The sequence below is a fragment of the Neovison vison genome, chromosome 3, assembly GCF_020171115.1.
Source record: "Neovison vison isolate M4711 chromosome 3, ASM_NN_V1, whole genome shotgun sequence".
Classification (NCBI taxonomy): Eukaryota; Metazoa; Chordata; class Mammalia; order Carnivora; family Mustelidae; genus Neogale; species Neogale vison.
In genome coordinates this window covers 136,218,017-136,289,816 of record NC_058093.1, presented here as the reverse complement: position 1 = coordinate 136,289,816, position 71,800 = coordinate 136,218,017, and the positions used below count along the sequence as shown (strand labels likewise).

The following is a 71,800-nucleotide window of genomic DNA, read 5'->3' as shown; positions in this document are numbered from 1 at the left end:
GTCCCTGGAGGAGAGCGGTGGGAAACCAGGGAGGGTGGCAAGCAGCAGGCTTGCTCTCTTGGGCCTGGAGGCGCCTTGCCTGCCGATCTTGGGCTCTACCCCTCCAGCGGGGGTGTCTTCTAACAGCCACTACCTCGAAGCCCACATCCAGGCATCTGAAGGTCTTTAACTCTGCCCAGGGAGAATTAGAGTTCAGCTCTGACCCCGACTATCTGCGTAGCTTTAATGTTTTCTAAACTTTGGTGTTCTCCTCTGAACTGGAGTAACAGGAGCACTAATGCATTGGGTATTGTATAAATTAAATCAGATTACATGTAAATTGCTTCGTGCTGTGGATACACCTGGTTACTACTCAACCACCACTATTACACAGCAGTTATTTATTGCTGAGGTATTGTTATTGTTAGGAATTAAATCAAAGCTTGTTCCCTTCTCATTGGAAAAAAATACATCTGTATGTAAGTATGAAAATGGGGGGAAGCACGAAGAAGGTGGTTATGACAGCCCCGCATCGGCATCTATGGAAGAGGGCTGTGGGCCGAGGGGGATGGAGGGAGGGGAGGGCTTCCTGGAAGCCTCACAGAGAAGGGGCTGGAATGGGGGCGAGAAAGAAGGGGAGGACGGGTTTGCTGGGGAGCCTGACTGAGCCCCGCAAGAAAGGGCTCAGTGGAATTAAATTCACTCAATATGCACTGAACGCTTGCTTTACTCCAAGCAAGGATCAAAATGATACCCTGTAAAATCATAGGCGAGAGGAGCAGACAGACAAGTAAAACTACTACCTGCTTGAATCTGGGGGGAAGGAAGCAGGTGCGTGGGGGGAAGGAAGCAGGTGCGTGGTGAGAGGTTAGGGGAAGTTCACAACCCAGGAAATGGTGGTATCAAGAAAAAGGAACAAGAAGGACAAAAAGTCAGATGTGGAACTTTTTATCCCCCACCCCAAAAAAAGCAAAAAGGGTAATTTAAGAATTGCCAAAGCCCAAGGAGGCCAAATCAATTATGAAAACTGGAATATGGAACAAGAAACTGGGAGTTAGGGACACCTGGGTGGCTCAGTGGGTTAGGCCTCTGCCTTTGGCTCAGGTCATGGTCTCGGGGTCCTAGGATCAAGCCCCGCATTGGGCTTTCTGCTCAGCAGGGAGCCTGCTTCCCACCCACCCCCCGCCTGCCTCTCAGCCTACTTGTGATCTCTGTCTGTCAAATAAATAAATAAAATCTTAAAAAAAAAAAAGAAAAAAAGAAACTGGGAGTCAGGAAGGAATACACATGTTCACACACGCCAGGAGCAGCTGGGTGGGGCAGGTGCGGTGGGGGCCGGGGAGTGGCAATCACTCTGCACAGCTGTTTGGGCCCACAGATGAGTTTTATGACAATAATAAAACACTCTGCAATTAAAATATTGTAAATCCTCATTTTAAATTGAATTAAAAATGTTTAACGATTTATTGACTTAAATGCATACATTAAATAATAAATAGAATATGAAGTTAATAATAAATAATTAAAATAGTAAATCGTTAATGAAGGAGTCTTCACAACTCCCCCTACCCCTGCTTCCCTCTATTCTCCTTGCTTCTGTTAGGTGGGGAGCTTTCCTGCTTCATGGATTTCCTTCCAGGCAGGAGAGGCTGAGTCATGAGTCTAACATAGAGGAAATGAAAAGAGGCCAGAGGGTAAGTGAACCAATATAGTCCTTTAGGGCCGATAAAAAGGAGGTGAGGAGAGAGACCAATGACTTGTCTAGCGAGGGGTTCTGGATGAATGATTGACAGCAGAGGGGGATCTTGGGGCTGTATGAAGGTGGGGCTGGGAAGAGAATGGTGAGGGGAATTAGCAGGAGGTGCTCAGGGTTCCCAGCTGGAAACCCTTTAATGGTCTCCCAGGAAATGAAAGCAAAGGGGGCAACTGCTTGATGATTTCTGGTCACTGCCCTGTCAGGGCAGAGGGCCCTGGGGACCCCATGTTTCTGGTGGTAAGTGTTGAACTTAGATGGGCTTTATCTGGGCAGAACCTCAGGGAATGGGCATCAGAGAAAGACCCAGAGACACAAACATTCAGAAAGGGAGAGAAAAAAGTTAGCTTTAGGCTCCGTAAGGAAATAACATGCAAAATTACCATGGTTTTTGAATTTACATGAACCCATTCATGGTGAAGAGATAACCTTCCTATGCCTCAGTCCTTTTCGCAAGGGTCGTGACATGGCTTCAGATGTCAATACGACGAAGTTCAGAAGGACACTAGTTTCTCTTAAGGGGTCCAGGTTTATTCAGGGTTTTATTCTCTGAGAGACCATCACCAGATCTGGTGATTTATTAATGATCTCGGGACGCAATCTGCTTCTCCTCACATGTGAGCTGTATAAACCCACTGGAAGCAAGGAAAAGTGTCAGGTTTTGTTTCCACACTAATGAGGCTTCAGTCTCTTGTAAAACCATGAAGGAATAATTAGGAATGAACTAAGTGGGCCAAGGCTACAGAAAAGCATTAAACAAGAGAAAACTGTGTGAAGAACCAGCAGGAGCAAATAGCAATGCAAACTGTAAGGCAGAGAGACTCCCTTTCACCTTGGTAGATGCGAGAATGTGTGAGACAAACCTCCTCTGTCCCTGATGTCACTCCTTTGGAAGCCAGAACGAGACACTGCAAACTTCTCCTCAGGAGTTGGAAATTGTTATTTGAGCAAAACATTGGTTTTACCTTTTTATGTTTGGGTGTTTCTATGGTCAGCTGCATTGGTAATTCTCTTATTTCCCATTCTGTCCTTATGGGCCGAGATACACTTTGACTTTCTGTTTTATTTCTTATAATGGTATGCCATAATTGGAAGGGATCATGAAAAATAAGGTTTTGTGAGCATTTTCTTCAGAATGCTCCATGTAAATCCCGAATGACGGTGCTTGATTGTGTGTGCGTATGTGCTGGGCCTGCATTCCAAACATGTTGCAAGAATACGTGCACGGCGGGGTTGCCCCACGAGCCAGCAGCTGTGTGATGTGCTGCCATTACAAATATGCAGGAAATGGGTTTGCGTGTGGAGTGATCTTCCTGTCTTTCCTCATGATTAGAAAGCTGCATTATCAGGGAGGAGTGCTGGGTCAGCAGCTCTGTGTTGATGTGGCAATTTACTAGATATCCGAGTGTTCTTTCCTGGAGTGGGGGTGCAGGGTGGAGCAAGAGGGACACAGGCAGCCATGCCAGCAACCAAGGTCTTCAGTCCAGATCTATGTGAAAAGAGTGGGATCCGGGGCCGTTTGTTGCTGGAACCTTCTATACCTCGGGGGATCCCAGTACTAGTTGGGAGGTTTAAGGGTGTGGGGGTAAATGGTAAATGGGCCTACTCTGCCTTGGCAGTTATTTGTGTAGGAGGAGGGGCTCAGGTGCTGCCATGACCACGTGATCCAAAAATCAGATAAGGTTTTAAATCAACTTTATTGAAAAATGTGATTGAGAAATTTGATTCAACCATACAGGAAAAATTGAGTAAAGACTTTGATGCCCTTTATTCAAGGCAAGCAGAGCATGGATCAGAAGCAGTGGAGGACCATTCTGGAGTGAGGGACAAACCGAGTTTTATGGAATATTAGAAGAGATGCGGAAACAGGGCGGGGTCGGCTAGGAGGCTGGGGATTTTCTTCTAAGGCCAGTGGGTTTTGTTTTTGAGGGTAAGGTGGGCTAGCTAAAGCCGAGTGACAGCGCTGTGATTGGCCTGTGTTCGATTTCCTTGATAGGCATTTCCTGTTAGTGCACGCGGAATCTGCTTTAGATTTGTGATGTGGGCCAGGCCAGTGGGTAGAGCCTCCATTTTATGGGGCCAGATATATAAATTAACTTCATCAAACAAAAATTGATGAAGCACTTATTATGGTAGCTGGGTGCCATGCTGGGTGTGGGGACCCAGCAGCAGCCAATCTCTTCAGGTGGAGCTCTTCAGTGATTAATCTCTCTCTTGGAGGAGGCCTCCTGTTTTGGGCTGTGTCTCCTCAGAAGACGACCATAAGCCTAGGATTCCTGGAGAAGTGATTTCCCTCCAAGGGAAACCAGGAATGATTCAAAAGAGGCCGGATGAGAGAGGAGAAGAAGCCAAACATGGGTGGAATTTCAGGGCAAGTCCTAGACTTGGCCTGATCCCATGGGGAGTTCTGGAACATAACGCTCAGCACACAGGAGTTGGGCTTTTGTATTCCCACATCTGTCAGAGACTGACTATGGACCTTTTATGGGAGATATAAAACTCACAGTTACTTCCAGATCTCATTACTGGAGACATGGCTTTGGCATCTACTGGACATTTTCTGAATGTTCCAGATGCAAGCCATTAGCAGCAAGTAGACAGAAGCTGAAGATGAGCATGTAGACAAGGCACCAGCAGTGTCTACTACACCCACCAGTGGGAGAGGGTGTAGACAGGACATAAAGAAAAAAAGAGCACCCAGAACTTTGTTACCCCCAAGTGTAGTCTCAGAGAGCAACATCTTGTCTAATGGAGATCCATCAACAGGAAGCTTGTTAGAATGGTGGAATCTCAGGCCTCATCGAAGACCCAGTTAATCAGAATCTGAATATTAAGAATATCTCCAGGAGATAGATATGCATATTGTCTTCCAAGAAACTTGACTCTAGAGCGTTAGGAAAAATGATTTACTGACCTCCTTAACTGGCAGAAATAAGCCTCGTGATCAGAGCTGCAATATGCTGGGCCTGGAAAATTCTTAGTCCGAAGGTCCTCTGACCCAGCAGCTGAAACTGGGGCAAGAGAATGCATTCCTAGCTGAGAGCAAGGCAGTGCCTGCTTTGCTTCCCTGAGCCCTATCACGCCAGACATGCAGGGAAGTGGGAAGAGGATCAGGAGGAAGGATTTGGGTGCTGACACAGAAAAGCAAAGTATAAAATAAGGCAAGACATAGAGCTGACCCCACAATCTAGACTTGAAAAGCAGATCGAAAAGTTGCGGCAGGTAAATATTTGACTCAGATATGCGTCAGTAAGGAGTCACGACACAGCTCACACATGAGAAGAAACCTCTGGGGTAAGATATGTTGGTCACCAGAAGGCCCCCAATAGTACAAAAATGTTTCTTCTGCAACACTGAAAATTCCTACCTTCAGAGTCATGATGCAGTCAGTCCACTCACACCATCTGCAGAGGGATGTTATCTCTGGAGGGCTGCTTGCCACCATGTTTGGGGGACATCTGGTTAAAGACGCAGATTGTGCACACTCATTTAACCTCAGAACACTCCTAAAATCACATGAAAAAATTGCAGTTTTGTAATTTTGCCTGATGTTGCTTTCTTCAATCATTAGGCTAGGAAGATAAAGGGAATTGAAGAGAATATGGCAAGAATAACTTGTCAGAGGCTAAAAAAGTAGGTTCGTTGTTATGGGTGATAATTGCTTGGTAGAACCAAGAAAATTGAATGCTAGAAAATGAGCCAAGGGGAAGGCTGATAATCCATTTCATGTATCCACAGAATGTCTCTAAAGGCTGAAGACTTAGCAGCATGAGAATAGAAGTTTGAGCCAGAAACAGACCAATGAGGCAATGGAGGTCGTCTGTTGAAGATGCAGTTTGACCTTTGATCCAGCATGCTGCCCCTAGCCCTCCAGGAACGAAGGCAGGTGACTGGAGGTTGATTCTCCACAGATAGTGAAACAGACGGTAGCCTTCAGATAGTAGTACACCAGACACAGCTAAGATCAGGGCTGCCATAATGAAAAAAGAGGCATAAGTTTAACTTTAAATTCTGAATTGTACAGGCCATGCTGGGCCCCATTATCTTGCAGCTGGGAGAGCAAAACAGTCTTCTCTGGGCATCCAAAGATAATAATACTGGGGATCTCCCAAAGAAACCGCCCAGCTAGATCATCCTCCTTTCCACACTTTTCTCCCTTCCTCCCTGGTTCCCTTCTAAGTAGAGTTCTTGGTTAGCTTTTAGATGCCCCATTCGAAAATACAGTAGACTGATGAGTATCCACAAGCATTTAAGAAAGACATCCAAAATGAAAGAACAACCCTAGAGCATTTTCCATGTTAGAGATGCTTCTCCCAGCGGCTGTCCAGTGGGACTGGGAAACAGCCCAGAAGCTAAAAGAGTTAATGTTCCACAGAACAAGCTGGACCAGAGAGACAAGAGAATAGAATAAGCCCACAAAGGAATTCTCTGTTTCACTTTAAAGGTTCTGATGTGTTATATTTCCATACAGCTTCTCTGAGATGACAATTGTATGCATGAGCCCCTGACTGGGTTTTCAAGTTCTGGCCAACCAGGTAATAGCTGTCCTTTCTTTCTGTGTCTCACTTGCCTTCTCTCTTCCTCCTGATATCCTGGTGGCACCTGATCATGACTGTTAGCAAGCAGGCTTTGCCTTAGGTCCTTTGGCTAGATAACACAGCATGACCACAACAGGCGGACTGTTCACTTTGTACCTGCTGACTCACATGGGACCATGGAGACATTGAAAGTAGCCTTTTATTGCATTAAGGTATTGATTTTTATTTTACTTTTATTACAGAAAATTTCAAATATATACAAAAGTAGAGACACCAACTTCATGAGCCTCCGTAGTCTCACCAGCTAGCTTTAGTTATGATCACCCAAGGTCTCCTGGCACACCTATTCCTCTATGTTCTTTCTCCAGTAACTTTGATGGCTTTGAAGCAAATTCTAAGCATCATCCCCTGTTATCCACAAACATTTCCACACATTCACTGAAGGTTAGGACTCTTTAAAATCATAACACCGTATCTTTTATCATAACTAAAACATTTGATAATTTCTTCATATCATCAAAAAGCCCATTCTTTAAATTTCTCTACTTCGTCCCTAATTTTCTCCTTTCATGGTTGATTAATTCAAATGAGAATTCAAATAAGTCCACAAATTTCATTTTCTGATATACATGTCATATATACATATCATCTGATACACATGTCATATATATATAATCTCTTTCAATCAAAATTTCTCTTTTTATCCTTGAATTATAATTTTTGAAGAAAATTAGTAATTTGTCCTAAATATATTCCCACGAAATTCCAGTTTTATTAGTGTATTCTTTGAATTCTATGAATTTTAATGGATTTTAATTCATGAATTTTAATATATTTGAAATGTTTAAATTCATTGCCATTAACATTTTTTTCATGTTCAAATTGCCTTATTTTTGGTCAGTGGGAGCTTTTTCGTGTTGGCTTCTGGGTCCTTTTGATACAACCCTGATGGTCTTTAATGGCCTCTTTGCTTTCTGACATAACAAGATGTTCAGACTCATCCTGTATATTTCCTCCCCCAGACCTAGAATCAATTATTTTTTCAAGGAGCTTCTATAGCAACAAAAGTTTTAGAAGTTATTATAAGAGAGTATTTTTCTGACTCTGAGATAGAAAAAAATTCCTTAAAATGACACAAAATGCTAAGCATATAAGAAAATAAAGATATATTTAACAGCATCAAGACATCTTAAAATTTGTAAGACACCAAATCAGAGTATTTTTGCATCATATATAACCAACAGTATATAGAAAGAACTCTAATAAGTTAGTAGGAAAAAAGAAAAAATCTTCCTCAAACTTTCCCTGACCAAAATAAATTTCAAATAAGAAATTCACAGAAGAGGAAATCCATATCATCATAGTGTTATGAAAGGATGTTCAGTTTCTTTGGCAATCAGGGAAGTGCAAATTATGACACACCATTTTATCTGTGCTGAATAGTCAGGAGTCAAGAAATTTGGCACAGTATCAAGTGCTGGAGAGGTACGTATTAAGGATGTCTTTGTATAGTTCTGATGAGAACAGGTATTAGAAAACCACAACAGGAGACAAAAACTAGTATATACTAGTATATATCAGTATATACTGATAGGAGAATGGATACATAGTTCCTTGTACTCTAGTTCATTGGGTTCATTGCTATTCAATAGACTCACAGTGAAAAAATAAACTATACCTAGAAAGCATCTGACTTTGAGAAATCTAATGTAGGATGGAACAACCAAGATGCAGAAGACTATAGAATATGTAGGATTTTTATAAACAATTTGGCACTGTTTCGTATATGCTCTGGAGAAACTCTTGCATTGTCTGTGTACATATGCAGACTTCCCTGGGGCTGGAGTCTGCATACTACGGCATATGGCCCACCATATGCTTTTGCAAGTAAAATTGTATTTGAATACAGCCACACCCATTTGTTCATGTCTGTTTTCCCACCACAATAACAGAATAATGGTAATAGAGACCATATGGCCCCCCAAAACTAAAATATTTACTGTCTGGCCCTTTACCAAATATTTTGCTACCTTCCCACCTCACTCTAGAGTATGTGCAAGATGGTGCCAAGTTTTAACAAAGCTCATATGCAAGCAAAAATAAACAATCTATTATTTTTTCAGATTTTGTGATAAGGACATACAAACAAAACTAAGGAATGATGAATAAAAATTCAGAATACTGTTTAGTTCAGGTAGGTATCAGAAGGTAGAAAATGGAGTTGGGGGAAATCCATAGTAAATGGAAGTTACTGTCACTACTCCCTTCTATGAATTAAATATTAGAAATATAATAAAAAATAAAAATTCCAGAAAATTTCTTAGGACTGAGCAACATAATCTTCCAGATTAAAAGAGCCTGAGTATCTGTAAAATTGGGTAAAAGTAAACCCATCCCAAAGCACATCATTATGAAATTTCAGGACATTAGAGACACAGAAATTCTGAAAGCTTCCTGAGACCAAAGTTAAGGTCATATACACAAGATCAGAAGTTAGAACAACCTTTGAGTTTTTGATAGCAAGGCTAGTTACAAGAATATTTTTGGAGAAAATGTTTTTAGCTTGGAATCTTATACATTATCAAACTAGTAATTTAGTAGGGGGGAGAGAAAAGGCATTTTCAGATGTTCAAGATCTAAAAAGCTTTACTCCATTGTCTCTTTTCTCAAATTGTTCATGGAGCAATTGCTCCACAAAATTGAGCTAGTGAACCAACAAGAGGATGATGAAGGATGGAGGAAAAGAGAATCTAATCCAGGAGAGAAATGGAAAAAACAATCTGCAGATTCTAGGTCATCGCAAAAGGATGACAGACTTTCAGGAACCGTGAGAGCAGCTGTTTGGTCTGTACCAGATCAGAGGGTCTGAGGGTCACTATTTTAAGAAAAGTGAAATTGATTAGATACCTCAAGCATTTGAATTTATTTTTTTCCAGTTTTATTGAGAAAAAATCGACACATTTCTAGAAGTTTAAGGTGTATGGTATGATGGTTTAATATACAATACTGTAAAGTCATTACAACAAGATCAGCTAACATCCATCTTCTCCAATAGATACAATAAAAAGAAAAAAGAAAGGAAAAAAATTCTCTTTAGGGTGGTAGAACTCTTTGGCTTCACTCTCTAACCAACTTTTTAATTTAATGGCAGTGTTAGCTCTGGTCGTCATGTTGTACATTGCATCTAGTAGTACTCATTTGTTGTAACTGGAAGTTGGTGTCTTTTGACCACCTTCTTCCAATTCCTCTTCTTCCCACCCCTCACCTCTGGTAAACCCAAATCTGATATCCTTTCTTATGAGTTCTTTCTTTTTTTAAGATTCTAAATATAAGTGAGATGAGACGGTATTTCTCTTTTTCTATCTGGCTTATTTCACATGGCATAATGCCCTGCGGTCCTTCCATATTGCAATGGTCCTATCATTCCTCACTTTTTATGGCTAACTAAATAGTCCATTGTATATACACACCACAACTTCTTTATCCATTCATCCATCAATGGGCATTTAAGTTGTTTCCATGGCTTCGCTATTGTAAATAATGCTGCTATGAACAAGAGGGTGCAGCTGCCTTTTTGAGTTAGTGTTTTCATTACCTTTAGATATAGTCCCAGAAGTGGAATTGCTTGATCATATGGTTATTTTATTTTTCATTTTTTTGTGGAACTCTATACTGTTATCCATAATGGCTACACCAATTTACAGTCCCACCAATAGTGTACAAGGGCTCCCTCTCCTCCACATCCTCACCAACATTTGTTACCTCTTGTCTTTTAGTGGCCACGTAGCAGACCTGAGATGGAATCACACTGAAGTTTTAACATGCACCTCACTAAGAACCAGTGCTGTTGAGCACCTTTCAAACCTGCCTTTTGTACATCTTTCATACATCTTTCTTTGGAGAAATGTTTATTCAGATCCTTTTGCCCATTTTTAAATTGGGTTATTTGTTTTTTTGCTACTGAGGTTCATTAGTTCTTTATATATTTTGGATATTAAACCTTATCAGATAATTGGTTTGAATATTCTTTTTCCCATTCTGTAGGTTGTCTTTCCACTTTGTTGATGGTTTCTTTTGCTGTAGAGAAGCTTTTAAGTTTGATGTAGTCCAATTTGTTTATTTTGTTGCTTGTGCTCTAGATGTCAAATCCAAAAAAATCATTACCAAACCCTTGTCACAGAGTTTTGTTCCTATGTTTTCTTTTTAGGAGTGTCATGGTTTTAGGCCTTCCATTTAAGGCTTTAATCCATTTCCAGGTAATTTTTGTGAGTGGTGTAAGTTATGGATCATTTCATTCCTTTACCTGTGAATATCCAATTATTCTAGTGCCATTTATTTATTTATTTATATAAATTGCCATTTATATAGGGACTGTCTTTTCTCCATTGAGTATTCTTGGCTTCCTTGTCAAATATTGGTTGACCATATATTATTGGGTTTATTTTTGGGCTCTTGACTTTGTTCCATCCATCTCTTCATTTGTTTTTATGTTAGTTTTGATAACTATAACTTTACAGTATAGCTTGAAATTGGGAGTGTGATACTTTCTGCTTTTTTTTTTCTCATGTATTTTAAATGTATTAAAATAAGATTTATTTAGCAAGGAGAGGCTTGTGGTTGAGCTAGTCATAAGTATATATGAAACAAAACACATTTAAAAAGACAAGATAATTCAGCATATTAGGAAAACAAAATCTGCAAAAAGTAAATTATAGAATATGGCCCAGTTAGGATGAATTCCATGCACACAGTTCTAATAATGAAAACAGAGAATATTGGTCTAACTAAAATTTTGACATTGCTCTATTAGAATTTGGCAGGATGGGAAATGTGCACATTTGTGGCTGTAAAGGCCATACATCCATCGCTACTTCTTTAACAGTTTTAGGACAGACATAAAGGAAAATGCCAGAAAAATTAGCTGAAGGAGTAAAAGCTAATTCCTTTAAAGGAGTGAGAAATCTGAGAAGAAAAATTATGTGCCTGCACAGTTTTAATTAAAATTTTAAAGATTTGTTACAAAAATGACACCACAGACCAAACTCTGATGTATTAAATACAATTATCCTTTCCTAGTTTAAAAAACCAACCTAGAAAATATGGCAATATCAGGAATCGGCCTTTCCCTTAAAAGAAATGAATTAAACAAGTCAGGTTGAACCTATAAGGAGGAGATTCTATTTTTTTGCAGTATCTTCAGCACATTACACAATCTTTCCATTCACATGAAGCTGTTCCTCCAGAAATGAGTGCTGTTTGGCAGTCAGAAAGGAAAGAAGAAAAAAAAAAAAAAGGAGCCTCTGACACTCAGAAATTAGTCCAACATAACCAGATCATGTTGGCCGCCTGCTAGTCATAAACCTTGTCACGAAATACCAACGTTAGACAAGTTACTCTGAGACCATAAAAAATGAGACAAAATGGTGCCTTTCATAATTTCGTTCAAGTATGGACAAAAGCAAGGTCACTATGTCACCCATAAAGTAACAAACACCCCTGTCTCTCACCCAAGAATGATTGATTGCTATTTCCTTACCATTTACAGTTTTATCCTCCCTATAAATAAGATTTATTGAGATACCCATCAAGAATTTACACTTCCGGGATGCCTGGGTGGCTCAGTTGGTTAAGCAGCTGCCTTTGGCTCAAGTCATGATCCCAGCCTCCTGGGATGAGTCCCACATTGGTCTCCTTGCTCGGCAGGGAGCCTGCTTCTCCCTCTGCCTCTGCCTGCCTCTCTGTCTGCCTGTGCTCGCTCTCTCTCCCTCTCTCTCTGATAAATAAATAAAATTTAAAAAAAAAGAGAAGAATTTACACTTCCTCCCTTTTCTGACGGCATCCAATATGGAGCCGACGCCGTCTGTTACTAAGGTGGAACGTTGGATGATGCCTTATTGTCGTCAGTGTGGACAAGGGAGGATCCAGTTTAGCACTTTGATTGAGGACTTTGCTTTTGCTAATTACATCGCTAGGCACTGGACAAGTCAAGAGTGAATATGACATTGTTTCTCTCCTTGAGTTCCTAAGAGCAACTTAAACAATCCCAGAAAACTAGAATTATACATTTCGAAACTGGAAAGAGCATGGAAGTTATTGTCTGTGGATGGAAAAAGCATTGACCTAAAACATTTGCGTTTAAATGAATCCTTACCACGTATTAACCAAGAGACAAATCACTTGACTACTGTTTTCTCAGATGTAAAACAATGATTTATCCTACTTAAACAATCACTGAGAATGTTAAATAAGATAATGTGCAATGACATATAAGTTGTATGAGACCACTATAATGTAAAGGAGGGGAGGCCCAAAGAAATGAAATAACCGACCCAAGATTGCACAGTTATTATCAGATGTCAGTATAACACTTGAGTGGAGATAATTACCAACAAGACTTCAATAGTAAAAATAATAATAATAATATCAATTATTATTATTAAACATTCTGCCTTACACTTTATCTACATTATTTCATTTATAATATTTTAGTCTTGCATATAGAATATGTGGCTCTTTTTATATCTCTCTCTATAATATTATGCAAAGCTGATGGAATTAATGAGCATTATTGTGTTTTACAGCACTATATCAGAAATTTTGGAAAAGCAGGATATGTGCTTAACTTTCTACATTAAAGAAGAAAGAGGATCTTATAATTCAAGATTATGATGCTGTATTAGAAAATCATGCAACATATTTTCAATATGAGTCAGGCTAAGGGGTCACGACTCTTCATTTAAAAAGTGTGATGACCAAAGTTTCCTCCTTGATGGTGAAGTTTTCCAAAAAAAATTTTGAAATGAGCTTTATGTGCTCATGTTCAGGCAAACAGGAACTTGCTATGGAGTAAGAGTTGTTAAACATTTGTAACCCTAGGAGTAGATCACAAAGATATACATACCTGAGTGCTGTGGAGAAGTCTAGAACTTTCCTTGAGTAAATAGTATGGCTTTATTCTTTATCCCTCCACATATTTGGGTTTCTTAGCATAACCCAATGAAACATGAGACTAAAACAGTACATAGCCAGTTCTTTTCTTTTTTTTTTTTTTTAAAAGATTTTATTTATTTACTTGACAGATCACAAGTAGGCAGAGAGGTAGGCAGAGATAGAAGAGGAAGCAGGCTCCCTGCTGAGCAGAGAGCCTGACGCGGGGCTCGATCCCAGGGCCCTGAGATCACGACCTGAGCTGAAGGCAGAGGCTTAACCCATTGAGCCACCCAGGTGCCCCATAGCCAGTTCTTATGAATCAAAGAGCCACTGAACTCTAAGAAGTCAGTACTGTAGAAAAGTTAAATTTTTGTACTCTGTACTACACCCTGCCTGGGTATATGAGATAGTAGCACTTTAATATTAAGGCAACAAGCATTGGGTACAAATATTGAAATGACCAAGAAATATGATGGAAGTAGTGTGGGAAAGGTGAAAGAGTAGGAGCTTTCACTCTTACCTTTCAAAGGGAAAGGTAAGAGCTAAAATCGCTAAAAAAATAATATACTTTTGGAGATTTTCATTCCTTCAACCCAGACTTCAGATAAACAAGCATTTCAAAGGGACAGATTAAGTATCTAGAATGAAATGTCGCACACACAGAGAAAACTGCAAGTCCTAACCTGATGGAAATCTGAGATGTTCTGATCTTTGTATGCTCTCATTAGCCTGTTCACTTCAGTGTCAAATACATAAATCATTTAAATTATTTCTTTCCCTGGAGCCAATTCTTGCAACCCTATTAGAAGCATGGTGTTTAGCTGCTTCTTCAATTGTTTTTTCATTGAAATTTATGTATTTATGTTTGTAGGCAAGTGTCCAATATAAAAACTTAGAAAATTGAGACAAGTAGACTTCTTTTCTTGTGTTCTTTTTTTTTTTTAAGATTTTATTTATTTATTTGACAGAGAGAGATCGCAGGTAGGCAGAGAGAGAGAGAGGAGGAAGCAGGCTTCCTGAGGAGCAGAGAGCCAAATGCGGGGCTCGATCCCAGGACCCTGGGATCACGACCCGAGCCGAAGGCAGAGGCCTTAACCCACTGATCCACCCAGGTGCCCCCTTTTCTTGTGTTCTTAACTGCACCCCCCCATCCCCATCTTCTCTTAGCTCTTAGCCTCCTTTCTTAATGCCTGATACTTGTTCGCTGCTTATAGCTCCTGGAGCCCAAACTCCTATGATGCCTTCACCCAAACCCTGGAGTAGAGGAGGTATTTCCCCTGCTATAGGCCCGACCCCTCTGTGCCTACACAGCTACCTAACCAAGATCAAGGTCTCTGTTCCTTTGCTTATGGAGTCCTATCTCAGCACCAGCCCCTGAATTTCTCGGCACTCATATACCCAGGATCTTGACATTTATCTCATATTAGTTCATGAGACTCACCTTTAACTACTCCCTGTCCCAGAAGATAAAGTTTTCTGTCTTCATAGCAAAGGAGGAAGAGAAGGAAGGCCACACTTGGAGGCTATCTCAGTAGTGCTAGGGAGGATCAAAATTAGGATATAAAAGTTTGTTTCCAGTTTAGTTAGAAAAACATTAAGGAGACATTCCCAGGGAACATACATTATACAACAAGTTGTGGGTATAAAAACCGAGACACACAGCTTCTGTTCTCAAGAGCTTTACCAGGGAAATAAATATGTAAAAATAGAACTTAGTACAGTTTTCTAAGTGCAGTTAGAGAGCTGATCACTAATGTTAACAAATTTGAGTACCTATTATGTACCAGATATTAAAGACTTATTTTAGAGTAATATTTAAATTAATGTTATTGGAGAAGAAGGTAGGGGAGAGATCACAGATGGTCCTGGATCCATGTGAATCCAGTTTGGATTTTTATCTTTTATTTACTGGGGACTCATTGAAATATTTTGAGAAGAGACATAGCTAGGTCAGATCACATTGTAAATACATCAGGCTTATGGCTGAAGGTACAAGACACTAGAGACAGGGAGATCAGGCCAGGGATGATGGAGACCAAAGAGAAATAGTTTTAGAGAGAAAAGATGAGCACGTCAACTCAAAAAATATTTCAGAACTAAAACTAGTGGGATTTATGAAATCACAGATGTGAAAGTGGATATAAAGAAAAGAATCAAGGCTCTTGCTTCAATTTTGGTTTGGATGACTGGTGGATGGATGGGAAACAGATGAAGAGACACAGGTGGGAATGGTGGGTCATGGGAGGTCAAGGGCAGGTGTCTGCTAGGAGGCTGCATTTGGCCATCTCACGATCTAGGGAGAGGTTGAGGTTAGAGGCAGAGTCACAGGAGCCTTTTCTTTGTTGTCTGCTTTCCTGTCCTCCTGCTCCTGTCACCCACACATTCCATTTGCATTCCCATATTCCTGTCCACGTGGTCCGTGGATGATGACTGATTAACAGAGCGAGAACTGAGCAATCATTTCCTCATCCTTCTCGCTTTGACCTAAGTCTCAATAAGGCTGTCTTAACCTGGAGATGATGTAGGTGTTCTAGTCCCACCCTGTGATAAGACGCCTCCCCGTCCCCCCGTTCATCCTCTTTTCTTTTGACTGTTCCTTCCTAGAAACCAGGGATTCCCCTAGTCATTTTGGATGGGACCAAATCTGAAATCCGTGCATGAATCATTAATGTATTTTAGTAGGAAGTGGCAACTGGTCTCTGGTCTGTTATCTACTCTTAATGAAGAAAAGATACCGAAATTCATAAAGAGGATAAACAAAAGTAATTGGCATCTGGATTGGGGATACATTCTATGATGATCTCTCTCTCTCTCTTTTTTTTTAACCTTCTAAGTATATTTGATGAAAGCTATCACCGAAATGTGTTACTTTTATTAGGTATTGGCCTAGATGTACTAGGAACATGTTAGATAAAAGAGAGGCTAAATTTACACTTGTTCATTAAGGAATATAAATAATCCACTTATCCAAAAATAATCCACTAGGATAACAGAAAGTCAAATGGGGCATACAATTGTGGTTTCGTGAATCCAGTGTTGTATCATTAGACCCTCGAAGGAAATGCATCACTCTAAGCACAGAGTTTCACCGGGTATATAGGATGAGTGAATTTGTGATTCATGATGCGTCCTGAGGCTGCTCTGCAAATGTGATCTCTCCTTGGATGCTTTGGGCATGACGGGTTTTAGGATGGTTATTGGTTTTGTCATGTAGCTGAATCAGAGAACACCAGACACGTGTTCCCCCAGCCTACCAACCCTGGCATCTATGTTGGTGTTATCACTTGGCAACAAGATAAATACTCTGACTGCAATGTTACCCTCCCTAACAGAGCTTGTTTCATGTGCAAATTTTCTCAGACTCCTGGCTGGCCCAGGGCAGTATCTTAAAATAGGCAAGCTTTGGTTTTTGTTGCCCTAGAATCTGGTATTTTCTCTTTCTATGACCTGGGCTCACTCTCATCCAGAGCCTTCTCGTCCTTTGGCTTATCCTCTTCACACACCCCAAAACTCCTTCCCTGACCATGTCTCCCTATTCTGTCAAAATCCTTTCTGTAGGAATTTAGAAACATGTATTATTTCTCCCAGATCCATTAACACGATGACTCTTATTGCTAATTATAGAAGGAGAAGGTTTATTCTCTGGTAAAGATATTTCAAGAAGCATATACCACATGATGTCTTAGACAAGGGGACCCCAAATTCACACCACAGAAGTGGCCATTGACTCTTGCTCATAGTGACAGCTATTTAAATGTCTAGGGTGAATCATGCTACTGTAACACTAAGGTTAATTCATATGAATGATCTTTGTTGTAAAAACAAGGTTTTGATATATTTAATGGAAAGTCATTAGTAAAATAAGATCATGAGATGGCTTTTTATGTCAAAATGGGACTTCCTTTTTGACCTACAACTGTACTGCACTTTGGATAATTTCAGTGGTGACATGAGAGATGATACATGTGTGTATTTCCCATCTACAAGCAATTCCCATGGAGAGGGAATTAGGAAAGTACCAGTGGTTGTTCATTCAAAGTGGAGAAGAGAAAAGCATAACACTGCCCCATGCTTAGCATGAACAAGTCATTCAGCAAACACTCAGTGAGCTCCTTAATTTGAGCCGAGTGCCCACCTCCGTCCCTGGGGTAGACTCGGGGCTAATGGAGCTCACGGTGCTTACTGTGTACAGGATGTCTAACACCCGGTGGTTAACCCACTCACAGGCTGCTCCCTCACAGCTGGACAGGTGCGTCACAGAAAAAAACACAGTGCATATAATCTCCCGATTAGAATATTAGAACTTTACTCACAAAGTTTTCTTATTTTTGACCTTCTTTCTCCTTTAGACATGTTTCATTGTAGTGCTAGTGGGAAGAAAATAAACGCCTCAATCTAGATACTTTGATCATGTATTTCTGGTCTTTTAAAAGTAATACATGTCTACAGTGAAAGATGTGGGGAGTTTTTATAAAAAAAAAACAGTTGACAAACATCTATGAATTATCACAATCACTGTTTACATTTTGACACGTTTCCTTCAAGTTGTATTTCTGCACATATTTTACTTACATGGTTGGGGTCATATTGCATATATTTTATATATATATATATATATATATATATATATATATAATGTTTCTCACCCCTTATGCTAAGTGGTATTATAATTTTTTTTACTACTTATGATTGGTTTATGATTTTTTTTTAACCACTCTTTACCACTTATGATCGTCTCACCCATTTTCCTAGAAAAAGACAAGCCGTTGAGAGACTTGCCAGTTCATTATCCCCAGCTGCTGCCGAAGTGACCTGACCTACAGCTGCTGCGAGCCCAGTTTCAGGTTTCCCGAGAGACGTGATCTTATTTACCTCACAACGGTGAGCCTTACTCTGTGCTCACTCTGCTCTGCTCCTCCGCCTACCGATGGGCTCTCGCAGTGGTCTCCTCCTACTGGTCCTACCAGCTGCGTTCTTCCTCTGCTACATTTTACAGATTTTTCTTCCCCTTTACAGTTTTCACAAGCAGCTTCTCTTGTCTGGAGTTCATGGGGGATGTCTTGAGATTAGGTCTCAGCTGGCTCTGGGCTTAAGTCCTCTCTGTGAGGTGCTGTGGCTCTCCTCTCTCTCCCTCCCCTACCACACCCACGGCAGGAGGCAGATCCTAGGCAGCCACGCAACGGTCTTTGCTTCCCATGCCTGTAATTTTAGTTCTTTCCTCTTTCCATTGCCACTTTCTCATTTATCTTTATTCTCTCCTGGAGGCCTTTAACACACATATATCTACCCTTCCCCTCTAACACACATATATCTACCCTTCCCCTCTAACACACTGTATCTACCCTTCTCCTCTAACACACATGTACCTACCCTTCCCCTCTAACACACATGTATCTACCCTTCCCCTCTAACACACATGTACCTACCCTTCCCTCTAACACACATGTACCTACCCTTCCCCTCTAACACACATGTACCTACCCTTCCCCTCTTTCCTGTGACACTGCCCAGCCCTGGTGCCACTCATGGGCTTCTTACCATATATTGCCCTTTATGCTTCCTCTAATAGTTTGAGGCGTGACCTTTTCTTTTTACACTGATCTGATAACATTTCTCTAATCTAAGTGGGAAGATAGCTTCCAAATCTGGCCACCCACAGTCACTCCATTTCGCTCACAAACCCTGTGGAACACTCACTCTATGACAGATAATATGCTAAGCACTTGGCCGTCATGATCTCATCTGCTCTTCACAAAAGTCTGTGTTGTTCAGGAATGCTTAGGTAATGTAGGCTTACTATTTATCATTTCAGGTAACAATAACAATAAGAACAAAAATTAGAGGTAGGTAGTTTCCAGCATTGACTTGGGAGTGTTCTGGAGTCAGGGCTCTGGTTTGGCATCTCTGCAAAGCTCTTGGCCTTCCTCTTGGATTGATATACAGTGGGAGTATCTCCTGGCATCTCATCTCACACGGCCAGGCTCAAAGCTGGGTAGAAGCAGGTGGTGTATGACATGGAGTTTCTCTTTGTATGTCTCTATCCTATTAGGAAGGAAAAACTTCCCCAGACATTCCCCAACAGACTTCTCCCAAACCGCACTGACCAAGGTTGGGTTATATAGCTACCCACCAACCAACAATGAGGCCTTCCTTCCTCAAGGCAAGGAATCTCTTGATACCTGAACAAAATCAGAAAAAAGAAGAAGGGCAGAAATTGGATTGCTTTTGCAGAGGCAACGGACAGTAGCAGCATCATTAAGAAACTAAAGCTCGGAGAAGTTGAGGAAAAAATTTGTGCGAGATTATATAACTAGTAAGTGGCAGAAAGAAAATACAATTCGACCTTTCTGAGTCTCTCAGGATCCATATCTTTGCTCACCATACTAAAGAGCCTTTCTAGAACGTCTTAGCATTTCTCTCAGTCAAAAGGTATTTTGTTAAGTACCAGCTTGATGTTCAGCACTGTTCTTGCTGCTGAAGGCACATTAAGTGTAGAACCTATTTGAGAATAGAATCCCATTCAAATGAAATATCTAGAATACATATGATTAAATAGTGAATTAATAATACGCTTGTATGTTGTAGGTCTAAGAGGTGCAGTTCTACATAGCATGACTTCACTGGGATTTATAGAAATCAGGCTGGATGTCATGGAAGCTGTGGAGTATGAGCAGAACCTCACAGATTTGGGTCAGTGGGGAGAAGAGAGGACAGCATTCTTGTTGAGAAGGATAATTGAATGAAAGCCATCGGATGGAAACAGCAGAGCCTAAAAAGTGAGCAAAGCAAAGTGTGGCTAGGTTTCTAGCTACCTCTGCTATTGGCCCAATAGATTGTTGAGCTGCCAATGTGTGGTTCAAGAACAGTTGAACAGATTGGTCCTGTAGACACTGCCAGAGGGGCCCCCCAGGAGACTGAATGTGGAAAGGGGGACCCCTGGACCAGCAATGGCATCTACTGATCACTCACTGAGGCAGAGATCTCGCTTAGCACCAGGGGATGTTAAAACTTGTAAAAAGGTCAGTGGCTGCCTATGGAAGAATTTAGGAGTTGAAAGATCATTGTCGAGGGTGGGATTTCTGCTTTTTCTTGATGTGACCTGGGTCTTCCAGCGATTAAGAAAATCACATAACTTGGCTTTTGGCTGCTAGACACAGATTCTGAAGAATACACTTATCCCATTGTCCCTCTGATAATAATGAGGGGTTTGGGCTAAGTTACCCCCACTCCTTTGAATGGGAGACTCACAAAAGCAAGATGAGGTATGGGTAGATCTTGCTCTGTGAACCACGGGTGAGCTAAGAAGCCTATAGAGGGCTCAAACCCACAGACTTGGTGTCACTGACATTCAGGTTATTAACCCAGCTCTCCAAGCATGACAGGGAACTGGCCACAGCAGCCAAGAAGAAACACAGTGCTTTTACTTCTAACCATCTCTTCCTTTGAGGATTTCCTATACATGAAAGTAGAGCAAATAGATGAGAAGCCACCTTTAGTGTTTTGCCCTTGTCAATTAGCTCAAACAATATAACCATGTTTAGACTCAAATTATCTCTCATCATGCCTATTTTTTATCTGTTTTTGTCCTTTAATTCCTTTCCTGTATCTAAACACCTAGTGACTTTTTTTTCCCTAAACTTTGCTTTTTTTTTTTTATTAATTTTTTTTTTTTAAGAGAGAGATCATGGATGTTTGTGACAGGGGCAGGGAGGGGCAGATGGAGAGGGAGAGAGAGAAAATCTTAAGCAGACTTCCCGCTCAGTGCGGAGCCTGAAGTACTGGGGCTCCATCTCACAGCCCTGAGATCACCACCTGAGCAGAAATCGAGAGTCGGATGCTTAACCAACTGAGCCACCCAGGCACCCCCACCTAGTGTTTTTTTTCAATCAAGTTTTCAACATCATGATCCTAGAGTTAAAAGTCAATGTTAAGTACAAAATGGATTTTCTCTGTATAATAAAAGATAAGATCTGTGTTGGAAACACTGGGCAAATAAAAAGTTATTTGGGTGTGGCTGCTGACAGGAGATTTGGGTGGAACCCAGAATTATTTAGAAGATTCCACTTTGAGAAATTTAAGACAGTTTAAAATAGAGAATCTCCAAGAAAGAAAAATAGTGTTTCTCTTTTCCTTTCCATGTCCAAAGGGTCACTTGGGGGCTATCTAGACTCAGAAAGAAAGGATTCTATTGTCTTTAAATATTGCAAAGGATCCACGAGCCATCCCTGTGCAATGGTAAAAGGGTAATTGTAGAATTTGGCACTTTCCTGGGGCGCAGGTACAGAGGGGGATGCTTGAAACAGGCTGACAAACTTCAACTAATTTTAACAGGCATGTGTAGGTATTGCCAAATTCTTAAGTTTCTGAATGATGTCATCCTCCGAACAAATTTCTTAAACGGAGCCTTAGCAAACAAGCATTTTTATAATAGTGATGTCTTTCTGAGTAAAATGTTGAATCACTCAAAGGATACAGATTAGAAAGAGAGTGAGGAAAAAAAAATGCTCTGTGGGAGGGGCAGAGCTGTATAAAACCAGTCCACTCTGTGTGTGCACTATGACAGCTCTCTGAGGACGTTTTCTTGTCAGCAGTGCCTCCGGGAATAACCAGGTATGTTTCAGTGAATTCCATGGCCGTGGAAACAGGTTTTCATTTTTCTCCCTCTTCCTTCTTACCGGTATTACTAATAATGAAAATTAATGCGTGGGGTGTCTTTAGAAAATGAGTAAAAATGTCATGGTGTTTTCTTGTTTAGGTTTCTTTTAAGTGAAAATATTTTGGGTCGAGATTTGAATTAAATTTGTAGTAAGACTTAATTTTGAATCTCAGAAGCCTGCAGATGTGTGTGTAACATTAGCTGAACTACAGTGCCCAGTCAAGTTGAGACGGGGATTTTACTGAACAGGCTAGAATATGTATATTCTTTACTAACTAGGGTTTTGACACAGAATTGGATGGAAATGGTAGATCAGTTAAAAGATAGTAATTTAAGCAATGAAAGTAATCTATAAATTGTATATAAATATAATAAAAATAAGAAAGATAACAGTCTTTATCTAAAACTACCAGAAATTACAAAAATTCAGCAGCAGTCTGAGTTGGGTCTGTTCAATCCCCCCTTGTACTTATTGAATTGAGTTCAATAATTGGTCAATTTGGTGGAAGAGAAAAATTTTCCAAACGGTTGTTGGATTGACTGAAGTAATAGTTCAATAAATCATTTAATACCCATAAACAGACACTCATTCATTATGAAAGTCATCAAATAACAGGAACTGCTTTTAATTTTGTTGGGGGGGAGAAGGTACTAAGTTTGGATGGGACGTTTCCTTGAAGGTACTATTTTCTCTTTGTCTTCATTGCCTTTTGTGGTCAATTTCTAAACATTTGCACTATGTTGTCATAGAACAGATTGTTTTAAATGCCACAGCAAACTCAAATCTAGCATCCAGCATCAATGAGAAGAGGCCCTTAGTGGCGCCTCAGGACATCTCCCAGCTTGATGATGTGTGCCCATCTTTAGGGCACATTTGTCAACTTGTGGGACAGGAAGTGACACAGATATCATGCAGCCCAGCCCCACGTGTACTCCCCACTTATTCTTCCCTGTGATGATATTAAACCTTAATTAGTGGGATGATATTCAGAAGTTAAACAATTTTTTAAAATTTTAATGATAAGAAACACACAACAGGTGTCACCTGTTTCATTCTGTGACTTCAGTTGTGCATTGTCTCAGGCAGAGTCCCACCTAAAGGTAAGGTGTGGAGTTGCCTGAGAGGAAAAATGGCATATGTGTGCCTTCATAGATTTCCAAGACTGCAAACTTCTCAGACCTCATGTGAAAAGCACCAGAAGGCTGAGATTGTCTGGGCTCTGAAGCTAACTAGCCGTGCGATGGACATCTCCGTATTTTTGTATCAAGAAATTACTAGGGTTTCCTGGGAAGGTATTGACACAAATTAAACAAACAAACAAAAATGCTGCTGAAGGAATTTGGTAACTGCAATATAGACGTGAGGTTTTTTTTTTTATGTTAAATGCTGTTAATTGCTCCTTATTCAAGGAATAAAGACTAGACTATTTTTAAAAGAAGTAAATGCACCTGGGAGAATTTAATTCTGTCCTTATGTACTTTTTTCCTTTATAAAGCCACCAGAAATCTATCAAAAGCCTCTCTGATAGTTTAACACTTAGCTTTTGTTAGTGTCAGAGGGACTGACTACGCAGGATAGGATAACGAATTCCGTCTGGGAGAAGCCTGCGGTTACTTTTCTGGCTCTGAGCCCTTATTTATTTTCTTCACATGAGGATAGAGATATATTTTATTTATGATATTAATTATCAGTTTGTTTCCAAAATGTTATGAGGCAGTTCACAAAAATGATCTGCCCAGTAAGACTAATTAGTTTCAAGACCATTTTAAATCAGTAGAGGGAAGAGGAAACAAATGTCTGAGTCACCCAGTTAATCCAATCTCAGTGATGAAGCAAGAAAAAAAAATAGTGGGATTTGTTTGTTTGTTTTTCCTACTTAATACGCCTTCTAGGAGCATTACAGACTTGCTACCTTCCTATTTTTATTTCCTCTTTCTAGCATTTCTCAAGCTAGTAACTTGCCTAAACTCTTACACATAATAGTGAAGTTCACCACCAACAAAGAGAGGCCCTGTGAGGTAGTGTGGACCGAGTGGGTTCCTGAAGCAGACCTAGGCTTAAATCCCTGCACCATTGCACAGAAGCTCTGTGACCTTCTGCAAGTCACTTAAGCTCTCTGAGCATCAGGAGGCAACCTAAAAATTGAAGATAACAGTATGTACCCTCTTCAGATCCTGCGAGGACTGAATGAGAAGAAATGGTTTCAAGGACAAATTTTGCTTAATTTATAATTTTGTCTCGATAAAATACACTTGGGTGGTATTTCAAATGACACATTTTGATTCAGATTGCAATGATTTTCTTCAAGAAGAGTGTTCATGAGCCAAGTGTTCCCCTAAGACAACCCCGGGATTGGGGAGGGAAGTGAGTCCTGGCCCTTGCTGGGAAGCCTGCTGAGTGAGCCAAGCCTACAGATGGGGACGTCCCTCACCTTGGAGCCTCCCTCAGCCCCTCCTCAGCTCTGGGAAGCCACTGTCACAAAGGTTCCTGTGGGATGAGTGTCAGCGTCATTTGATATATTTATATATTTTGGTAATTATAGGGTGTGTTTTAAGCCACTGTGAAAGCATAACACAGAGCCAGAAAAATGATCACTGGCCAGTACCAACAGATACCGTACACACCTCGGGTGTGTCTATGCTTTCCGCTTCACATGGGTCACAGAAGGTGTGTCTGTCCTTTATCTTCAGGTGGTGATAGGGTGTGTGTGTGTCTGTTTCATGTTCATTGCATGCAGTGTTGCCTGCAGTGGATTCGCCTGCTGGGGGCGGGCGGGGGTGCAGGAAAAGCAGGCGACCATTCCAGCACCCCCCATACTGAACTCCTTAGCGTGGGAAGCTGTTTTATTGCAGGTTGTGGATGTAGGTGTGGAGGGGCGGGGCGTACAGGAGGTAGGAAATGGGTAAAAACCCCGACCTCAACTGATGAATCCAAACCACTTCTAGAAACAGAAAGTCTGAGGGAAGACTGGTGATCTCAGCTGGGGCCAACAGGAATACGTGTTTGACTCTGCATGTATTTGCCCGTGTGTGCTGGATATTTGCGGATGGAGCCTTGAGGTTGGAACTGTGACCCTGAAGGCCCCCCACCTGGCTCCGACGCCTGGTCCTGCCCTTTATAGTTGGGTGACACTGGTCACTTTCCTGATTCTCTGTGCTGTTGTTTCTTCCTTCGTAAAATGCAAATAGCAATGCTTTTCTGATAAGGTTTTAGTATGAAAAACTTGGTTGGTAGAATGTTTAGAATGGCATCTGTTGTATAGTAAAAATCTAATAACTGCTATTCATTGTCATTGCTCTTATTATGATTATTATATGAAGCGTCCCTACTCATCATGTAACTGTTCCCTGCATCTCCAGATCAACTACATAATTTGCAGGATCCAGTGTAAAAGGAAAATGCAGAGCCTTTGTTCAAAATTATTAAGGATTTTAAGTTGGTAACAACAGAACATCGCATGAAGCCTGGAGCCCTGTGAGGTTGCTCATATCACATGACCATGACGACATCTGGGCTCTAGTTCATGCTGTGCCATGAAGGAAGAGCAGAGAGGGAACCCCTTTCCTGTGCAGGGTACACCATGTACTACTCGGCCAATAGCACCCAAAATGTTGAGTCACCTTTCAGACCTGTTTCTTTCTTCCTCACTTTCCTTGCAGATTGAAACAATGGAAGACCTTTATGTGGCCAACACAATCTTTGCCCTCAATTTTTTCAAGCATCTGGCAAATACTAGTGCCACCCCAAATCTCTTCTTCTCTCCGTGGAGCATCTCATCTACCATGGCCATGGTCTACCTGGGTGCCAGAGGCAACACTGCAGACCAGATGGCCAAGGTGAGTGTCTGTTAGAGCTCCAAAATAGGACTGGGTCTCTCCTGAATGGAATTGTAGAATTGCGATTGTATGCTTCAGGTAGCAGCTTGACTTTACCGAGGTCAGTTGTCACGTGCCATCACCACACAAGCTCCCAAGATTCGAATCTCCAAAGCAGCTAAACCATGAAAGCTTTCAACTGTAGATAACGGAGAGTGTCCTGAAAAGCTCTGGTCAGCACACTGCTGGAGATACAAGGAGAACAGTGTGACTTCAGAGGGCCTCGGCCACGTTATCAACCCGTGAGGTCACATCAACAAAACGGCGTCTGGCCTGATGGCCAGTTTTCAAAATCAGGGTGGACAGGGTGTGCGTGAACATTGTGAGGCCTTTCTGGTAAGTCCGCTGGCTTCGGTGCTTGGTGAAGGGACAGTTCAGTCAGGGGACTCCTTCACTGAGCCTTGGGCCTTGGAAATCCACCACATGCCACAGGACTCCCGTGGGATGAATTCAACCTGCTCCTGTTATGTCTGAGGTCAGTGAGCCGGATAAGGTCATCATATAATTAAGAGTCTTTCAGACTTGCAGAGCCACAAATGTTGACATTGAGTGCTTGAGGTACAGGCCCTGCTTTCTCACAAGCATATGCTGGGCTCTCAGTCACACCAAAATGCCCCCGGCCACTTTCAGGTTTCCCACGAGAACCGTGCCTGAGACTACGGCTGTCCTTTGCTGGTGCACAGTGACCCATTTACCGTGGGCCTGGTTCGAGGCTGTTCACAGGGAGTGTTAGCCAATCTCACTGCACGAGGCAGGGAAGTAAAAGGCATCCCAGCCGGTGAATGTGGCAGTTTAAACATCTAGGCTTACAACAAAACTCAGTTGCTCAACCCTGATACCAGCGGTATTTGGCAACACACCTTCCCCTTTATTCTCTTCCCCTTGGAGGAGGCTGGAAACCTTGAACTGCATGTCAAACTTCAGAAAACATCAGGGTCTTAATTTTTTCACCATAAAGGGAGCAGAAGCAATATACTGTGAGGGAAAATGAGAAATGAAGTACTCTAGGTTGTTAAAATTAAAAAAAAAAAAAAAAAAAAAAAAAAGATTTTGACACCGGAGGCGATTGAACGTATCCATCTCTCTGGGCACAGACAGCTTTTCTGTATCCAGAAAGTGCTTCAAGCATGTGGGTCTAGGCAAAGATGTTCTATTGTTTTTCTATAACTCTGCTGCAATACTGGTTTTATAATTCGAAGGGAAATGTGGTTCATTCCCTGCTAAAAGGAAGAAGAGAGGCTCTTTCTTGGAGGAAGGAGGGTGGGCTCTGGGGACAGGCCCAGCTGTGTGGAGTGGAGGCTCTGCCGCTCGCTGCTAGGTGTGTGGAGGAAGGCATGGAAACTCTCTGAGCCTCACTTTCTCATCTACAAAAAGAGCAGGAGAGCAGCCCCGCTGGAGGACAGGTGTGAAGGCTGCAGTCAACCGCCGAGCGTCTGGGAGCCGCATGGGTGTTAACAGCTAGTGACCCTCAGGGCCTTAGCCAGGCGCCCGAGAGCCTTTCATGAGTTTGCCCACATGCTGCGCGCCGCTCCGAGCTGAGGCTGTGATTACCGTGTTCTTCGATAGACCAGGAAGCGGGGCCGGGAAGGGGTCCCACGGCTGGGACTTGGTGCGCCTGGTAAAGGTCGTGGTGGCAGTGGAAAGAAAGGAGGATGTGGAAGGCTCTTATGTTCAGAATGAAGCCCCAGGCCCCCCCTCGGGCTCCACTGCCTGGCTGGGCAGTGCCTCTATTTACCCCATGGCCTCTGCGTGGCCCAGGGTCCCCTCCCACCCCTCGTTTCTGTGGGGCTTTTGCTGTGATTCAGGAAGGCTTTAGGGCTAGCCAGGAGACTCCCGATTTAAGTGTCAGCTTCCTCAGAAAGGACGAAAACCAAAAAAGCTGTTTGGGGAAATACTCTTCCCTTCTGTAGGAGCAAGAGTAGGGCCACCTCTTTTCAGAGAGTTAGATGGGACTTATGACATATAATCGGAAGAGCGGAGAAAGATCCCGTAGCCCCTAACACCTGTCCTGCCAACCCAGAAACACCACCTGGCTGGACAAGCTTGCCTTTCCTCTGTCAGCAGAGTCCCCACCATCAATCCACTCATCAGAGAAGTCCTCCTCACCACAGGCCCCACAAGGGATGCGATGCGGGCCCAATGGGACCCAAGGAGTGTGGGAGATTGGGGGAAAGACCTGTGTGCAGGGCCAGGCTGGGGGTACTGAGACCCGAGAGGCCAGGCTGGAAAGCTGTCGTGCTGGGAAAGAGCCCGGGGCAGCTTCGTAGGACCAGCTTTCCCCCTCCAGCTTCACTGTGTTTTCTGGATCTACCATTTACGATATAAAGAGATTCATATGTCATCTGACCCCAGTCACCTGTCCCCCACATGGATGCTGGTTTCTCTGTGTAATACAAGGTGTGCAAATATTTTATGGGATCCCTGTTAATAGTGAGTAAGTGTATTTATGCCTAAACTAACTTGGGCTTGTAGTTTTTGACAGATTAGAAATGGATAATAGGTAAGGCCTTTGAAAAGACAGAGACCTCCAAGGTCGTGAATTAACCTTATTTTTTTCTTCAAAATACTGGCATTTGTTATCAAGTCCATTTATGGCTTGGATGGTAATTTAGATACTTTAGTGAAAAGGTTACAAATCATCTCATAAGAACAAATTGTTGTCAAAATGGCCAGTATATATATGGATTGGTGTAAAATAACTCAAGCTGTATCTTATGAGAGAAATTTCAGTTGCAGACACCTATATGTTATATATAAAGAGCATGTGCTTATTTCTGAGACACAAAGGTAGGGAAGTAGATAGGACCTCCTAAGAGGTACCTGAGCACCACTGGTTTCAAGGTGACATAATATAGCAGGAGAATATACTCATAAATACATTGTCTCTAATTCCAAATGTAGGTGTTTCAGTTTGACAAGGTTGCTCAGAAGACCCCAGTGACCCCAGTGAACCTCACCGGTTGTGAACTCATGCAACAGATCCAGAGGGGCACTTATCCTGAGGCCATTTTGCAGGTATCTGACTCACTGGTTCATAATTCCTTTTGCATTTTATTTCTAGAATCTTCCTGTCTTAAAGTCACAGTGGTAGACAGGGAAGGAACTTAGTACAACATCTCCCATTCATAGAAAGAAACCCAAGACTCAGAGCCCTTAAATAAATATCCTATGGGCACATGGATAAATAGGAGCAGGGCCAGAGTAGAATATAGACTTCAGGGCTTTTAGGTCAAAAACTGTTTTTGGATTTAATCACATCACTCTGCCATTAGGTGGGCATGTGTAATTTATTCTGAAATCATGGTAGCAGCTCCTAGAATATACATGCATGGATGCAGGTTTCCAGGTGGAAGAAGGTAAAGAGTGACAAGCAATTGAGCAATGGGGTAGGTCAGGCCCCATGACTTCATGAGAGACCACACTTGGATATCCCTCTCAACCTCCCGACCTGTTTATCATCTGTCCATGTATGTATGTACGGATCTATTCATCATCTATTTCAGTTACTATCTTTTCTCAATACTCTATTTCCTTAAACACCAGATCTCTAGCTAACTTACTGGGCACAGATGGACTCCTATTGATAAGCAACCCCCCTAATATGCTGTGGGTTTGGTAAGGGGATATCGCCCATAACTTCCTTCTTGCAATGCTGCTCCATCTCCCCGTTGCCCAGGGAATTATGAGCTAGAGGAGGGGAAGAGGGCCCTGTCAAGATGGAAATCCAGCCAGTCTCCTGGACACCCGGCAGCCCATCTGCAGGGCTCTGTCCCCTGCTTTACCTGCTGTGGCTGTAACTGAGTCCTATGTCTGTCATCATACTTATGGACTCCGGGTTGAGGATTAGAATCCACCTACATTTTCATGGCTTTCTAGAACCCAGATTTCCCACTGTACAGACTCCCCTATAATTATAAAATGGGTACTTTCGGACATACATTAACTTTTTCTAGAACATCTCTTAGGTAATGTTTTAGTATAACAAAATCCCTTAGAGACCTTGAATTTAGGAAATTATAAAAGAAGCCTAACTTCCTTCTAGGACATCGGTTACTTCAAGGTGAAATGTAATCTATAGGTGCAGCAAAATTTGAAATGAGTAAAACTTTGCCTTCTGGGTTTTAGCGCGCTGTATCAGAAGTATTTCTTCAGAGATTCCTCTAAGTGTCAGAAAATACCAAGTATCCATTATAAGGCATTTTATTGTTGCACTGAAAGAACACGTTTGCTTAAGAAATACCTCGTTTAGCCACCCTGTGTTACCTAAAGAGACCCCTCCTTTCTGTTTCAGGCACAAGCTGGAGCGGCAGTCCACTCCTCGTTCAGCTCTCTCAGCTCGGCGATCAATGCGTCCACAGGGGAGTATTTACTGGACAGCGTCAATATGCTGTTCGGAGAGCAGTCGGCGAGGTTCAAGGAAGTAAGTGGAACCTGCAGCTGAAATGTCAGGCCCCGCCGTGTGCAATGGGGTCACTTTTGAAGCTGCTGTCTGTGATGCCCACAGAGAGTCAGAATTCCACATGAGCGCCATGAGGCTCCAAACACCCAGGGTCACGGCAGCTGTTTGCATGCTCCCGAGGTCAAGTGCTCCCCCCCCCCAATGGATACAAAGGCCCCACGTTGCAGAGTGACTGCCACAGCTGGGGGAACAGTGATTTCCAGGACCACTCCCCACATGCCCAGCCTTCCCCCTGGACTCAGTGTCTATAATGCACAGCTCAGGAGGGCAAATGAGTATGGGCAAGGGGGTCAATGGAGCACTTAAAATCCACACCATTTCCTCTTTCAGCCTCCCAGCTCCCCAGGGCCACCCTCCACTCCTTCCCCTACCTCAGCCCCTTACCACCCCCCCTGCAACTTTTGACAGTAAGCCCATGATTTACAATTACATCAAGTCTTATTCAGTGATATTCTGGGTCACCTTTGGCTGGTTTCTTGCTTTAAAGGAATATATGCAACTCTCCAAGAAATACTACTCTACAGAACCCCAGGCGGTCGACTTCCTAGAACGTGCTGAAGAAACCAGAAAAAAGATTAATTCTTGGGTCAAGACTCAGACCAAAGGTAAAACCAAAGCCATATTTCCTGTTCTTCTTTTCAGTTAGAAACCGTTGATCTATTTTTTTTTTCAAAAAGTCACTTCTGTGCCTAGCCCTAACTCCCTTAAAATTCCCTTCACCTTAATTATTTTGGTTAACATAGCCCAATTCTCATTTAGCCAAGTGGTGCATTAAGTGAAAAAAAATAGTTGAGGTCTACTAAAGGAGGACATGTGTTCAGTACTTCAATAATCTGATTTTGGATATTACCTCAGGATGGAAAATGAGAACAGGCAGACACATCTTCCAATGTAGGAAATACCAGTGATGAAATAATCGTGCCCTCTGTCTGCTGGGACAAAAAGGAAGAAAAAAGGCATGACCCTCTGCTGAGTAACTGGTGTGAGACCACTGGCAACAAAGGAGGAGGGATCAGAAAATTATTTTACCTGTTCTTCACCATTCCAAGTCTACCTGCTGTGAGGTTTTTTAGGGCCCTGCTGAATCACTTCTACTATTGGAGCTTATGTTCCTAATTCTTTCATGGGTTCCTGCTTCTCTTTTGTTTTTTACCAGGACTCACATTTGATGAAATCATCCATTCATTGTTATTGTATTGTTACTGAATCCACCGCATATTACGTGGCAGGCAGTGTACACGTTCTGTAAAAGAAACAGAACTCAGACCCCGCCACCCTAGAACTTACAATCAGTAAGTTCAGTTCAGTCGGTGGCGTTCAGTTCAGTTGGTGATGGCTGTAAGGTGACCATAAGTGTTTTGATGGGGACATGCAGGACACTGCATAGGAGTGTGTGAGGAAGGCGCTTGCCTCCAACGTTATGACTGGAGGGGTCTTCCTGGAATAGAAGTGCTTATGTCGTGACTAGGAGGATGGGCTGCAGCTGGCCAGGCCAAGAGCATGGGGAGAGGATTCTAGACACAGTGTATAGATGTGCCAAGATGCCGAGGTGAGAGAGCTTGGCCCTCTGAGACAAAGAGTGGAGATTGGCTGGCCTCCAGTGTGGAGTACGGGGAGGGGAGGAGACTGCAGAGGGGACTGACTGCATACACGTGTCCCCACACAGAAACAGCGTCGCTGCCCTCCAGCTGCCCTCTGCAGAACATCTTACTCTTCACCTTGACTTTCGAATTCTTAATTATCCAACAGACCATACTTGATGACTGTTGGCGCCTGAGCTCTCGGTTGCTGCCTTCCATACTTTACTTCTTACGCATTCCTTAATGCCAGAGTTGAATTTAAGTGGCAAGCCCAAGTCCTAGCCTTTCTAGAGGCACCTCCCAGCCACTCCCCTCTTCCCTACCCCCTTGCTCTTTTGTTAGTTTCATGAGCCCTGTTAACGTTCGCCTTATACAGCCTTCAACTGTAGCTGACCTGATTTTATTTTGTTTGCTTTGCCGACCCACACAGACCATAATTATTTGAGGGTAGGGCCAATATGTCACTCTTCTGTGTCTCCACAAAAATTAGCACAGTCTTTGGCTGATAATGAAAATCCTTCATTCTCCCAAATCTCCAGGTTGAATTATGGGTCACAAAAAAATAACTGCTGACTAGCAATATATAGATGGATTTCTAGGAAGAAAAACATAGAAATTATTAGATTTGTTCTGGGTATTTCATAGATTTATGACCTGTTAGGACTGGAAAGGTACTTGGAGATAATTTACCCAAATTTGCCCCTTCCTGGTGGTGGACTCTTCGTCTGAGAGGGGTTAACTGACTCTTTCAAGATTCCACTACTAGTTAATGATGAAACTGGGGGTTCTTCGTCTTTGATCCTTAGTCTAATTCTGAATTCTTTATTTGGGTGTTTAAAAAGTTTGCATTATAAGGTAGGTAAAAAGTAAATGTTCATTTAACTCCTATGTTTAAAACATGGTTGCAAGCAATAGTTTGCAGTCTTGGTTTCTTGGCCCCCATACTGGGAAAAAGCAAAAGTTCTGTAGAACTTATAAAATATTTTTGTTTCTCCCAAAATAGTTGTTCTCCCTTTGTTCTTCATTTCTATAATGGATTTTGAAATTACTGTTCTAAAATATTGACAAACCACTGACACAGAGGAGTCAGGGAAAGGGAAGATTAGCAGAAGTGAAAGTAAAAACCGACTGCAGAATTCAAGAGACATGTAGGAGTTCTGCTTTTCTGAGAACAGCACGAATTCACTTTCTTCCTAAGCACTGTCTCCAGCAGCCATGACTCAAGCAGTTGTGTGGTCAAAATGCCTCATCTTTTGGGCTGACTGCTTCACCAAATTTTGTAATAATTTGAGGGAACTGTTTGTTTTATTTATTATGATCACATGAATTCTGTCATTTACATCACAAAGTTAAGTAAAGCTGTAGCATTTTTCAATAGTAACCAAGGGTTTTCATTGCCTGGGTGATATATTGAATGGATAAAGGGAAGCTGGTCAGATTCCATTGACCTTTATGTGAGTCCTGCGTCTGTCAGTAGGATCGGGAGGTGGTAGAGGCGGACACAGAATCCTGACCACTTTCCCAGTTTGTGACCTTGAGGAGGTTGCTAACCTTTCTTAGTGGAGGATCTTTTTGTGTAAAATGACACTAGTAATATCCCAATAGAATAGCTGTCAGGATTAAGTAAAATAATGTGTTTGAGCAGTTGAAAAATTATAGGGCAGGTATTAAGTGTAAGTGGGCTGTTTCTCAAGCCATGTTGTTCTTGTTGTTCTTAACTACCACAGTTGGGTGTTATAATTTCCGAGACCCTTTCTTCCCTGGCTTATTCATGTACCCCCTTCTCTGCACAGCCACAGTACTTTGCATTCTGTTGCTGGATTTCTGATGCATTGTCTCACTGCTGGTTTTGAATGCCTCTTCTAATATTCTCAACCCCTCCAGGGCAATTCTTCCTTTTTCCCCTCTTTTATCTGCCCAACTCCTACTATAGATCTAGCACAACTTCAAACAAAAACAAGACAGTTTTTGAATGAATCAATGGGTCAGACCCGTAGAGTGTCTGGATCTGATCTAGAAGGAGTGCTAAATTTTGAGAAACTTTGAGAAAACAACATAAAAGGAGGTGAAAATCTTTCCATGTTTGATAGTCATTCTAAATTTTAAAGATTTTATTTATTTATTTGACAGACAGAGATTACAAGTAGGCAGAGAGGCAGTCAGAGAGAGGAGGAAGCAGGCTCCCCACTGAGCAGAGAGCCCGATGTGGGGCTCGATCCCAGGACCCTGAGATCATAACCTAAGCCGAAGGCAGAGGCTTTAACCCACTGAGCCACCAAGGCACCCCATCATTCTAAATTTTAAATGCATAACTCCTTCATTTTCTCTTGGACTTTGCAAACCTTCTGAGAAAGATGGTCTGATTTATTTATGCTTTAAACAAATTGGGAGAAAAACCTGAGCTTGAGATCATCACCTCTGCAGAATCTGACAAATGTAGATGCTGAGTTTGATGGTGACTCAAGAGATTCAAATCATAGCATCAACACAGCTCTTGGTCATGAACCCTAAACATATGTTGTTTTCTGTAGGCAAAATCCCAGACTTGTTACCTGAAGGTTCTGTAGATGGGGACACCAAGATGGTCCTGGTGAATGCTGTCTACTTCAAAGGAAAGTGGAAAACTCCATTTGAGAAGAAACTGAATGGGCTTTATCCTTTCCGTGTGAATGCGGTATGAGACAAGATGGATTTTCCCAGCATGTATTTTAGGATCTTGGCCAAGACAGAGAAAGAAAAGTTAGACACCACTCATGCTCCTGTATGACTTGTTAGTAATAAATTATGCACATTGGACAGTTGGACTCTTTCCAGCTACTGAGTGTCACTCAGTAATTTTCTAAGAGACCATATGCATAACAGTGAGGACCACGGGCTTTATAATTACCTAATTCTGGATGCAGTTGTAGGTTCTACCACTAAGGTTCTACTAGTAACCATCTATGACCTTATTTATCTTCTGGGAATTCCATTTTTTAATCAATTAAAACTTGGCTATTGTTAGGATTCAGTGAGATTGCACAGAGTTTTGGCCCATGGCAGGAGCTGAACAAATATTTTAGTATAATTATTAATGTTGTCCATCTTAATAATAGATGTAATCATGATAAAGCTAACAAGAGCAACTGTAAGGGTATAAATAATTTATTTTGTTGATTTTTAAGAACATATTTCTTTGACACTACAGCAGAATCGATTTCTTCATGTCTAATTATAAATCTCGTGACTCTTAATATCAACTTTCATATTTCACTTTTTAATCATTTTAGAATCAGCGCAAACCTGTACAGATGATGTACTTGCGTAAAGAACTGAACATTGGCTACATAGGTGACCTAAAGACTCAAATTCTAGAACTCCCATATGCTGGAGATATCAGCATGTTCCTGTTGCTTCCAGACGAAATCAGTGATGTGTCCACTGGCTTGGAGTTGGTAAGCCATTCCAGCTTGTATTGTTTGAAACCTCTGGAGCTAAACACACCTTTCATGAGAAGCATGTCTATAGGTATAGAAAATGGTGTGTAGATCCTCGCAGAAACATGTGAATTGGTTGATTATAAATGTTCATGTCTCAAACTTTCATTCAGAGCATGAAAATATGTCATACATGCTACTTTCTTGCAAATATTTCACCAGTGTATTACATTTTTCTATCACCCACAATGTGGTAAAGTTAAAGTCATTGATTGTTAACATGAGACTTGTAAGTTATTTGCCTTCTATTCTGAGCACTTAAGGGTTTTTTTCTTTAATGTTTGGATTTGTAGCTGGAAGATGAAATAACCTACGATAAATTCATTAACTGGACCAGCAAAGACAAGCTGGCCGAAGATGATGTGGAGGTATACCTCCCTCAGTTCAAATTAGAAGAACGCTATGAACTCAGATCCATTCTCCAGAGCATGGGCATGGAGGAAGCCTTCAGCCAGAGCCGGGCCAACTTCTCAGGAATGTCTGACAACAATGACCTGTTTCTGTCCCAAGTGTTCCATCAAGCTACTGTGGACGTGAACGAAGAGGGCACGGAAGCAACTGCTGGCACCGGGGCCATTGTGTCAGGAAGAACTGGCCATGGAGGCCCACAGTTTGTGGCAGACCACCCTTTCCTCTTCTTTATCATGCACAAAGTCACCAAGAACATCCTCTTTTTTGGCAGGTTTGTTTCACCCGAAAATTGAAAAGTTCTGTTTCTACACAGGATTTCATAGTATGAGCTGTAAGCCTCCGAATTGCGTTAAGTGCCAAGAATTTAGAGATTTTCCTACACATTTCTGCTTTTTTCTGAACAGCTCCTACTAGACACTAATGATAAGTACAGCAATAAGTAGACAGCTGTCCACCATAACATTGCAAGCCTATTAATCATTTGGTTTCCTAAGTGGGACGATGCCCCACTTAGGTCTTCCTTACTATTGGTTAATTGTATAACGTTAACTTCTACTATATTATTTATTATTTTATATAATGGTTTTAATTATTGTTCACTGTCAGTTTTATGCAGCTGATAGTTGCAGAAGCAGGCGATCAGTAATTTTTCTATCCAAAAATGCTTTTACTTATTTGTATAATGAGGGATGAGTGGTTGTCCTTCCCATGCCTTCTTATAATAAATAACTAGAAGAAAGCATTGAACAACTGAACAACAGGAAAATATATGTTATGTATATTTCTAGTATTATGTATCACATAGATGTGTCTACGACTTATGTAATACTGCAAGTATATGAAAAAAATAAACACGTTTCCACACAACCATTTGTTTGTTGTCATTCCATTGGGTCATAATGCAAGGTGGTCCTTGCATTAGCTCGTAAGACTTGTCATACCTTGATTCCTAAGGATCAGGCATCGTGCTTCATTTTGTGGGGACCGAGAAAAAACAGAATAAAGGAGATAAAAGGATAACTGCCTCTTCAGGGAGCCCCAGTGTTGGGACTGGAATGGGGTTGTGTGGAAAATGGTTTAGAGCTGTGGTCTCCTAGCAGCAAAGGGCATAGGAATTCAGAAAAGCTTGAGTCAAAGTCCTTTGGGGATCCTCTCGGTTAAACCTCAAGGATATCAAGAATAAACACTATATGCAGTGGTTCAGACAAGGCCAAGGTCATTGAGCTGAGGGTTCAGAGAGGGAAGATGCCCTTGGGTGTAAGAGTGAGAGAGGAAACACAAATGCCTTCTTTCAGGGGTGTTTGCTTCAAATAGTGCTGAATGCCTTGAGTGGATCAGAGACAGAGCAGAACATGACTAAGTCCTGAGAACTGAGGCGGGTCTGGCTTGGGGAGTCCGAGCTGGCTGCAGAGTCTGTTTGCAGGAGTGTGGACAGACTCTGAGAATGTCTCCCAGGCAGCAGACTTCCCATGATGGAAGGCAGGGATGGATGACCCACTGGAACATGGCAGCTAAATGGGTAACCTCAGGCCCTTGACTGTCAGCCCCTACATTCAGTTTTCGCCCTTATGAATCCTCTAACCATGGGCCAAAATGGTGTTTCTTTATGTTTTGGTTTTCAACCTAGAAAAAGTAATGTTTTTCTCATAAGGCTGCCATGATGGTTAAATGAATTCATACATCACAAGCAATTCAAAGAATGCTGAGCACGTACAGAGTTTAATAGGTACTAGCGCTAATGTTGATTATCTTTGTCAGAATAAAACTGTCTGTCAGCTGGTCAAATGTAGAATCCCAGAAAATTATAAAAAACAAAAGAAGTGTGTAGGTCTTGAATTGTGGTTTGTTCCCTCGACACCAGACATTTTTGAAAATTAAGAGTTCAAGAACTCTTGCATTCTCTTATGTTTAGATTCATTTTTCTATGAACTTCAGTAATTCAGCAATTCGATAAGTAGCAGCATTTGGAATCATTGTGATTCTTTAGATATCCATATTTATCACTCTCACTTTTGAGTGAGAGGATGGGCATGGAATTTTAGGTTCAAAGCGCTTGTCAACACTCCAGGGGTATGATTTTATGGTCTGCCAGCACCAAAATTGCTGATGGGAAAGTTGAAGTCAAAATAATTCTTTCTCAAAAAAAAAAAAAAGATAATTCTTTCTCCTTGTAGTTTTCATAATTTTCTTTGTGTTCTTAATGATGTCCTTGATATTTCCTTGCATTAAGACTATTTTTAAAAATCGCTCTTAAATTTTGTCTTGCTCATCAGCAGATTATTTTTCCATCTGGAAACTTGTATCTTTGCTTCAGTTCTGGGAAACTCTCAGCCATTGCTATGGATGGAATGTTTGTGTCTCCTCTCCCCCGTATATATGTGAAGCCCTAATTTCTAATGGGATGGTATTTGGAGATGGGATTCTGGGGAAGAGTTAGGTTAGATTAAGTCATGAGGGTTGAGTCTTCATGATATAATTCGTGTCCTTAGGAGGAGATGAAGGGATCAGAGCTTCCTCTCTCTATCGTATGAGGACAAGAGAGTAGGCAGCCTACTGTGAACCAAGAACAGAGTGAGTCCACACCCCAAACCCAACCAGTCTGTTACCCTGATCTCAGATTTCTAGCCTCTAGAACTGTGAAAAAAAAAAAAAGTTTGTTGTTTAAAACACCCAGTCTTTGGTATTCTCTTATAGCAACCCAAATAGAATGGGGCAACCATTATCTACTCATTGTCTCTGCCCACTTAATTTATGCTCTTCTTCTGGATTCTTATTAGAATAATATTGATACATCTAGAGTTCTCTCTGTCTTGAAAATTTTGGAATACCTAATGAATTCATAAAAAGGCCAGAGCAAAATCTATCTCTCCCACCCCACCTCCCCATTCATATAGTTCCTATCCCTACAGCCCTATTAGTAATTTGTACATATTATACATATACATATACATATACATAGGGAAGGCCATAAATGATAGCAACAAACAAAACTGTGTTGATAATATCCTAATTGTTAATTTAGGATACTCTTACCTCTTTTTCTTTCCCTGACCACCCCCAAACAGGCATCATAATAATGCACAACCATGATTTCATCAACATGGATAGTATATCTATAAAAATTTAATCAAGAGATAAGTGGGAAAGGAATCTGGAGAAGGCCCAGAGGAAACCAACGAGTAAAACTTAGTCTGTGACTTTAGAGAAGATGAAACAATTTCTTGGCTGGTTTGGCAGTTTTTGCATTGATGCACTTAATGCGACATAAATAATGAGTCTCCGTGCTGTGTGTTGATGTTGCCCAAGTCACTCTCTGCTGAACTGCTGTCAGTCGGGATGAACAGTCCCTCTACCTCCAGCCTCCATATGAGACTTTCTGCTAATAAAAGTATGGAGGCACCAGTAGATACTACTACTACGTGCTCAGCACCTGTCAGGCAGGTGCAATAAACTTCTTACACAAGTCCCATCCCCTAGTGAAGTACAGAGAAACATTCTGCTCTAGGTTCCCCACTAACCTTCAGATGTTAAACTCTGAGCCAGTTTATCAGGAGACAAGCGTGTCCCATGAAGAGAAAAATGCAAAGTGCATGAAGAACATTCCAAATCTGTTATAAGTACAGAGGCTCCTTCTCTCCCTCAAACTCTCTGGAAGGTTCTCAATTCCACCCCTCTCCCCACTCCCCTCAGCACCCCACCAAGCACAGGTATTCAGCAGTAGAAAATAAAACAATAACTATGGTTTTTCCTATAGAAGATATCTAGAAGAGGGAGAGAATATTCATAGGAAGAAAAAAAAGAAAACGAAAAAGTGATAAACCAACATCTGACTCAGCAACTGTGTCTAAAATATTGGTCCAGACCCCTTATCCCCAGAGGTGGGAAAATGGACATGGGACTGGATGGAGTTCTTCCTTGGGTTCCACATCAATCCGTCAAGGGAGAAGAGGACCAACATTTGTTGGGTGCCTCTAGTACATGGCACCTTAAAAGCGGCTTTAACAATGTAACAGAAAATATTTCACCCCCAACATTTTCCATTTTACTACCCATTATTATTCTGCTAATTAAGAGCTTTCTTTCTTTCTTTCTTTCTTTTTTTAAGAAAGACTACTGGGGAAAACTACTAGAATTGCTGCCAGTTGGCCGACTAGAGAAGAGAGCAAACAAGGAAAGGATGAGTTACAATTTGTCAGAGCTCAGGTTTCTACTTGCAGACAGACATGGCAAGTGTAGGTAAGTAAGTCATCCAGGCAAAACATTCATTGTGGATCTCTCTTTTTAGTTGAGCTCCCAGCCAAGATAAACTTGAAAGGAAGAGTGTATGGGCTTGTAAAATGAATCAGAGGGTGGGGCCAAGAAAAGGGAGGTGCTAGAATTTTTAAAGATGATTTCTACAGTTAAAAGTTACTTAACTCACCACAATCTCTTATTAAAGGAACCGGTTGCCAATTCTGCTCCAGCAGAAGAAAACAAGGTATTGTAAACATTTCTTTGTTTAAAAATGTTTATTTATGTTTTCTTTCTATATTGAAATGTCTAGCAGAGTAACAAATGATCAAGAGCTCTCAAAAACAGAAAGCTTCCTCTCCCCAAGAATTCTGTACAAATCAGACAGATTTAACCCCGAGCTCGTTCAAAGCTTGTGTGGAAAAGAGGGCAAAGAGGGAGAGACAGCATTTATTTAAAAGGAGTTAGAGAATGGTTTTACCAGAAATTGTGAAACCGTGAATGGAATCTCCTTCAGTCACTTTTCTAGATTGACAACCTCTGTATCGGTCAACATAGGCAAAGAGAAATAGAGCATTCTCAGAATAATTGAGGCCAACCTCTTCTAACCCTTTGGAAGAGCGAGCTTGGTGATATGAATTTGATCCACATCATTAATGTATGGAATTAATGGTTTGGCTCTCATTCCCTGTCTCCATCTAACATCCCATCCAGGCCACCACTCCATGGGCTGTTAGCTTTCTTCTCTTCCATGGAGTAGCCTAAGCTCTAAGCCCCAACCTTCTACTATATGCTCATTGTAAAACATCCCAAACTATTGCTTCCCTCAGAAAATGGCTTTGTGTAGAGATAGGAGTGCTGAGGGGAGATGTCACCCTCTGGTAAGCACAGCTCCAAGAAGTAGGCACTATCATTAGTATCACCAAAAGTCAAGGAGCTTTGGGTATCCTTTTGTAGAAAATGAAGTGAGGATCCTTCCCACTTCCTCATGCTCTATACCATCTTCCCTCCTTTCTTCCTCCTCCTGTTCACCTTTCTTCCTCCCCCAATTCCTCCTTTTTTCTGTTAAAATCTAGAAGGCGATGAGATACAAGGACAAAGGAGATTTATTCAGAGTCCAGAGAATGGGATTACAGTGATAACTTCACTCTTAGCTGTCTGTGCACATTGGACAGCACATTTAAATTCTCTGGACCTTAGTATCCTAGTAGATAAAACAAGGCAATTGTACTAGAGGGGACTCCAGGTTTCTTTGGGACTATGGGTATCTATGATTCAACATTTTGATGAATGACACTATCCTTTTATTACTTTCATAGTTCTTCAGTTTTCCCCCAAGCCCTTGAGAGAGTTGTACATATTTTACGTGTATGTATTTGTATATATGAATGCATGTATATATTTTTATATATATAGATAAAGATCTAAACTGACACTTCTAAAACTTCTGAAAACTGCAAAGAATAATTTATTCTGAAAATGGAATAGTAGTCTTCTGATCTAGGCATTTTTAATCTTCTCTGAAAAAAATCATTGTCTAACATTTCTAAGGATAAATTATTTCCTATAAAACATCATCCTAAAATTCTGCATCCTTCAGAAAGCATTTTTCACTCGGGTTATATTTTACCAATGGCTTAACACTTCTATAAGTTTTTTTGTAAAAAAAAAAAGGTAAGAATTGTTCTTTTGTGTTTGGGGCAATACTTCATGTATTAATGATGGTATTAACAAGAGAATTAATGAAGCTGAAGATAACTGGATATTAACTTCCACAAATAATTAACTCTTTCATTAAATAAAATTATTGTTTTCAGGAATTTGTTACAAGTAGTCAAACTCTAGAATAACCATAAACTTTAGGTAGAAAGATAAAATTCTCAGGCCCTAAGATATTATTTTCTCCTCCCTTCATTGTTAGTATTGTTTTAAGGAGGCAAACATCTTCCATATGAATGTATTTCATGAATTCTAAAGAGATAAAGCTTAAAATATATGTGGTAAACAAAGCATCATTTGAATGAATACAGATGTAAAGAGATTAAGGAGGTTATTTCCAAGATGCCCTGGATCTATCAAGAAAAACTACATACTGGTAAGTTTTGAACATTTTGTGAGGTGTAGACTTATTACAAAACTAGAGTTGTTTTTCTTTAGTCAAGTGATATTAGCCTAGAATTATCATCACCTTCAGCAATAGACATGGGCTAGAACTGAAGCAGGACTTAGAGGGGGAAGTTCTTTGACCTAAGTGTAAACCTATGGTTAGGAGGAATTTCAGCAGGATCATTGTTAATCCAGTTTATGATGAAACCAAAACTTGGCCTACCTATGCCTCTCCCTTGATTCAGAGACTCTTGACCCTTCTAAGGTCCCGAGTACCAGGTGATGCCAGTATAAGTTGAAGTTCTACACAACATTGGCACTAATGGGAAATTCTAGGTCTAGGAAGTTGATTTATTTTTAATCACTTAACCAGTTTGAGAGATTATTTGGCTATAAAATGACATCAGATTGAAGTAGTTGTTTCTTTGATAGAACCCATGTCTTAAAAGACTGAAAATGTCGGGTAATTAGGGGTGAAATTTAGAGGTTGAATATAATTTTTCTAAATGAGTAAAACTGAGTTCTTTTTGTTCAAGAAGATCATTTTCAGAGGGTCCCAAGTGAGTGAGAATAAGGGCAAAGAGCCTTGACTTCCCTACTTCTCTATGAACATTTCCCACTAAACTGTGTATGGTTTCAAGTTTAAGTGAATAAAACAATGGTGGCTGGAGCCCAAATAATGAACATTGTAAAGAAGTAATAAATATTTATAAACATCCATTTTGTGTAAAGCCCTGAGCGAGGTGTTGTTGGAGATACAGAAAATTTTACTCTTAAGGAACTTACCCTGGAGTTGGAAAGCTACAAGCGTATGAAGACAGAACTATCACTGGGATAAATATCAATAAGGGGCAAAAGTGATGTTGTGGGACTTAACTCCTCTGCACACTAGAGATCAGGAAAAGTTTCTTAAGAAAGAAAGAAACTGGAACAGAACTGGATTTCAATAGAGTAAAGAAGGATCAAAACATTCTAGGAAAAAAAAAATCCATTCTAGGAATGAAGAATATCATAGATAAAGGCAAGAATGAACAGATAATGGCGCCTGGTGGCTCAGTTGTTAAGTGGCTGCCTTCGGCTCAGGTCAAGATCCTGGGGTCCTGGGATCGAGGTCCACATCAGACTCCTTGCTCAGTGGGAAGCCTGCTTCTCCCTCTCCCACTCCCCCTGCTTGTGTACCCTCTCTCTCTCTGTCTCGCTCTCTGTCAAATAAATAAATAAATAAAATCTTAAAAAAGAATGAACAGATAAGGTTAAAAAGTATAAAAATATTGGTGATAAGTGAGAAAAACCATGAAGTTTCTTGAAAAAAATGACTAGCAATTTCTTATTTACTATGTAAAGTCAGCAGTCATTTGGTGCATTGAGAAGCAGCACAGGGCTGATGACACCATTTTTATTATGATTTTCTCAACAGGGAGCTGCCAACTGACCAGCACCTAAATGTCCTCTGCTGTGCCTTAGCACTACAATTTGAGCATTCCCTCAAACTCTCTAAACTTCAGTTTTCTAATATGTAAACTACTAATATTGGTAAGGGATTTTCCAGTCCTTTTGGCTATTATGAATAGGTACACATATAAAGATAAATGGAAATAGATGCATATAAAATGGATGGAAATATATATACTACATATATTATATAAATTTGGATTAGATAATATATATTTTTGTCACTTCAAGAAGGGGTGATTAAAGAGGATAGTTGTGTCAGCCAAAAGTGAAATAAGTGGAAAGGATTATTAACAAGTTTTTCAACTCTGCTTTATTTTTCTTAGGTTTTCCCAATGGACTCTCTAGCCAAATCAATCAACCAATTTGCCCTGGACTTCAGCAAAAAGCTGGCTGAATCGGCTGAGAGCAAAAATATTTTCTTTTCTCCCTGGGGCATCTCAACCTCGTTGGCCATGGTATATTTGGGCACTGGAGGTACCACAGCAGCCCAGATGGCCCAGGTAAGCAGGAGAGTTCAAGCATCCTCTGCGGCCTTTAAACAGAGCCTTCCTTTTAACTGTTGCCATCATTTGCTTCCTGAAGTCCACATAGCTTACATTTTATAGCCATATCCTACAAGACAAAAGATATACTTCAGCATTGTTTTAGGCCATAAAAAGAATTCTGGGGAAGAGAACCAACCAGAAAATTGCTCCTTAAGGGGCACCTGGGTGGCTCAATGGGTTAAGCCTCTGCCTTTGGCTCAGTTCATGATCTTAGCATCCTGGGATGGAGCCCTGCATTGGGCTCTCTGCTCAGCAGGGAGCCTGCTTCCCCCTTTCTCTCTCTGCCTGACTCTCTGCCTGCCTCTCTGCCTGTTTGTGATCTCTGTCTGTCAAATAAATAAATAAAATCTTTAAAAAAGAAAGAAAGAAAGAAAATTGCTGCTTAAAAAACCATGTAAGAACCCATGTTCCCTAGCAAGATCAAGAGGAGAGACAATAAGGTTATCAAGTTTGGTTTAGCACCAAAACCAATTTTATTTTGATTTTTAATATATTTCAGGAAGTAATGGCCCATACTTTATTTTATTTTTAAATTTTAATTTCAGTGAAGTTAACATACGATATTATATTAGTTTCAGGTGTACACTATAGTGATTCACCAGTTCTGTACTTTACTCAGTGCTCATCAGGACAAGCGAGCTCTTAATCAGGTTCACCTATTTCCCCCACCCCACCCACCACTTCCCCTCTGGAAACCCTCTCTTTGTTCTCTCTAGTCAAGTTAGATTTTTCCTTTGTCTCTTTTGTCTTTGTTCACTTGTTTTGCTTCTTAAATTCCACATATGAGTGGTATCATACCATTTTTGAATGGCTCATACTTTAAATAATAGAATTAGTCATTGTCTTTCCAATCTCAGAAGGATTTTCTTGAAGACGCAGATAGAAAAATGAAATGAATGCAGTTCTTTGTGCTTTGTTTGGTTTGTCTATGTCCAATCCCTGGTTGTCTGCATGAATGTAAAGAACCCACTGAGAGCATTAAAATAACAAAACAATAGTATTGTTTAAGCAATTATTGATTTGCTGTAAACATCTTCAAAGCATTGTGACCACGTGTGCAGACACACGCTTACATGCACAAGTAGAGCCATAGATAGCAAAATTATAGTTTAAAAAGCCATGTGTATATGTGTGCTTCTGTGCAAATGTACAAATATATGTGCATGTTTTTTTTTATACGTGCGTGTTTTAAGATAGATATAGAAAAGAGGAAATCCAGCCCTAAATCATGCAATAATCAAAAGATTAAGTGACAGAATTTCCATTCCAGGTGGTGCCCGTTGAGTCAAATGCAGAAACAGTAATTCTGCATGAAATAGGCAGAATTTATCTTCTGTCAGCTTGGGCTTAGGATATCCCCCTTATTCTTTTAGTTCACAAGATACTGTGTGTTTCAAAATGAAAACAAAATAATGGCTTACCCCTGGTTAATAACTGGTTAAATATTAAAAGGCTTAACAGTTAATGTGATCGACAGTCTTAGATGGATTTCAACTGGGGTCCATTTCATGTGAACATATTTCTGTGTGTTTCTTGTCCTTGCTTTATTTAAATGCTACTGACATATCAATGGCGATGCTTTGTGACTAAGACTGAGTCATTCATGTATCCCTGTTTGTCACTGGGTGTCAGTCAGCACGAGCTTTGGTAAACTAGATTTTATTCCTCATTGTGAGCTGGGTCCAGGCTATGGGAGATGGAATTATCACCTTGTTTTCTACTGTTGCACAGTTCAGGGGAAGCAAGCATGTCCACTTCCTTTTTGTTAACTTCCAAATGAAATGCTGGGCTGAGCACAAAGAATGTGTCTACAACTGTCAAGTGAGGCAGACAATGAGACCTGAAACTTAACTAGAATAAGCAACTAAAATCCCTGAATTTTCTAGATAATTGAAGCAATAGTGGCTTATGCTTAAATCGTCTAAATGATGCTTTCAAATGAACACCTAGTTTTCAAAACAACCATATATAGAACAAAACAAAACATGGAATACAAGAGATTTTTACCTCTAGTGATTTCCCAACATCATCTCAAATGTCCTATAAAGAGTATAAGAATAAAGAGAGTAGCTACTTAACAGCAGCTTAAAAATTTATTTCAAACCTGCTGTTGACCTCCCCATCCATCTAGCAACACATTATTTAAGTGAAATCAGAGAGCCCTGGTAATTAATTATATGTTCTGTGGTGATGGGAATGACTGACTTGTATTTGCTGAGGAGAATTTCAGATGATTACATCTTCACAAATTGTGTTCACATATTTCCTTTTTATTGAAATGACAGGTTCTTCAGTTTAGCAGAGATCAGGACATCAAAACTTGTCCTGAAAGTGAGAAGAAAAGAAAAATGGTATGTCTTATTTTTAATATGCATTCGATAATTAAAAGGAACTTCTTTTAGAAAAATTTCATCAAACTACAGAAAAATTTTCCAAAATACAGAAACGTGTATGCTTTTTGGAAGGGTCGTATTCTTTCCCTCTCTCTCTTTCCATCTTTTCCTTCCACTTCAAAGCTGCCCCACCTTCAAACTTGTTCTTGCCTTTATAAACTAAATGTGAAGAAAACAATACCCTAAAAACTTGTAAATTCTTGCACTGCTAACATTAAAGAAAATGTTTTTTTGTCTACCATGCAACTGATTTGAGTTTTTGTTTACAGGACACCAACTCATTTCATTGAGATAGAGGTTGTTCATGTAGACCTAGTTCTTGTTCAGTGTTTTTATTTGACTGTTTGACTAATCCTTTTTCTTTTAAAGGAATTCGGTTTGAGCAAGGTTGAAGATATACACTCTCACTTCCAGACCCTTATCTCAGAAATAAGCAATCCCAACAAGGCTTACATACTTAAAACAGCCAACAGGATATATGGAGAGAAAACCTACCCATTTCACACTGTAAGTGCAAATGTGTCTTTTAAAGCTGATGGGAAAGAAAGAGACCAGTCGGGAAACTTTTCATACATTTCTCTAAGATCCCAGGGACGATATTCATGTATGGGGTCAGCACTTCTGGGAAACAATCATTTAGAGCACCATTAAGTGGCTAGGTGTAAAGGAAATCAACAGTGGGTCTCAAGCCACACTATATGCTCAGAATAAAGGGGTCCACCTCAGCCGGTGAATGGGTAAGAGATGTGGTTTGAGTCATCTCCGGGTTAGCATCTGTTTCATGAAGAATGGGGCAGGAGATGCAGGGTAACCCAGTAGGGTCGATGTGCAGGAGCAGAGGGCAGAGCTGGTCCTGGGAGCGTGGCTGGACTGGGAGCTTGTAGTTGAGCAAAGCTGACTCGGGGATCAGATGGGTCATTTCACAGGATGACTTTAGAGACTTTAGGAAAGACTCTTGACATGGAATAATATCACCTTCTCCCCTTCTCCGGTGATTGAGACCCCACAATGCAGACCATGCTTTCGTTCTCAATTCAGATTCAAGGGCTTCCCACAGTGGGCCACCCTGAACAAAGCCAGGCAATGAATTTCCCATTAGTGCATCACATCTCAACACATAAGAGAGTAGGAAGACCCAGGTGCCCAGTGGGCAAAGGGCAAAGAACTTGGGTAGGGTAGAGGGACAGCAATAGAAAATTAAAGCTATCTTGTGATATCAAGCAGGGCTGTCCCTGCCCATAGCCAGTGAATTCAGGGAGGTCAGCACTTGGGCTTGGTCATGACTAAAGGCAGAAAAGCATCCAAATGAGGCCTTAGAGACATTTCTGGTAACTGGTAGTCCTGTGCATTCCGCTTTGGTCCAGAAGTAGGAGGTATCTGAGTGAGGCGGGCACTTAGAGATGAGAAGGACACAGATATACAAAATGAGACATCTTTTATAATGTCCACAAGCCCTGGATGTGCTCGGAGAGGTTGAGTAGAACCTATGAGTCAACACAGGGAATGGTGCCTTGTGAAACTTTAAGCCTTCCTTTTTTACTGGATCATAATTTCTACATAGTTTAGACTTCCTAATCTTCAAACCACTGCCTGGAGGCTGAATTACCTCAGCACTTTTTGTTGAACACGATTCCTCTACCAAATAATACACTGAAGGAGTATGACAGGGCTCCTGAGGATGGCAGGTGCCCTCATAAGCCCACTTCCGATGACTGCCACGAGGGGGGACATCAAAGGTCCAGAGGACTAAGCCAGCTTTCTTCCCTCAGACAGCCTGCTGAACCTTTGGCCACACTTTGCAATCCATTTTCAGAGCAGCGTATAGCTCTCCTCAGGGGCCCTCCACAGGTTTTTGGTGATTAGTGTTCATAGCAGGGGGCTGCCGGACCCACAGGCTTCACTTTGGTTCTGGCTCTGCTGGAGAAAGCAAAGTGCAACTGCCAACAGGTCTTTGTCACTGGAGATAGTCCTGGGGTTTCTAGAGTTCTCTCCCTTTTCATACCAGCCCCATTTCACAGGCATGGATAAACACAGGAGAGGGTAGAGGTGCTTGGGTCACTCAGTCCATTAAGCATCTGAGCCTTGGTCTGAGGGTTGTGAGTTCAAGTCCCATGGTGGGCTCCACGCTGGGTGTAGAGCCTACTTTAAAAAAAAAAAATAGGGAGGGTGTGGGAGCCCCAGAACTGGGAGGCAGACCTTTCTCCACACCTGGACTTCTTCATGGCTAGTCTGTGCCCAGCTAACTTTAAAGAGGGGAGTGTTTAATTTTCGACCAAAATGGAAGTATGGAAAGACAGAGGGGGCAATGGGGTGGGGGTTTGCAATGATCCATTGATAGCCTTGATGTCTCGGTTTTGGACAAACTCTGCAAAAGAAGATTTTACCTCTATCTTCCAGAGATATCTAGAAGACATGAAAACATACTTTGGTGCAGAACCACAGTCTGTTAATTTTGTGGGAGCTTCTGGACAAATTCGAAAGGAGATCAACTCTTGGGTTGAAAGTCAGACTGAAGGTAAGTTTTCACCAAGGTGCTTGGCAGAGTATCTTCTCCAAGCATTTTTGTATTTTTTTGAATTTGCTTTGTAAGTATGTGTATTTCTGAATGAGAACAGTGGATACATTCTAAATATGCAGAACATTTCTTTCTATCCATGCCCATGATTTTCAGATTCCTAGCTTTCCCAGCAAGTCTTATCTAAAACCTCTAAGTCAAGATACCCACTTTACTAAGAGGACAAGAAAATTCTTGTATCCCAATAATTCCAAACAGGAGCCCAGGGGCAAAAAAGCAGAAAAGTGCAAAGAGGAAAGTCAAAATACTGCAACATTTGTGATTTCTGACAAAAAATAGCTAGCAATTAATAATGAAATTGTGGCATTGAATGTGTTATATAACCTTAAGTAATTTTCAAAATGAGGTCATATATTATGGTAGGGGGCTAAGCTGCTGTAGCGGAGAGACCTGGAATACAGTGGCTTAATGATAAGGCAGACATTTATTTTTCTTTTACATGATAGTCAAAAGGCAGATAAGCATTGTCTTTGCTGAGGCAATGCAGAGACCCAGACTGGTGGGTTAGCTCCACCATCCTCAAAACATGGCTTTCGTATTTAAGTCTAAGATGATTCTTGCATTTGTCATTGTAAAGTCACCAGGAAATGGTGAAAAGAAAGCCTCTTTGCTTTTAAGGAGATATGACCCAAAGGTTTCACACATCAGTTGCACCCATATCTTTTTTTTTTTTTTTAAGATTTTATTTATTCATTTGACAGAGAAGGAGAGATCACAAGTAGGCATAGCAGCAGGCAGAGAGAGAGGAAGGGAAGCAGGCTCCCTGCTGAGCAGAGAGCATGATGCGGGGCTTGATTCCAGGACCTTGAGATCATGACCTGAGCTGAAGGCAGAGGCTTAACCCACTGAGCCACCCAGGCGCCCCCAGTTGCACCCATATCTTAAACTCAGCTACATGGCTAAGTTTTACATGGTCCCCCATTTAGGCTCTGGGAACCCACTTGTCCTGATTTTCTTGAAACTTTCCTAGATTTAACACCTGAAGACCTCTCAGTCCCAGGAAAACCAGGATAGTTGGTCACTTAGACTTGCTGTAATAACCATCTTTAAGATGTAGTTTGTAGCTAGGTAGCTACACACTCACTTAAAAGTTGACTGTTCTATTTCTATTTTAATTTTTTAAATTTTAATTTTCAATTTTTTTATTTAAATTCCAGGTAACATATAATGTAATATTAGTTTCTGGTGAAAATTTAGGGATTCAACACTAAAATTTAGTGATCATCACAAATGCCCTCCTTAATCCCATTCCCCATCCCCCTCCCCTCTGGTAACCCTGACTTTGTTCTCTGTAGTTAAGAGTCTGTTTCTTGGCTTGCCTCTCTCGTCTCTCTTTTCTCCCTATGATTACTTGTTTTGTTCTTAAATTCCACATGAGTGAAATTATATGCTATTTGTCTTTTTCTGACTGACTTACTTCACTTAGCATTATACTTTCTCGTTTCATCACATCATTGCAAATGGCAAGATTTCATTATTTTTCATGACGGAGTAATAGTCCATTGTGTGTGTCTATGTGTCTATCCTTTTTATTCCTTTATCAGTCAATGGACACTTAGACTGTTTCCGTAGCTTGGCTGTTGTTGATCATGCCGCTATAAACATGGGGGTGCATGTCTCCCTTTGAATTAGTATTTTTGTACCTTTGGGTAAATATCTAGTGGCACAAATTAGTGGATGGTAGGGTAGCTCTATTTTTACATTTTTGAGGAAACTCCAAAATATTTTCCAGAGTAGCTGCACCAGCTTGCATTTCCACCAACAATACAAGAAGATTTCCCTTTCTCCACATTCTCAACAACATCTGTTGCTTCTTGTGTTGTTGATTTTAGCCATTCTGATAGCTGTGAGGTCATATTTCATTGTAGTTTTGATTTATATTTCCTTGATGATCTGTGATGTGGAGCATCTTCCCATGTGTCTGTTGGCCTTCTGGATGCCTTCTTTGGAAAAATGTCTATTCATGGCTTCTGCCCATTTCTTAACTGGATTATTCATTTTGGGGATGTTGAGTTTTATAAGGTTTTATTTATTTTGGATACTGACCCTTTATCAGATATGTCACTTTATCAGATATGTCATTTGCAAATATCTTCTCCCGTTCCATAGGCTGCCTTTTAGTTGTTGATTGTTTCCTTCCTGGTGCAGAAGCTTCTTATTTTGATGAAGTCCCAATAGTTCATTTATGTCTCCCTCTTTGCTCACACAGCACTCAGTGTGAAAGCTCACTTTGATAGGTACCTCACTGTTATTGAAGTTAACCACTGAAGCCTCCCCTGCTAGACTCAAGGGCCCAAGTACAATGATGCTACCTGATGTGAGTTTCAAGCTTCAACTAACACACAGCAGGCCTGCTAATTGTCATTGCTCAGAACATTAACATTTACTGAAATGCCCTGAGGAAGTTGGCAGCCTTAATTCTCAGTTCCTTTTTCATTGAATAGTGACTCAAAAGCCATGGTGAGGCAAGAGTGACCATTGTACTTAACTTATACCTGACTTGGGTTCATTCAAAAGCAAGCCTGTTTTTAGAATGATAGACCAGCTCGCATTTACTGAGCACTTGTATGGATTCAGTCAGCAGGAGGACCAAATGAGACCACACAGGCAAAAGCCTGTAACATCCAACACAAATTCAACAAGGCAGATGTGACTCTAAGAATAATCTGGGGCTGAACTAACCCTGAGACCCTCAGATTCCTAACACTCAGATTCTAGAGTGTTCCTCAGATTCCTGAGGTCTTAGATTCCTAGGTCAGATTCCTAACCCAGTGTCTGTCATGTTTTCTGGAAAAGAAGGGGAGCTCTACAGATAGGAAGGCTAAGAGCAGTTAACTTGCCATCTTTACACAAGAGCAAAGCTTTTCAGAGCCAAGAGGAAAACCATGGTCTCGTGTTGCGGAAGCTGGCTTCTTCCCATCCTTGCCCTGCTTCCCCTGCATAAACTGCCACTCTTAAAGAACATGACCAGACCGAACTGTCTAGGTCACACAGTCTCCTGGGAGATTGTCCTGTGTTGACAGAAATGTGTCATAAGTCTGCCCTGCCCAGTGTGCTAGGGTCACATGTTCCATCCACACATAACTATAGATGAGTTCAAATGTGGCTAATGTTACTGATGAACTGCATTTTTTACTTCAATTCAGTTTAAGTAATTTAAGTTTAAGCAGCCATGGATGTCTAGCGGCTGCCATATTTGACAGTGTAGGAGTTTTGATTTTGAGGAAGAACTGAATAACTAATCTTAAATTATGGAGGAACGAGTAGACTTCAGATTATAGTTATAGGGTCGAGATATAGGACGGACACGCTTTGAAAAATCCTCTGTTGTCACACGACTTATAAAATGAGAGACCTCCAAAATAAGTTAACCAAGGGCATGGTCAGAATCTTTTATTGAGCCCCTGTTTCCTGCATCCTATGACCTCATTGTTCTAGCTGGCAAGGTTGGCTCTACTTCTTAGAAGTGGTATCTTCCAAAGAGGCAGAAAGCTGTAATCTTTCTGTATTTTCTCTTTATGTACTGAACACAAATTGGTTATTTGAGGACTATTCAAAACCAAATAAGGTTAAGGAATTAAACAGCTTTTCAGGAATTTTGACATCAAGGCATAATTCTGCACACCCTTAAGAAAAAGTTGCTAGAAACTCTTCAGCATGTATACGTTCCATCTGAAACACTGGTAAGAAGCTTCTTTCCTTAAGCTTTCAAATAGAGTTTCTTTCAAGTAGCCATATGGACCACTGGCACATACACGGCATTCAGAGTCAAAAGTCTCGATAGTGTCAGTTACATGTTGCAATTTTTTTTTTTTTCTGGATTGTCTTCTTTATAGTCTATAAACTACTTGAAAGTGGGTGTTGGAGAAGGTTATTGTCTACGTGTTTGTCATCTCAAAATCTCTCATGTGTTTGGCACACTGGGCACTCTAGTGTCACATTAATAACTGTGCTCAGCAGGACTTACCCTGAATATCTTGGAAGATTGTCCTTCCCATTCATTACCTCGAACTACCAGGGGTGTGTGCAATGAACCAGCCAGTAGGTGGCACTTTAGCTCTAAAGAGTACAGCAAAATCATGGTCAAATTTGACTCAGTTACTTTTAAGTTATATTTGACTACACTTTATACATCCTTTATTCAATAATTATATTTTACATAAACTAAAACAGCTGCGGGTTCAAGAGGTTAGTTTCTCTGAAAGCATATGAGTCCATAGAATAATGCGGCACAACTTAAATCATCTGGATCTCAACCAACCTGAGATAAGTTTGTGCAAAACTCAGTCCTCTATGTTTTCCATTTGCATCTACAACTCTGTCGAGTGATAGAATACTTGATTAAAAATAACACAGCTTTTAAAAAATAAAACCTCTGTGCAAAAAATAAAGATTAAAGAAATGATGTACACGGCCTCCCCATGATGAATCATCAAAGAAATTAAGTTTAATATAATGTCTTTAATAAGATTGGCGAAAACTAAAATGACTTAGAGTGTTCTGACATCATTTAATTGTTCATTGTTAAACCAAAATGTCTGTTTCATCGGTGAGGGAGGGCTGTCCTGAAGAGACACGTCCAAGTCATACCTCAGATCAGCTGGAATCTCTAGAAGTGTTACTGACCCCAAAACTTTTTCAAAAGCTGCACAGGGTCTTCTCACGTGTGTCAGGTGAGGACTTCTGCAGGCGGGGTGTGCGCATGTGCAGTCAGGCTCTTGGAGCCCATTTGTTGCGTGTGCGCATGTCTTCCCAACCCTGCTTTCCGAGACTTCCATGTTGGTAGCTCGAAATCAATATGGCGAGAATATTTACACCCCAGAAATGGGCTACAAATCAAGAGTTTCCTTCTCCCCCACCCCTACCTGGAGACAGTTTACCAGCAAACCATTGGAAATGTAAAGCCAAGTTCTGGATTCATTTGTCATTTTATTATATTTCACTGACCTACTCTTGTTTTCCATACCTACTTTTTTTTTTTTTTAAGATTTTATCTATTTGACAGATAGAGATCATGAGTAGGCAGACAGGCAGGCAGAGAGCTGCTGAGCAGAGAGCCCGATTAGGGGCTCAATCCCAAGACCCTGGGATCATGACCTGAGCCCAAGGCAGAGACTAACCCACTGAGCCACCCAGGCACCCTCTACTTTTTGTTTGTAACAATCAAGGGAAGTCTAGAAGTTAAATAGACCTAATTTTAGTTGTTCTTAATTATTTTTGAAAGTTTTAGCACATGTGTTATATATAGTCCTTATTAAAAGAAAAAAAAAAGGTAAGTCAGCAACCCCACTAGTCCTGACTTCACTGTGATATAGATGTCCTTGCTCATTGCAATAACCTGCAGGCAGACATATTTGCTACCCATTACTGGCACACAGGTAAATATTAAAGACCATTAGACCAAATGGCTCCAAACCAGTGGCTCTCAGTTCTCACGACAGGTGAAACTAAGTTTACTAATTCCTAAGTCCAACCCCAGATGAATTAATTGAGATCTCTAGGAGGGAGGCTCAGGCATCAGTATTGTCTAAATCCTAAGGTGATTCTAATTGACAATCAAGGCCAAGAATAATTATTGCGAATAGGATAATTCCCTCAATTCTATTAACACTCCCCCTTTCCCATTGAGCTCCACTGCTCATGGCCTTTGAGGTTCCAGTTCCCTGGATAACATTTGGCCTTGCTCAGCAGCCCTCTGGGGTGTGTGTGTGTGTGTGTGTGTGTGTGTGCGCGCGCGCGCACGCACGTGTGCACTCACTGTGGTTTTACCTAATCCATCTGTATTTTCTCTTCAAAATGTCTTTCAATAGCATCTTTTCTTAGTTTGCATTCCTGTTTCAGAATTATTCTTTTCAACAAATATTTATTCTAGAAAAACATAGTTTGACTATGTACTCTAAGGCTTTAAAAAGAGAACTGTACACAGATCTTGTACCTTAGTTATCAAATTTGCTTTTCATAGGAGAATGGGTTAACCATTCTGAAACTATTTTATGTATACTCTAGGACTGAGAAAATGAGTAAATATATTGGAAATAATAAGGCCCAGGTGTTTCACTGACAGGGAAAGGAATTGTAAATAAGGAAAAGCAAAGATGAGCGTGAACCCCATGGTGCTGGATTGAAATAGGAAATATCAATATGAATTCCTCATCTATAATATATAAGCAGAGAATTAGATATATATGGAAATATTTACAGATGTGTGTATAATACATGTATTTTCTAGCTTTCTCTGCTGAGCAATGACACCCCAGGAATAATGAACATAGCTAACATCCACATCTTGATTTCTAAAACCCACCCTTCAAATACAAAAACAAAAACAAAAAACAAAAACCAACATAACCAAGGCTCCTAGAAGAAATGCCAATTCTAGGGCTGGGACATGGAAAGCACCAGATAAACTTTAGGACATACTGTGGTACCAGAATATAGGTAAATGCCCAAAATATCTGAGAACATGTCCAATGGATGTAGGAGCCAACTTGAGGAGGTTTCTAATAGCCAAATCTGGGACAATTTGGACAACAAAATAGATAATGATAGTAATAAGTTATAACCCATAGGGTAAAACAAACACCCATGAGTCTATACTGATATAAATTATTGAATACCGAAATAAAAGGAGGAGATGGGAGAGTTCTTCCTCATAGTAGAATTCCAGTTGATAAATGTAGAAGGAATAGTGGAAATCGAAAATCACCAAATCACCATTTGGCAAAGATCATCAACGAATGCTAAAATTGGTGGGCAAAAGTTTGATGAGAAAGAGGAAATTTATGTGGTCATCTAGTAGCTCCCCACATGACACTTATGAATTAGAAAGGGAAAAAAGTCGTAATTTTACAGTGAGAAACCTGTGGGAATCAAATAAAGTTAACATCACCCATAGTGGGAAATAAGAACACAATCTGTTTCCTGGTATGATTCATTGAGAAGCACATAACATTGTTTCTGTGGTTGTGTTTGTGACCTAGGGCTGCCATGACCAATTACCACAAACTGGATGGTTTCAAACAATAGAAATGTATTCTCCCACAGTTCTGGAGGCTTCAAATCTGAAATCAAGATGTGAGCAGGGCCACACTTCCTTCAAATGCTCTAGGGAAGGCACTGTTCCATGCCTCCCCTCAACTTCAGGTGGTTGGGGGCAATCCTTGACATTCCTTGGCTTGTGGACTCTTCAATCTCTGCCTCTGTGGGCACATAATCTTCTTCTTTAAGTCTGTCCTGTATCTGTGTTTTCACATCATCTTGTCCTCTCTGCGTGTCTATGTCCAAATTTTCCTCCTCTTGTAAGAATATCATTACTAGGTTAAAGCTACTTTAATCCAGGATGACCTCCATCTTAACTTGATTAGGTCTGCAGAGACCCTATTTCCATATAAGAGCACATTCACAGGGACTGGTATTTAGGACCTAACATATCTTTCTGGTGGGATACAATTGAGGAAACATCAGACAAATCTGAACTGAGAATTTGACACTTTTTCCAAAGTGTCAAATGAGGAACTATTCCAGATTCAAAGGCACGAAGACAAAATGACATAACTACAACTTGAGATCTTGGATTGATTTCTGATCCAAAAGAAGAGTTTTACTGGAACAGCAGATGAAATGTAAATAGGACCTGTTAGTAATATTCTATTAATGCTAACTTCCCTGTTTGGATCATTGGTGGATATAAGATATCAGTCAGTAGTATTTCATAATTATCATTTTTATAAGTGTGGCATATTGCCAGGGTATAACTATACCATTTGTAATCTATCCTTTTGTTCTTATAGGAAAAATCCAGAATCTCCTACCTGATGATGCAGTGGATTCTGAAACCAGAATGGTGCTGGTGAATGCCCTTTACTTTAAAGGAATCTGGGAACATCAGTTCTTAGTCCAAAACACCACAGAAAAGCCTTTCAGAATAAATAAGGTAGGAAACTTATTTTACATGATATTTTAAAGGAGATTCTATTTGAAATTCACTCTTCTTTTTGAATATATGTTTCTGGAAAGTCTGGCTATTGCCAGGGCAGGGATACCTGAGCTAAAAGCCAGGTCCATCCTGCCTGGGGATTCCTCTTTTCATTGTTTCTTCTCTGAAGAGAGACAATTCACTTATTTTATCACTTAGTTCTTGCTTTGACTATGGTGGAGTAGGTAAGATAGTTATTATATTTATTTCCCAGCTGTCGAAGTGACTGGAGCCATGCCTAAGTTAAAAATCTACCAGAACCGTAACCCCCGACTCTTCACTATTAGTTCTGTTCTTGTTCTATTAGACCAGTACTCTCTTCTACCAAACCCTTATCTTGCCATAAGTAAAAGAAAGACACATTTAGAGGTGCCTGGGTGGCTCAGTGGGTTAAAGCCTCTGCCTTCGGCTCAGGTCATGATCTCAGGGTCCTGGAATCGAGCCCCGCATCGGGCTCTCTGCTCAGCAGGGAGCCTGCTTCTCCCTTTCTGCCTGCTTCTCTGCCTAGTTGTGAACTCTGTCTCTCAAATAAATAAATAAAATCTTAAAAAAAAAAAAAAGAAAGACACATCTAAACTCTCATGCTTTCCATTGTTTTCTCTTTGTGTTAGTATACAACACACTCATTTTTGTGATAGATAGGAACTCACTATCTCAAAAAGGGAGACTAATATAAGGCAACAGATAGATCCCCTAGAATCCAAGGGCTAGAATATGTCTGGGCCTTGGAGCTTGAGTGGAAACAAGGATTCAAATGTAGTCAAGACTCAGTCTCTATCTTTGCAATTCTGTTTCTCCCATCATTCTTCCCTCAGGCTGACGTCTAACTTTCTCTTCTTCCCAGTCCACAGTGGCAGAACATGCTACTCACAACATTGCCTCCATTTTAGAGACCAGTCTAATAGATCTCATTTTAAATTCCTAGGAAAGGAATTGATTAGCCAACATTTGTTAAAGCTGATTAGTCCTGGGGTGCGTCTTCTCACATAAATAGTGCTCCCAGGGACCTAATACAGTAAGCACGCAGGTATGTGCAGTAGGTGGCTTTCAATCAGTGGGATAAAATGGGGAAGGAACCAAACATGTAATTGAATGGACTAAGCAGAGCTGGATAGTTACCTGGCTTAGTACATCCACAGGAATTTTCAGTTGCAAGTGGTAAGATAACATTCCAAAATAGCTTCAGGAAAATGGGAATTGTATTAGCATTATTTACATAACGAAGGGGAACTGAGAGGTCCAGGGAATCTCAAGACATAATCTCACTTCTCTGTCCCTCTCTTCCCTCACTCCCATCACCTTTACTCCCTCTGGTTATCACCTTCATTCTCTAATACTAAAGATACAATTTCTCTATATGACCAGAGAATTTGGTTGCCCCATTGTCAGCCTTTGAGCTTCACAACTCTGGTAGATAGTCCTTCTGCTAGCTCTAACAGAATGCTCCTTCCTTAAGGAGGGCTCTGTTTTATGCCATTCATGTGTTCATCCCTGAAAAAATCACTGTTATCATGAAGTATCCTGAATGAACAACCCTAATCATATGACCACTACATTAGCAGACGGGTGGGACTCTGTGATTAACAGCTCCCTATAGAATGGATAAGTAAAGTGTCTACAACATTTGAATTGCAGGGTTTTGGTTTTGTATGGCCTTACTATAAATACACTTTTTTAAAGAGCATTTTTAGGTTTGCAGCAAAATTGAGAGAAAAGTAGAATTCCCATATATCACGAGCCATATAATTTCCCTTATTATTAACATTTTGCATTAGTGTGGTGCCTTTGTTATAGTTAATGAGCCAATATTCATACATTTTCATTAATTCAAGTCTGTAGTTAACACTAGGGTTCACTTTTGGTCTTGTATAGTTCTATGGGCTTTGACTAATGCAGAATGTCACGTATCTGCCATTCTGTTTTCATATGGAATAGTTTAACTGTCCTAAAAATGCCCTGTACTCCACCCATTCATCCCTCCTCCTAAATACCTGGCAACCACTGATCTTTTTACTGTCTCTATAGTTTTACTTTTTCTGGAAGGCCAGGTAGTTGGAATTGTATAGTATGTAGACTTTTTAGACTGGCCTCTTCCACTAAGCGATAGACAATAGATTTAAGCTTTCTCCCTGTCTCTCCCTGGCTTGATAGATCATTTCACTTTACTATTGAATAATTTTCCATTATCTGGACATATTGTAGTTTGTTTTGCAATTCACCTATTGAAGGACATCTTGGTTGTTTCCAATTTTGTGCAATTATGAATAAAGCTACTATAAATAATCTGTGTGCAAGATTTTGTGTGGACATAGTTTTTAACTTCTTCTGGTAAATACTCAGGAGCACACTTGCTGGGTCATGTGGTAATACCATGTTTAGCTTTGTAAGAACCTGCCAAACTGTCTCTGGAAGTGGCTTCCACTTTGCATTCCCACTGGCAGGGAATCACAGTTCCTGTAGCTCCACATCCTTGTCAGCAGTTGATATAGTCAGTGTTTTGGATTTTCAGCCATGCTAAAAGGTCTGTAGTGCTAGCTCATTGTTCTAATTTGCAATTCCCTAATGGTGTATGCTTGAGCATCTTTTCATATGCTGTAAGTCTTCCTTTAGTGAGGTATCTGTTCATATCTTTTGCCTATTTTAAAAATTGGGTTCTTTTATTACCATTGAGTATTTAAAGGTTCTTTATATATTTTGATACTGATTCTTTATCAAATATGTGTTTTACAAATATGTCCTCCTAGCTTATTGTCTTTTTATTCTCCTAGTAAATGTCAGTGTTTATGATACTAAAATACTTTCTCAAATGTTTGCATGTGAAATCCACCTTATGCCATTTCTGAATCATTGACACTGGCATAGTTTGCATGAGATAAGATACTTTTTAAAGTGTTCAGTAGGATCCAGCTTGCTGTGACTTATAGAGGTTGCCACAATAGTGTTATAAAAGGCAACTTCCAGGGGCGCCTGGGTGGCTCAGTGGTTTAAGCCGCTGCCTTCGGCTCAGGTCATGATCTCAGGGTCCTGGGATCGAGTCCCATATCGGGCTCTCTGCTCAGCAGGGAGCCTGCTTCCTCCTCTCTCTCTCTCTGCCTGCTTGTGATCTCTCTCTGTCAAAAAAAAAAAAAAAAAAAAAGGCAACTTCCACATTACTTATCAATAATGTTATCCAGTAGAACACCTATTTCAGAAAACAAGGTCTGTGTAACTTTATTCAGCATTTTACAGAGAATCATCAGTTTTGCCAGTGTCCCAGACTACTGGGAACCAATTATGATAAAACAAAATTAAGGATTTGGTGGAACACTTTCTCAATGACTTTGCTACTTCCTTTCCATAGAGTACAAGCAAACCAGTGGAAATGATGTCCATGAAAGAAAAACTCCAAGTTTTTCACATTGAAAAACCACAAGCTATGGGCCTACAACTCTACTATGAAAACCGTGACCTCAGCCTGCTCATACTGTTACCAGAAGATATCGATGGCCTGGATCAGGTATAGTCTGTCCGCTGTGAAGGTGGTTCTGGCATTTACCCCTCTCGGGAGAAACAAGACATGGTCTCCCTGTTTGTTTCTTTGATTCCTGTAGAGGAAGACGACCAACATACCTTGAGCCTTGAAGACTTTACCTTCACAGTGTCATTTAAGTTTTATAAAATTCTATAAGTTGTCACACTATTCCTCAGAAAGTTTAAGTAGCTGAAAGAACAGTCACAGGAGCAACAGATATGTATATATTCTTTGTCAGTCACAGAGCTGACCTCAGTCTAGGTCTTTCTTCTCTCTCTGGTAGGGCCTACTTAATCAAAGTTAATTTTTTAATCATTTGCATTAATCTAGCTTGAGATATATATTTTTCAACAAGACTCCGACTTCCAAAACTTGAAAAAAAAACTATTTTAATTAAATAAATTCTTCAGGAGGAAAAGGCTGTATCTATACTAAGTATCAGTACTACCTCCAAGTATTATTTGTTTATCAGCTAAATTTCTATAAAGCCTGATATAACTTTGGTCAGACCATGTTTCTGAGCAACCTGTATGTTTATTTTTTTATTTTTTTTATTTTTATTTTTTTAAAGATTTTATTTATTTGTCAGAGAGAGAGAGAGAGCACAGGCAGACAGAATGGCAGGCAGAGACAGAGGGAGAAACAGGCTCCCTGCCGAGCAAGGAGCCCGATGTGGGACTCGATCCCAGGACGCTGGGATCATGACCTGAGCCCAAGGCAGCCGCTTAACCAACTGAGCCACCCAGGCGTCCCGCAATCTGTATGTTTAAATTGAACATTAGTTTCCCATGCAGTGAGTCGCCTGGCTTTCCTTGCACTGTGCATAACTTTTTGGTGCTCCAGATTCTTTATACTTGTAAGTTTTCATAGTCCTGCTAGAATTTTGAAGAGATTTCCAAATGGTATCATAAAATTTGTGAAACTGGAAAGAATGGTAAAATTAAGACCAAGGGTGTACAGTAAACTATTAGCATCACACCTTTATAAGATAACCCTTTCTTCCTAAAAGTGCAGGCTCCTGAGCTGAATATGTTGTCAGATTACTAATGTGTACCATCTACAAGTATGTCACTGACAGCTTGAGTCTAGAAAACTCTCAAAGTAGCAAAAACATGCATCTTGAAACAAACATGTTGTCTGAAAAAAAAATCAAGCACATTTTTTCTCCTATATACATATGGTTATGTATATCCATATATATTTATTATTTAAAAAATTTAAAAGATAAAGAGGAGAAAAACACTCTAAAACACTATACTGAAAAACAGCCATTATTTTTAAGATTTGGAGATCTTCCTTTCTTTACTCTTCCTTCCCTTTTTTGGGGCATAGCTTATTGTTATTAATTTCATATTGTTGTGTTTATATAGACATTTTATTTTATCTCAGATATTGTTTTCAAAGGGCTGCCTCTCAAGTTAATATAACAGATATCCTTTTGTACCCTGGCACATAACTTGTTCTAAAGTTTATACTTTTGTGTAGACAGCACATAAGGCATATTTATGTTGACCCATTTCCGTGTGTAGTTGATGTCTTGCATGCTGGCATAGAAGTACGCCATTTTGAAATAAGGTCTAATTCTCCTGTATCCCAGCAACTAGTCAGTTACAAAACAAAGATTCTGTAGGTCAACAAGGTGAAGAATCTCATTACACAAAGAATTTCCAAACGTGTGTGCTTTATTATCCTGGTTAATGGGAGGGACGGTAATTCATCTATGTAGTATCCAGGTCTCACTCAACCACTCTTCATGGAATTACTGACTCTCTCCTCCTCATTCCACACCTGCAGCTGGAAGAGGCCACCACCTACGAAAAGCTGAGTGAGTGGACCAGCGCAGACATGATGGAGTTGTACGAGGTTCAGCTGCAGCTCCCCAAGTTCAAGCTGGAAGAGACTTACAATCTCAAGTCAACCCTGAGCAGTATGGGGATGAGCGATGCCTTTAACCAGAGCAGAGCTGATTTTTCAGGAATGTCTATGGGGAGAAACTTATTTCTGTCCAATGTTTTCCACAAGGCTTTTGTAGAAATAAATGAACAAGGTACCGAGGCTACAGCTGGCACTGGGAGTGTGGTGAGCACTCGAACTAGGCTCCCTTCCATTGAATTTAATGCAAACCACCCGTTCCTCTTCTTTATCAGGCACAACAAAACTGGTAACATTCTCTTTTACGGGAGATTCTGCTCCCCCTAGACAATGGATCTCTCTCATTAAACGAGACCAACTTCTGGTGTGAAAAGTGTACGAAAAGATGGAGAAACACAATTATAATAAAAACCAGTTTGCAGCTTGTATCTTTTTCACATTCGAATGTTAGCAAATAAACTTGAAATAATGCATTCTAGTGGTTTTATCATACTTATAAAACTAGAGAGAATGGCAAATTTTATTTTTACCACTTAACAGTTTGTCTTAATGTGACTATTATTTACATTTCAGGAGTACTGTTATTCAGTCGAATGCCTTACAATTTTTGAACTACTTGGTCATTGTATTATCATTGTTACTTATATTTCACATGCCTCCTTGAGAGAAGAAAAATCTTTATAAAGGTAATATATGGATTTTTAGTTTAAACAAATGTAGAAAGAGTATGTTAGATGTTAGCACCAGGGAAAAGGTGTTAGGAGTATACAGAATTCCCTGGATTATCTTTGCAACTTTTTTGTGAATCTAAAATAATTCAAAAATAAACATTTTATTAAAAAATGATTATTGTGTAAAAGTGTAGTCATATTAATATCCCTGCCTTTAAAAGTCTTATGAGGTAGGGGCGCCTGGGTGACTCAGTGGGTTAAGCCTTTGCTTCGGCTCAGGTCATGATCTCAGCGTCCTGGGATTGAGGCAGCATCTGGCTCTCTGTTCAACAGGGAGCCTGCTTCACCCTCTCTCTCTGCTTGCCTTTCTGCCTGCTTGTGATCTCTCTTTCTGTCAAATAAATAAATAAAAATCTTTAAAAAAATCTTATGAAGTAGAAGAACAAGTTTCTTTTTTAAAAAGAGATTTTTTTTTAAATTTATTTAAGAGGGTGAGCATGAGTGTGGGAGGGGGCAAAGGGAGAGGGAGAAGCAGATTCCCCACTGAGCAGGGAGCTCCAGGACTATGGACACTGGACTCCATCACAAAACCCTGAGATTATGACCTGAGCCAAAGGTAGATGCTTAATTGCCTGAGCCACCCAAGTTCCCCTGTTATTCTGATTTCAGAAACTGATTATATACTCTAGGTTATTTTTTTGATATTCATCTAACAAAAGGAAAGGCTAGATCTGACATGAACAGTGTATAAATTCATATCAGAAAATGTGTATTCTGTATTAAATCTTGGCTCAGTATTGTAGGATAAAACAATGCCTTAGCTGCGAAGATAGGGAATTGTAATATATATGAAATTTTGTCATAGCTATGCTTTAGCTCCAAAGAAAGAAATTATAATATATGTAATATTTTATCATATCTCTATGAAACATTTGCCTCCATCCATAATATCTCACACTAAGTAGCAGTGAAACAAATCCTTTTGTGGCTGTGTTCTGGTAAATTATAAGTCCTTAAATATTATAAAGGAAAATCGTTGTAACACTCTCAGAGTCTGACAGCATTAAACACCATATTTTTCAAACAAACAAGAAAGGAAGAAGGATGATAGTATAAATGTCAGATGAGTAGGAATGAGATTAGTAGGGTAAGTCTTGCAATCATTGTGCTATTTTGTGTATTTTTTTTTTTTTACATGCTTGAGTCTTAGGAGAGTCTAGTTCACTAGACTTGTAAGTCTTGATTTATTGGATTTACGGAAGTTCAAATGTTTGCAAAAGTGTTTTATGATCTTTGTAAGTTTGCTTTAAGGTGTTTAAAGCTTTTAAAAAATCTGACATGTTGTGTAATCCATGCCTAAACATTTAAGAAAAAAATAATTTATTTACTATTTAAGCAGTGTGCATTAATGGTCTAGAAAAAATTATTTTTACTCAATTGACAAGCAATAAATTGCCTGCTAACTAAGGTTTAACAGTAGGGGAAATCTTACCCTATCTGTGGGATTACCCTGTGGGAGGGAAAATCCCACAACTTTAAAGAACCTTGCCTTTACCAGCAGGGTGGCAGACTAGGAGAAGAAAAACGGGATTGATGAGTTTCTCATATGGAAGAGAGCACGCAGAAGAATATTGACAAGGTCTGCTTGATCTCTACAATATTTGGGGACACACTTGCCGTCAATACACAGCAAACTGAAGAAATGGGGAAGAAGGCAGTAGGAACATAAGGAAAAATGGTATTATCAGAATAGACTAATGCATTTGTAGTATACTCCTTAACTCAGCAATAAATACTGTTTTGTTTAATCAAGTTAACACTTAGGGCAAGTGAGATAGTGTGAGTGGTGTAAGAAGACCCAATCCTCAGCCCCTAAGTTAGGAAGGCAATAGATAATGTCTCAAATTGTTTGGTCAAAATGGCAATATAGCCGTATTATTTGCAAATCTGGAGGCAGGTATGAGGAGAAAGAGTGACTGCTTCTGGGGAGGTGGGAGGAGTGGATAGGAACCTCTTGTCTTTTTTTTTAATTATTATTATTTTTTAAAGACTTTATCTATTTATTTGACAGACAGAGATGGCAAGTAGGCAGAGAGGCAGGCAGAGAGAGAGGAGGAAGCAGGTTCCCTGCTGAGCAGAGAGCCCTGATGTGGGGCTCGATCCCAGGACCGTAGGATCATTACCTGAACTGAAGGCAGAGGCTTTAACCCACTGAGCCACCCAGGCGCCCCAGAACCTCTTGTCTTTTCAAATATTTCCTTGAGCATTATTTGATTTTTCAGCTAAATGTATGCACATTAATTTCATGAAAGGAAAAGTTTTTGAAACCTCAGAAAAAACGTAAATAACATAAAAATTACCTGTCACTCAAAAACTCATCACGCATGGAATTTATTTCCTTCTAATCTATCCAGATTATTCTCATATGTAACTTCATTCCTAATTTATACTTAATAACTCATGCTCCCTGTGACAACATTGTTTTGTTCTTCTAATCTTTACATTAATATCCTATCATGGATGTGATAGAATCCAATCTGTTCTGTTGTTGGGCATTTGCTGATTTTCTCTGTGCACATGAAAAAAGGATGAACGGGTCATCATTCCGCATAATATTTTAATCCATGTTTGTGCGTTTTACTTTCAGTGAAATTCCTTGAAATGCAGTTTTGATTCAGAAAGTATTTTTTCACAGCAATTTCTTCTTTTTCTTTCTTATTCCACCCATGCTTTTCTTTTTTTCTTTTCATTTCATTTCTTCCTCCTCCTCCCCCTCCTCCCCCTCCTCCCCCTTCTCCCCTCCTCCACTTCCCCCCTCCACCTCCCCCTCCCTCTCCTCCTCCCCCTCCTCCCCCTCCTCCTCCTCCTCCTCCTCCTCCTCCTCTTCTTCTTCTTCTTCTTCTTCTTTTTTCTTTAAACACAATTCTGGAAGTAATTGGCACCCAATTTTCAGCATTGCTTATGGAGAATAAGAAGTCATGCCTGTCTGACCTTACCAGCATCGGAAACCGATGTTATTTTATGTTATTTTAACCGATGTTATTTTATGCTTTAATACTTGGGAATTTTATGCTTTAAAATTATAACTTTAATGTGCTCTCCACCACTACTTTCTTTTTGGGAGGTCATAGTGTAGCATAGTGATTAAAACAGTGAACTCCAGAGTCACACAGACGGTTTCCAATCTCCTGTCGTTGCTCACAGCAGAGCAGCCTGGGGGACTAGAAAGGGTTCCTGGGCGGTGGTCACAACACATGGCCTTGGTGGGAAGTTAGGTATCAGTTAATTAATATTAGTTAATCAATTAACAGTAGTTAATTATTAGTTAATTATTTTCTTTTTAAAAAGTCTAGTGTTCCAAATGTGCTGACCTTTTCTGTGATGTTAAGTGGCTGTTACCAGTAGAACCCCTAGCAAGTATTTAAAAAAAAATGCTGTTGACTGATTGCCTTCAGGTAAAGGTGTGTTTTATCTATGAATGTGCAACCAACCACTTTTGAAGGATTGTAAAGGGATCATTTGAGAACATCCATTGACATGTTTTCCGTCCTTGTATGATCTCATTATTAGAAAAAGATGTTAAAACTCTCAAATATGGGCACTTAAAAACTTGCAAAATATAATTTTCTAAACTTCACAAAAACCTTCCAAAAAAAAAAAAAAAAAGATTTAGTGGGCTTCTAACTGTTCAAATACTGAAAGTACACGCTGAAAAATCTGGGTTTGCAAAAGCCAATGATTTTCAAGAGGATATATAGATTTTTAATATTTAGATCTCGACCCGAAATATTTGTATAGTTACTATATGAATGAAAGTCACGTGTCAACGTTTAGTCAGTAGAACCAATGGTGACGACTTTATTCTACTTTAATCAACCCATTTCCTGGGAAGCACTGTGACAGCTTTCAATCCACCTTTAGAAATAAATTGAGTTTAAAAGCAGGTCTGTAAATTATTGTACTTCAAAGCGTTAAATTAGGGTTAAAATAAACACTTATTCAATCACTGTGACATCATCAAATATTGGAATAATTTTTTGAGTGCAAAAGAATGTATTTCTAATAGTATTTTTTTATCCTTTGAAATTTTTATGTTTTTATAGAGTTTGTCATATATTAGTATTTAGCGTATTAGCCATCTAAACACGAATACTGAAACCGGAGATCGTGCTCAAACCCTGTCCTGATGGGTGTCCTACCAAAACAGTTTGGAAGCCACTGGCTTTAAGAACCTTTAAACTCTGCTCCTGCTTTTAGTTAATTTCCTAAGTGAAGTCCCGATGTTGACACTGATCTTGCGCGCACGCACCAAACACGAACACTGCGCGGACTAACCCGGGAAAACAAACCAGTCCCCTATCGGCAGGGACTCGGTCGACATCCTCGGAGGTCGCGGCCCAGCCTCCCGCGTGCACGCAGGCCGGGCGGGAGCACCGCGGGGGAGGCTCGGGCCCCTCCCGCGGACGCGCCGGGTGCCGGGCCATGCGGGCGGCTCTGAGTCACCCGCCGGAAGCCTCGCCCGGGATCAAAGCCGCCGGGAAGCTGCGAGCAGCAAGCTGGAGCCGCCGCCGCCGCCGCCGGAGCCGGAATCTCCCAGGTACCGGGCCGGGCAGCGCGCGGGTCCCCAGGTTCCCCGGGCGGAGGACCCCCCGCCGGGAGTGCGGCGGGACGCGGGGCGGGAGGGAGGCGGGCCGGGGGCGGATGCGGAGCGCGGAGCAGGAGGAGAGGACGGGGCGCTGTGGGCAGGGTGGTGGTGGGCGGGGTGGTGGTGGAGGGTGATCGGACCGGACCGCTGCGGCGCAGCTGTGCGCGGGGCTCTAAGGTGGCTGAGGCCGCGGCCGGCCGCGGCAGCGAGCGCCGGAGCGCAGACACGCCCTGGGCCGGATTGGGGGGTGTCCCCCGAGGGGGGGTGACACCGCGGCCGGCTGACGCCACCGCGCTGCGATCTGCCCGCAGGAGGGAGAGGCGACCCGCCCAAGCCCGGGGTGCTGGTGCGGAGACGGCTGGGCGGAAGCTTTGGGGAGGGTGCGTGGGAGCAGCCGCAGGGCGCAGCAGGGAGACCGGGGCGCCGCGTGCTGCCTCGCCTGGAATTTCCAGGGCCCCTTGGGCAAGTTCCGGGGAGGTGCTGGGTCAGCGCCACCTCCCGCGAGGGTAGGCCCCGTCCCCTGCCTCCTCCCTCCCTCCAGGCTTCCCCTTCCTTCCTTTATCCTGTTTTTCTTCCATATTCTTTTTTCTCTTTTTCTTTCTTTCACCTGCTCTTTATTGGCTGCTTTCCCCCAGTTTGCGAATATGCTCCCTTGCTGTTTCCACCTGGCCCGCAGCCACAGTAGGTAACTGAATGGACTCCCCACTTCCCGGATTCTCCCCAGCTCCTGCTCCCGCGGCTTGGCGAGCCTTTTTCGGGCCCTACCCCCTGTCTGTCCTCCAGCCGTGGGGCTGCCCTGGGCTTCAGCCCTTGTCTCTTCCTCTTCCTACCTGCAAATACCAGACATTCTTAAAAACTAGGTGAGTTTCTCCTCTTATGCCTCTCTGTACGTTGTAATTTCATCCCATTTGCCTAGGATCTCCCGCAACCTGGGTGCTCACGGCCTCAATCTCTTGCCCCGGGACTTGTGCCGGACTCAGTAACCTGTCTGGATTTACAAACATCCCTCGGCTGTCTTTGTTGCGGGGATCCAGGCCCTGTACCTAGTCTGCACGTCTCAAATAGAATGTATCACCTTCCTCATTCCATCTGGCTCCTCATATAAATTTCCAGTGGGTCACGGCCGCCCCAAGCATCCATGACCTAGGAGTTTGTTAGAAGATAAACGGAGGCATGTTTAAAAATTCAGTTCATCGGAGCACAGGGGAATTGGAGTGGGGCGGCACCCAGTCTAGCAGGTAGAAAGGAGCTCTGAGGAGCTCTTCAAAAATCCAAGACTTAGAAGCGGAAGGGAGTGGGGACAAGGAAGTTACAGCAAAACAGAGGGCTGGGTATTGCAGTTATTTTCCTTTAGCGGATGGCAGGGGTCTGGCAGGCGGGTGACCTCACTGGGGCAGTGACCCAGTCCCTCTGGTCCCTGCGCCCGCAGCACTCACCTCCCCTTTCACCACCGCACAGGCATTCCTGGTCCAATGTGTGAAAGCCAGCCGCCCCTCATCTCCTGAGCTTCTAAGGAGAATTAATTCTGCTTCTTTCTCTGGGGACTTCCATAGCACTTTGTAAATTTACCAGGTGACCGAGTGCAGGCTGGATTGAAACCACACGTTTAGGTTTGTTTGCGTGTCTCCGGTGGGGAGCGGGAGCGCCCCATCAGCAAGTATGGTCTTTAGAGTTCATTTCTTCTCTAAACCATGTAAGCAAAGTTCTATAATAAATGTTCTCTGTATAGATTCACTTTTGGAGGTGTCCGTGGGAAGGCGGAGTGGAGCACGGAGACCACAGGCGGTCGGGGCGCCAGGAGGACGGCAGTGTCTCTTCCTTGGAAGCAGAAGGCTTTGCTTTTGCTGCCGACTCTTCTGCTCTTACCGTGAGAGCCTTGGACGGTCTTTAATGATCCGGACTTCTCTCACCACTAAAAGAAAAACTAGTTTAGTGCCAATTCATTTTATAGGCTGGAAATCAAACCTTTCCACATTGCTGTGTTTTTATGACACAGTGGGATGGTGTACTGGTATCCAGAGGTATGGTTTCGTATTCTATTGAAATTTGTATCATATTGAAAGTCCTTTTTATTTTTTAAAAGATTTTATTTATTTGAGATTGAGTGAGCGAGAGAGCACATGAGCAGGGGAGAGTCAGAGGGAGAGGGGGAAGCCGACTCTCATTGAGCAGAGAGCTCAATGCAGGACTCGATCCCAGGACCTTGGGATCATGACTTGAGCTGAAGGCAGATGCTTAACCAACTGAGCCATCTAGGCGCCGCGAAATTCATTTCTTTTTAGGTTTATTGGGCAAGTTCCACTTTGTTTCAGGTACACCCCCTTGAAAGTTTAATGTGCACATGAGACGGGGGGAAAGAGAGTCATTGGGTTATCCTGCTTCGGCTCCTGCCTCTTCACCGGTGGGACTTGGGACACACTCCCGAGGTGCCCGCCTGGTGAGCGTGAGCCAGGGTGTCCTTGCTGTGAGGCAGATGCTGATGGGAAACACTGGCCAGCACCTGCCCCTGTGGAAATGAACTGAAGGAAGAAGAACGGTGGGAGAAACCAGAAGTAGGCATTTGACATCGAGAGCATTAAAATGTTAAACTGAAATTGATGTGATATTCTAGTAGCCTCCTTTGCCTGTGCAGGCAGGATAACACACACACACACACTCTCTCTCTCTCTCTCTCTCTCTCTGTCACACACACACACACACACACACACACCACTCACACTGAGCAGCCTAACCTTAGGCTCAGGTAGGATCCAGATGTGTTTGTGTCTGTCACTTCCTGTTACCCAATTCTCTCCTCCTCTGGGTCTCTTTGGTGCCACCTTGTGGTGGGCCGAATGCCGTGCAGTTTGCATCCCCCTGGCTCCTAGCTGTTTTCTGAAAAGTCCTCCAGTGTAAGGCAGGGAAACTTGGGGCCCGGAGGTGGCCTGCAGGCAGGCTGCACGCTGCACGCTGCTTTCTCTCGTGGGACTTGCCCACTGCAGATCCATGGGCTGTTGCACACCTGAAGCCTGCCGGTTCAGGCCCTGCAGCGGAAAGCTCTGGAGTGAGGGCAGTGAGGACCATATCCACGAAACCACCTGTCCAGCATAGCATGCTTCTGGGTAAACTTTGTCACTACTGTACTCTACTACTTAACTTGGTTAATGCTTTATTATTCACTTACTTATTTATTAAAGATTTACCCGTTTATTTGAGAGCGAGAGAGCACAAGCAGGGGAAGGGGCCGAGGGAGAGAGAATCCAGAAGCAGACTCACTCCAGAACAGAGCCTGATAAGACCACGTGGGGCTCAATCCCAGGACCGGAGATGGTGATCTGAGCTGAAACCAAGGAAACCAAGAGTCCGCTGCTTAACCTACATAGTAACCCCCACCCCCAATGCACCCCTTGGTAGATGTTTTAAATCATTTCTTTTAAACCTGAATTTGCCCTGCTTGGAGCTGTTGTAGAGTCTGCATTTAGAATAGAGCCTTTATACTTGTTTGTTTGACATCACTTTTTTTTTTTTTCTTCCTAAATCAGAGGCATGGTGTGTCTTCTCTTGAAAAAAATATTTTAGGAAGAAGCTTTCAAGGAACCAGTCAGCAATTGGAGAGGCTGTTTCAGTTGGTTGAAGCAGGTGTCTCCCTGTCCTCTTCCCAGCCACTGAGTTCCTCTTTCCTCTCCTGCCCCTGAGAAATCCAGGAGACGTGCCCCCACGCCCCCTCCCCCAAGGAAGGCCTAATGAGATACAGATGCAAGAATGCTCTAGGAGGCACAGCCAATCTTCTGTGAAACTGAAAGAAAAAATACCACATGACCATCCACTGGTTGATAAAACTGCCCAGATGTGTGATGGCTCTTATTGGAGGCAGAGATTCTAGTACTTTTGGTATTCCTTATTTGCTGGTTTTCCAAACTGGAATCTATTTTTCTTGTGTAGCTTTAAAACTTGCGAGTTAAAAACATATATGCAAATAGATGATTTGTATTTTATTTTCTAGAATGTTTTCACCTGGAACAGCAAAGAGACTCAGGGAAACCAAGATGAGTTGATGAACTTTAAGAATTTATTGAATAGTAGTCCAGGGTTCTAGAAGGCAGAAGAGAAATAAACAATTAATTCAGGACTTGTAACAGCTTGCTGAAATTATGATAAGTAAGAAGCTGCAATAATATCTCTCAT

General features: G+C 41.2%; 3 protein-coding genes across 4 annotated transcripts in view; all 3 read left to right on the top strand.

Annotated features, from left to right (window-relative positions):
* Positions 1–21,712: 21,712 nt before the first annotated feature.
* SERPINB2 (serpin family B member 2) lies at positions 21,713–36,525 on the top strand. Its single transcript, XM_044242843.1, has 8 exons — positions 21,713–21,810; positions 25,517–25,693; positions 28,634–28,747; positions 30,024–30,152; positions 30,679–30,796; positions 34,303–34,445; positions 35,041–35,205; positions 35,541–36,525. The coding sequence occupies exons 2-8, from the start codon at positions 25,526–25,528 to the stop codon at positions 35,949–35,951; spliced, it is 1,248 nt and encodes a 415-aa protein (XP_044098778.1). The 5' UTR covers positions 21,713–21,810; positions 25,517–25,525; the 3' UTR covers positions 35,952–36,525.
* A 3,520-nt stretch (positions 36,526–40,045) lies between these two features.
* Positions 40,046–63,166, top strand: SERPINB10 (serpin family B member 10). The gene is made up of 8 exons (XM_044240967.1): positions 40,046–40,135; positions 43,773–43,949; positions 46,280–46,345; positions 46,757–46,894; positions 48,785–48,902; positions 56,753–56,895; positions 60,278–60,433; positions 62,243–63,166. Exons 1-8 carry the CDS (start codon positions 40,046–40,048, stop codon positions 62,645–62,647), a joined length of 1,293 nt encoding a protein of 430 aa, XP_044096902.1. The 3' UTR covers positions 62,648–63,166.
* A 4,315-nt stretch (positions 63,167–67,481) lies between these two features.
* Positions 67,482–71,800, top strand: part of LOC122902826 (serpin B8-like) — a 14,327-nt gene continuing 10,008 nt past the window's right edge. The window contains exons 1-2 of one of the 2 annotated variants that reach the window (XM_044242840.1): positions 67,482–67,588; positions 69,366–69,657. In XM_044242840.1, coding sequence (XP_044098775.1) covers positions 69,527–69,657 — 131 coding nt within the window. In that variant the 5' untranslated portion in view covers positions 67,482–67,588; positions 69,366–69,526. The remainder of the gene's footprint in view (positions 67,589–69,365; positions 69,658–71,800) is intronic. The other variant, XM_044242841.1, reaches the window with a different exon arrangement.

Excerpts from the sequence above, each read along its gene's own strand:
- SERPINB2 (XM_044242843.1), top strand. The coding sequence starts at position 25,526 with ATGGAAGACCTTTATGTGGCCAACACAATCTTTGCCCTCAATTTTTTC. Across the intron at positions 34,446-35,040 it reads ATCCTTTCCGTGTGAATGCG|AATCAGCGCAAACCTGTACA; the intron begins GTATGAGACAAG and ends TAATCATTTTAG. Across the intron at positions 35,206-35,540 it reads TGTCCACTGGCTTGGAGTTG|CTGGAAGATGAAATAACCTA; the intron begins GTAAGCCATTCC and ends TTGGATTTGTAG.
- SERPINB10 (XM_044240967.1), top strand. The coding sequence starts at position 40,046 with ATGATTTCTACAGTTAAAAGTTACTTAACTCACCACAATCTCTTATTA. Across the intron at positions 40,136-43,772 it reads CTCCAGCAGAAGAAAACAAG|GTTTTCCCAATGGACTCTCT; the intron begins GTATTGTAAACA and ends TATTTTTCTTAG. Across the intron at positions 60,434-62,242 it reads ATATCGATGGCCTGGATCAG|CTGGAAGAGGCCACCACCTA; the intron begins GTATAGTCTGTC and ends CCACACCTGCAG.